This window comes from Chiroxiphia lanceolata, chromosome 1 (assembly GCF_009829145.1).
Source record: "Chiroxiphia lanceolata isolate bChiLan1 chromosome 1, bChiLan1.pri, whole genome shotgun sequence".
NCBI lineage: Eukaryota > Metazoa > Chordata > Aves > Passeriformes > Pipridae > Chiroxiphia > Chiroxiphia lanceolata.
The window spans coordinates 124394935-124467023 of record NC_045637.1 but is presented as its reverse complement, the minus strand read 5'-3'; the positions used below and the strand labels follow the sequence as shown (position 1 = coordinate 124467023).

General features: G+C 38.0%; 1 protein-coding gene across 1 annotated transcript; it reads right to left on the bottom strand.

Annotated features, from left to right (window-relative positions):
- Window positions 1–34229: 34229 nt before the first annotated feature.
- MACC1 (MET transcriptional regulator MACC1) lies at window positions 34230–49705 on the bottom strand. Its single transcript, XM_032688928.1, has 5 exons — window positions 49678–49705; window positions 46341–46455; window positions 42302–44340; window positions 39669–39857; window positions 34230–34445 (listed from the first exon to the last, which is right to left on the bottom strand). The coding sequence occupies exons 1-5, from the start codon at window positions 49702–49704 to the stop codon at window positions 34230–34232; spliced, it is 2586 nt and encodes an 861-aa protein (XP_032544819.1). The 5' UTR covers window position 49705.
- Between the last annotated feature and the right edge of the window lie 22384 nt (window positions 49706–72089).

The following is a 72089-nucleotide window of genomic DNA, read 5'->3' as shown; positions in this document are numbered from 1 at the left end:
ACAGAGCTCCAAAACCCTTCCCAGTATGGAGAACTATTAATTTTCTAAATAAAGTAGGGTGAGGATGGGTGTTTCTTGACCAAATGCCCACCCTAAATTAGGATGGGACTTTGATGGACTCTGACCAAAACTTATCTCTAGATTAAATTCTTTTCACCAGTGTCCTGGGAATAATGTACAATGGGAAGCAAGTCACCTTATGGCTGGAAACAGCAGGCCAGCACTCCATCTGATCTCTGAAGTGTTAGGCCCTCTCACTGTTGCTTTCAGGATTTGCTATAATGGACATCCTGATCCTATCACAGCAAAGCTTTGGAAAAACAGAAATGATTGGTGGTCAACATAACCAGTGTAAGATTTATGAAGAGTCTTGAAAACCAGGGCATCTGGACACCTTGGAACCAGCAGCTAACGTAGAGAAAAGGGTATTTATCAAACAGCAGCATAAAGTCTCATGTTTCTTATTATCTTACTGCATATAACCAGTGTGCTTTAGGGTGGATGGCTTTTCAGACTAACTAATAAAGCAAGTGAAGAAACAGTGGTTATATTTTCCTAATCCACTGTCCAGAGAAGAGGTCTTCCCATTTCTTTAAGGAAAAACAATGTTTGCAAAAGATTTGTGCTCCACGAAAGCTCCCATCTCTGTTATATGCAAGTGAATATATCAGCGCTGTGTCTACCAAATTCTGTGTATTTATTTGTCTCATATACTACTGTTACAAGGGACTCTAGTATCTAGAGTAGTTCTGGTAAGAAACTTATCAAGTAATCTGAACACACATAGTAAATTCTAATTGGAACAATGTATGTTGTTATCAAACTAGAGGTACTAAAGATACCCCTGTTCATTTATCTGGAACAAAATGACCTCAGCAGTATATCCAGCAGCATTCCAACAAGTGAAATGTGAAAATTATCCAAATGGTTATTAATTTATCTTCATGTTGTGGGAGTAGTAACGGGATTGTATGCTAATGGAACAAGAACATTTTTTTAACAGTAAGTCAGCTGGGTAACTCCTTTCACCAATAGGAACTCATTGGTTTGTTTCTGCAGGTAACAAGATATACTCTAGGAGGAAAGGGTGACTTGCTATGATTCTCCAAGTTGTAATCATCACAGCAAAATGACTGGTTAGTATCATTATATCCTACTTTAAAATAAATAAATAAATTTAAAAAGTCGGAGAGAATATACTTTTTCCAAGGTACAAAAAAATATAAAAATTACTATACCTAAATTCCATGTTTACCAGGCCTGAGATGTACAGACCAACTTCTGTCTATGGCACAGATATAAAAAAGCTGTAACGTAAGCCAGTAGGAGCTTTGGCTTTGGCATTTAGTGAGTTTTTTTGAATCCAGACCACAGTGCTTACCTACCTCATGGCAAAGCTCTGGCATTCTAATTAATGCAAATCATAGACAAGTTGCAACAGATGACAATGTGCAGTGGAAGCATAAACTGCTGTTGTTTGTTGTTGCCCTGTACTATGGAAATTTGGAAGTTGCAATAGAAAGGAATCTGCTGAATTCTACAAGAACATGAAAAAGTAGAGATTTTTGCAGACGTATTGGATGTGAGTTAATAGGCTCATTTTTCTCTCAAGGGAAAATAGATTTCCCTTCTGTAAAGATTTTCTTTTTTATTTCCTCATGGTGTGCATTACTATAAATCGCATGCAAGGGACTTGGTTGAAATTTACAAAAGACTATAGCCTTTTATTGTGTTTTATGCACTTGTCAAACTAGAATGGCTACTGTAACTGAAGTTATATAGCAGTCATTTTCTACACAGTTTGATTTAGGGAAATCTAATGTCTGATGAGAACTTATTATAGAATTGAGCATTAATAATATTTCCTGCTCTTTTCTGGTTTAGGACCTCCCTTCAAACACAAAGCCCATTGACATTCTCCCGGTAAAGCTCAAGGTTATTAATTACGTGATCATTACTGCGTACCTTCAACTCACTTTTGGGGAATTTCCACTCTCAGAGAGTTACAGTGTTTGAAAAGTCCTTTGAAAATTTTAAAGTTTTGTGAAAATGTATAATAATTGCTTCTTTAGCACTATCCAAATTCTGGGTACTAATGAGACGCCCTGTCAGTCCCACCACTGCCCCACACAAGGAGCTGCACTGATGACCCCCAACAGCACAGCTGTAGCTTTGTTCCATGTTGCTGATGGCAAGTGAAGTTTCTAAGTTTACCATGGGCCTGCACACCACTCTTATCCTTTTGATGCGTCGATTTTAGCCCAATACACTTAAAGCTATTTCTTGAGATGGATTTGTGCTAAAAATAAGGACCATTGAACTCAAATGTGCCAGAACTCTATAGGTTTGATTTGCAGGGAACATGCCTTTCTGCACTGCCAACTTTGTGATTTCAAGATGAAGTCTCCTGACATTTGCTGTTTAAGTAAATGACCTGTCTCTTGAAGACTGGTGATTGTAAGACTGTCTGCTTTCATTTAGGTGAAATCTCTAGGACTTTAACTATATGACAGAATCTGAAAAGTTACTCTGACTTCACTCTATGTTTTTGGAAACAAAGATGGAAGCTTTCAAATTAAAAAAATATTTTGGGCTTTAGACCTTTTGTTTTGCATTTGGCAAAACAGCATATTACCTCTACTGTCCTTTTTGTCACTGTTGTCAGTGAAACAACAGTGACAACTGCTGAAAATTACTTTGGAGATCTCTTAGATTAATACTTCTTATTAAGTCAGCTTGTAAATTATAAGAGTTAGTATAACACATTGATTAAACAGCTGACCCAGGAATCCCTATGTGACAATTAGTGACATCAGGAGTGAAGGAAATGAAAATGCATTGGGTTTGTCAGATGAGCACGATTAGCATTGTGAAACCAGAACTCTTCATGCTCACACAATGTAAAGAGAGGCTGCCATGTTGTAATAAAATAATTTTCTGCTCAAACAAAAACTGATTTTTTTAGGTGGAGATGTTTTACTACTCCACAGAAGCAAAGCAGTGGGAAGTGCAGAATGATGTACTGTATATACGCCATGTCACTATACTAACTTTTGATGGATTCTCTGTAATAATTTTCTATAACTCCCCTCTTCCTAATCACTAAACTTTGAATGCCACACGTAGCTGACAGATGCTTTCTGGATGGAAAAAAGGACAGAAAGGGTCCCAACCTCCTTTAAAGAGGTCAATGAGGGAAAAGTCCAAGTTTGGAAGGGAATTCCTCTCTCAGAGTTGTAAACCATCAAGAAGTTTGTACTAAGGAATGCCTGTGTGTTTGACTCTCCAGGCCAACCCTTAGGGCGCTTAACTGATAGAGAAGAGTCCTTGTTTAAGATGCATGCTCCATAGAGATATATGAACATATTATACTGTATCTGAATTTTAAAAATAATTACTTTTTTTTTAAAACTTCAATCCAGATACAAGTAGGTTTTTACCTTTCATATGAGTTCTTTATTTCTTAGGTTTTATAAGACTGGGATATTTCCTCTTTGATATCATTTTAGCCTTATAGCCATTAAGTTTTAGAATATAGCTCAGATTTTTTTGAGTCAGAATCTTACATTTGAGTTGATAATAATCCTTCTGTTTTAAACGAACACTGAGGCTTTATCTCCTCCACTGCTTTGTTCCAGCTCCAGTCAGCATGTCATGGCAAAACTTACCTTGTACTGGCAACAAGTCCACACTGCTAAAGGGTAGCAAGGGGACTATTCTGTTTCAACCACTGTCATTCTAAGCTTTCCCCGAATTTCCTTACCTTCCTGCAGACTCTAGGAACAGCAGGGTTTCTCAGCCTCACCAGTAGCTGGCTGCCACTTCACAATACCAAGAGGGTGTATTCAGCAAGTACAAACAGCCTCATTTCAGTATTAAATTACCTCTAACTGGTTGCTGGACAGTAACCAAGCCATAGCAATGCAGAAAAGACAGAGACCTTACACTTCATGACTTACTCATTCATCTCGCCAGACTTTTTTTTTTTTAAAACAATCATTAAGGAAGTGTATGATGCCATACAATGTAATCTGAACATTTCTTCCTCATAAAGTTGAAATCTTCACCAATGGCCCAATCACCACTCTGTTGAACTTGGTAGACTGCTGAAGCAGCAGAAGTACATGCAAAGTGATTTTATAGCCTGATTGTAACAGTGTTTGTCATGTACTAGATAATTACCTAGAAATGTTTTTTCCACAAGCTTCCTGTCTTGAAGTGCAGAGGGTCTAGCATTTGGATAGAATACGTTAGTAGACTTTGTAGGTAAGACCTATGTTCTTATTCCATTAAAAATCAAAATACATTGGAGGTTTTCCACCTTTCCATTTTGAGTTTATTCTCACCTTTTTATTTTGTAATTTTTTCCACATATTTCCTGTGTGTCTTCCCCATTCTCCTATTCACTTTCCTCTTTTTCCTGTGTAGTTCAAGCTTTCATTTTCTAATAAGATTTTTTTCTCACAGTGGAGCTCAGCTGGAATTGAAGAAAAATGTTTACTCACTTCTCAGAAATAGAAAATGGCCAGGAAGTAAGCACACTCCCTGTGACCAGAAAATAATTAAAAGGGTAAGAGGTGTAAATCTGGAGATAGGACACTCCAAAGTGTCTCTTCAGGTGGTGATAAAAGACCACACCTAAGGAAATCTCTCACTGCACTGCTGAGAACAAAATATTGAAATATCAATTTTCAAGAAGCATTGACCATGAGAAATGAAATATTTTGTGAATGAAACTGTAAATCTAAAGAGTATATTTGTGGAAATGTAAGGGTGGGGAGAAGAGGGAGAATGATGTCATGCTTCATGAAAAAAATCTCAGATGTCCCTCTGGAAAGGGTCTGCACTTAGGGCATCTCACCAGCATCACCCTTTCATCCTCTTTCCCCAGTCACCTTTTTCTTGCTCAGTCTGGATGACAGACAGTGCAGTATTGTGGAGAAAAAAGAAATGAATTTTGCCAGAACTCACTATGCCAGAACAGTAGGTTCACCAGAAATTCAAGGGAAAATTATGGGGGAGGAAAAGAAAGAAGCAGCTGGTGATATAAAAGGAACTGAGATACAAAGGGACAACTGGAATAGGAATATCAGCATTCCTTATTGTTAATGAACAGTGAGCAGCAGGCTGATCTAAGACAACTATTTTTCTGAAGTCACTTTTACAGCTAGAAGGTGACTGCTGTGTATGAATCTACATCTCCCTTTAAAATATGCCGCTAATCCTGCAACACAATGAAGTCTTGTTTTACCATTTGAATGAAAAAGAAGGTAGCTTTAGTAAATGTAGAAGGTTTCCCAATATCTTTGTTTCAGCTGATCCTTTTCCTCAGTTTTAGTATAGTATTTTTAATGTATTGTAAATAGGTTTGGCTCATTTACTCCTTCATTTTCAAAAAATATCTTAGTGTACTTGCATGAATGAATGTGAGGGATATTGGAAAATGAAGTGTTTTTCCAACAGAAATCATAAATACTAAATTCTGAAGCAAGCAGCCACTAGTTCTAACATTCGGGGGAAAAAAATGGTACTGATAGGTTCTATATTCTTTCCCAAAGGCAGGTGCTTGTTACTTACGAACCTGATGCTGAATCTGTGTAAAACTTCATTATGAGATATTTTTTAAAACTCCTGAAGGAACAGAGGAGCAAAGGTGACTAAAATACAAAGTATATTCAAGGACTGGAAAAGAGAACAGCCTGCAGAAGACCCTGCGGCAATGCCAGCATTGCCTTTGTAACCCAGGAGAGACAATGCCACTGGGGAGATCATTATGCAGGGGTTAGTATTCAAAAGCTTCACAACACCTTATAAAAAAGTAGCAAAACAAAACTACGACAGAGACAAATCTCTAGGACCTCAGTGCAGCCTGTATTGCCGCAGAAATAGGTAATCCCCTGCTTTTCCAATCCCCTAAGAGATCAATTATGGAATTCTTTTGAATAACAAAACATAAGTCAAATTTGTGTCTCAGCTGCTATCTTACCTTGTATTTAAATTCAGTCCTCAGAAAATCTAGCTTACGGCAGAGGCAGTAGGGCACAAAGTGTCAGATAAGTTTATAGGTTATAGTGGTCTAGCTTCACATGAGCAACATTGGTACCTTGCACAGAAATACTTGAAAAATCTTCTGTTTACAGTCATTGTAGTATTACTGGTTTGGGGCACATAATTTCCATCCCGCCATTTGTAGATGATCTAACTATGCTGCTGTAGAGACACTAACTCTGGAGGATGCTTTGGTATAGGGAGCCCCAGGCTGGCAATAGCTTTCAAGCTCCCATTTCCCATTGAGGCAGTGGTAGGTACTTCCCAGTGCCTACAGTCTGCTGCTGCCCACAGCCACCCTGCAATCGCTGCACTGGCACCAAATCACCCAACCTGGAGCTCCCTGAAGAAAGGAACATTTCCACATGAATTACTGCTCTAGGACATGCTTTTAATTAGTGCCATTTCTTCGTAGCTGATGCTGTCTGATGGTCTGAACAGACTGTGAAAGCTTTGCAGAAGACAGAGACTGTTGCACAGGAATGAGGGGCCAGCGCCAACTCCAGAGGTATTCATACAGGAACCTTGTCACGGATTTCTGTTAGCCCAGGATGACATCAGCAAGTGATAGATTTGTTTATTTTTGACCTCACAAAAGCGAGACATCCTTTTTCTGCAGAACTTCCAGATTCCTGGTTCTACTTCCATAAGTTTTTTTCCCTTTGGTTAGTGCTGGAGCGCACAGGTTTTTCATTTAACTGTAAGGCAGCACCTGGGGAGTGGGGCAGCACTTTCTGCATCCCTTGATTTGGAGCTTTTCCCTTATTCTGCTGTGCTAAGATATTAACATACATAAGCAGTGTCTCTTACTATATTCGAACTAATGCTAACAAGCAATGTATGTAGAAACAGCTCTTGTGGCATGAAGTAAATTTAGAGCAAGAAAGTTGTAATATGAATACATGGTTTGTTTTCAAGAACATACCTCCTTGCTGTGAAATCCTTTTGCAGAATGGCCAGATTTGCACTTAGTTGCTAGAAGAAAAATATGTACCATTTTATGCTTGCATTGTCACTTTTTAAAAAAACGAGGGTTTATGTTTACCTTGACAGAAGAGAGCTAAAAATGCAGGTCACAAGCCCTGTGGCCCTGTAGCAGTTGGGCTGGGAGGTCAGTGTGATGGCACAGCAAGGACTTCTTGCCCCAACTGCATGGGTGCCTGGACCTCAGCTCATGCCCTGGCACCTGGGAATCTCACAGTAATTCTTCAGAACCAGGGCATGGGATTATTTTTTTCACTCTGAAATTCAAAACTGCAGCTACTAAGTTAATCACCGTAAATTTCATAAATGTTTACAGTAATTTTCTACGTGAAGTACTGATGTAAGTGGAGGTGTTGAATTAAAAAGCAAAGAATCGACTATTTAGACCTCCTTTATTGGTAATGCTCTTTGGAGAGTGAGATAATTAAAGCAAGTAATATTATGCATAATACAGTGATGGTATGTGAAAGGTTAACATTCAATACTCAGACTGTCAGAAACATCTCAGCCAGAACTGACAGTTTTATAGCATCTTAGAAAATATACCTTTACTTTGCTCAGCAGCACTTCAGAGACCTCATATATCAATCGGTCCAGGAGGAAAATGTGAACATTATTGTTTCGTCTAAGCAAAACGAGTCTGTTCCAATAAGCTTTCTGGCCAAAATTAATGGGACTAAAATAACATGTCAAAATCAATGTGAGCTTAATATCAGTGTGATGTTCATTTGTTTTCACCTGGGTCTATACACTGGCAAACATTTCTAGAATGTGGAGGCCTTGTGAAATTCTATGGTTTTGGAGCCTATAGACAAATTCAGTAATATAAAAATGCATATGATTTATGACCAGTACTTGAAATAATACTTTAGAAGTATTGGTAAAGGTCCAATTCTTACATGCCTCTATTCTATCTTGTTTTCTATGGAAAATGTCAGTATATGTTGCTGTAGTCCCAGTGTGGTATATATGAGTCTACTTGTGTCACTTCACAGATCTTTCAAACTTATCACTCACCAAATAATCTTTCTAGAGGTCACTGTGGTTTATGAAGAAGCTATGCCAATTCCAACCAACAGATATTATGCTCAACAAAGTGCAAGGCATTTTCTTTTGCATTACAGCTAAAATCTCATAACCACCTCTATCCAAAATAAACATGAGCTCTTAATAGCTTTGAGATAAAACCTTATAATAATAACTTTTTCGTGTGACATTTTTCATTTCAGGATTACACAAAGCACTTTGGTTCATGGAATTGCTTTTAAGCCAAGAGAAATCATGATTTTGGTCTCCTGGAAAGCACAACTCTTCTACAGTGCCTTGTAGCTTGGGACCACTGTAGTAACCTTGAGAGACCCCCATCAGTCACGTTATATCAGGCTTATTTTGCAAATAGGGAAATTGAGATATTCAGTTAACTGCCTGACTATGAACACACAGCAAGAAATGCGGTGCTCAAAATAAATGGAGATTAATCTAGGAATTAATTGTTTTAGCAGCTGCAAAATGCTTAGCTATTTTCAGACACACATTTGATAGGGGAAAAACAAACTTCTGAGGACAGGCTCCTCTTTAAGTCTCAAGGACTTGTGTGAACAGAATTAACTGTCTTTAATTAAAAGTGTAAGAGCAGTGATAGAGACATGATGTTAATAATCTTGGGTTTCATTACAGTATTTAGAGTCACAATGTAACATAGAGGAGGTTTAGTTTCTCTGCCTCACACACCATTAACAAGCCTGGTGATGATCAAAAGGCAACAAAAGAAAGTAGAGATTCAACATTGTTCATGTTTCATGCTAGTAAAGGGCAAATTTCTGTTGTTTTCATAATGCATTGATGAGCAGAGCTGTGTGGATAAACGTGGAGCAATTCAAACAGAATGGCAGGTACGAATGGACTGTTCCTTTAAAAAAATTCTAAGGGAATGATTCAATTATAAGGTTTATTTTTATCTACAGTAGTGACTTTCTGAGATGCAGTGCAAGATATACTGTTCAAAGTTAGGATCAGTGAAATGCAGTTACTATATCTAGTTTATGGCTAAACTAAACAAAGTTACTGGATTGTTCACTAGCTATAGGAAAAAAATAATATTAACATCAACTCAAGTTGCACACACATTTTTTAGACTTAGTTTTAGATGCTAGTGCAAACAGCTATATAGGATGTATTATAACCCTAACTCTGCCAGATTCTTGTTGTAAGACTTTATTTATGAGTTTCCATACAGTTTTGTGTGGATGGGTTTTTAGTAAGATTTTTTTAATCTACTTTCCTTTTGTAAATTTTATTTTTGATGTTGTTACTTTATCAAATCACAGGATTTAAAATACCTGAATCTAATGATAAATCTAGGGCATGTAGGGAACATCACTCCCCATAGAAAAGTTTTCACTATTTTGGAAGACCTATTGTTTCATTAATATGGATTTACTTTTTCTTTAAATCAGTACCAAAATGATCCACTTAATTATGAAAGATACTAATTTCTTTTTCTAGGGGTGTAGTATAGCCTTATATCTATTTAGACTTCAGAGTGTTTGTTACACTTAGAGTCAGGTCCTGGGTACTGACAGAGTGACTCCATCCTGTTAAAGGATGTCTTTCATTGTAGCACTAAGGAGATGAAAGGAGTGTTCATACAGGGTCACCTTGTTGTTTAGCTGGCTTCTCATCATTCCTGAAGAGATAGACTTTACTCAGCATTCCTGGAGAGATAGACTTTTCTAGCTTTACTGAAGAAGCCAAGAAAGCAAAATAATATCACCAATTTTTTCACCTTGCACACTTAGGGCCACTTGAGATCAGTCTGCTGTCTTTTATCATGGCAATATATATTGTTGCACACTCCATCACAGGAATTTTGTTGGGATTTTTTCACCTAAATGGTAGTAACTTTCTTTTCATATTGCTGACATTTCTTTCAAGATGTTTCTATGCTATGTTCAAGTTAAAGTACCACATCCTTGATTTTTAAGCACAAAGAGGTTCCTGATTTCCCAGAGATTCAATGATGTTAAGATGCTTGCAAAACAGTAATTTATTCAGATTTTTTTTTTTCAGAGTATAGGTGTTCAAATTTTGCTTAGTTAGGGTCATACTGATTTTAGCTGCCAAGTAACCTATGGTTATGGGTGTATACTCTGGGGAGAGGGGAATGACTTTCTCTGTATCAATTTTATTTTGTCCTCTAATGGCTCAGAAACCATGAAAATTTGAGAGAAGCTGTGTCAGTGAGATTTCAGGGACAAAATGTTAGCTTCAAAGCATTCAGCTTATTTTTAAGCATGAGATGCAACATACCCACATGACTTGAAACTATTCAAGTCTTTCATCTAGAGGCTATACTCATGGCTAGTACTCTCAGAAACCAACCTATATGCTAAAAACAATGACGGCTTTAATTTCATCAGAATGTACGCTGGAAACTATTTACTCCAGGGTAATTGTACATAGAGCATCTGAAAAAAAAATAAAATTTGGGGCCTGCCTTTGTGATTTATTGTGGTTATAAAATGATAAATTTAACAAATTAGAACACTGGCACAGAACAACTTCTATATGCAGCTGAAGAGCTATCATTAATGTGGTGCAGAATCTATCAAAATAACATATTGTTTTATTCAGTGTCTTTGGTAATCTGATGGGAAAAATAATTTACCACAGACAACAAACTTGAAGAACACAGAAGAGTTTGGCATTTTGCACAAAAGCACAGGTGAATTGTTGTCAATATATGATGTGCCAGAGGCCATCACCTGGTCTGCAGCATACTGCAAATGCTGCAGTTTGGGTTTTCATTAAAAACTCTTGTCCAAGAAGTTCAGCATCATACAGTGGAAGGCAGGTATATCATGCAGATCTGAATCTTGCATTGCCAAGTTTTTTGTGTTCCCAGTTTTATTTTTACTACTGCTACTGCTGAAATGCTATTACTGGCTTATAGAATCATGTGACAGTTCTAAAAAATTTACTGATTGATCAAAATACGTATATAAGAAATTTGACATGGGAGCAAAATGTGAGTAAGGAATGCAATAGAGTTTTTGAATTTCTTTGTGTTTGTCCACACCAGTTGGTTGTCACAAGACACTCTTGTGTGTAGTTGTACCATGACATGCTAACACTCTTAAAGGAGTTTCACTACATAAAGATTATCTGATCTATAAAAAGATGTGCAATGCAATGATCAAAGAAAGTACTAAATATGAAAATTAGGCAGAGATTAGGAAAGTTAAAATGTGAAAACTCCACGTTTTACCTTCACTTATCAGATGCATTACTAAGGAACTAATCTTCCTTGTATCTTATTGTTGGTGTTCCTTGTAACATCTAGGAAATCTAGCTACAAATCCCTAAAAGCAATCAAATACTATATCAGATACTTCATATTTATAAAAAGAATATATTCTTGTCCCAGAGGAGGTAACAATGTAACAATTAGACATCTAAGAGACAGCAGAAGTATGTGTTTTGAGAGAGCTGTCCAAAGGAATAGTTAGATGTAATCTCTCACTTGTCAAAAATGCCAGCCAATGTGCTAGCAGAGAGAGGGTATTATGGTACCTGATTCCTTTTTCTTAATATCAAATCTGGAAAAATCAGAAGAACAAGCTAAAGTTCTTTTGAAATGATGTTACAGAAATAATCTTTTCCCTTCCCTGTCTAAACTACTGCTTCTCTTTTGAGTTAGCTTGGGTAGTGGTTTGGAAAAACCTTTTCCAAACCACTCCAATTGCCTGCTCAAATAATGAATACAGTTTTGGAAAACAAAAATTTAATTGTTGGACTAGAGGCCAGTGGATATTCAGTCCAGAGTGTCTTTGCTGATCTTAAATAATCTAAAAGGCCAGTCAATATGTTTTACAGATTCATATATCATGAAATCATAAGATTATGGAAAAACAGGGTTGGAAGAGGTCGGAAAATGTTATCATCACTATTCCTCTGCTTGAGGGTAGGACCAGCCAGGTGTGTGACATTTTAAAATTGGAGATTGCACAGCCTCCTCAGCAGTGGGTCCATCCTTACTGGTAGGTTACTCCTGATAATGAACCCTCACATTTTCTCCTGCAAGTTAAGCTCATCCAGGTGTTCTGACTGCTCCTGCCTTAGTAATATATTCTGGCACAAGGTATTACAATAAAAATGAGCCATGATCAGTAGGAGGTACATCAACTTTGTAATGATGTTCTCTTTCAACACAGTTCATATTTTTGCTGGTAGGAACACTGATGCAAATAAAAAGTGAGGAGACTGACAGTATCCTTTAAATTAACATAATTTTTTAATTGAGGTGCAATTAAAAAATAGATCAGGGAAAACCAAAATGTAGCACTTAATGGTTTCTGCTGATTCTGTGATACTTCAGATAATTGCAGTACTTTATTTTTTAAGTAATCAAACAGAATTAGTTTTCTAAAATAATTGTTATTGGTGATAGTCATGTTTTCCCCCAAAACAGAATATTCCAAGTATCCAATTAGAATTCTTACACTAAGCTGTAAAGCTTAGTGAAGCATACTAGTTTGGCAACTAGTGATTTTTATCAGGCAAAATGTTTTTTATATAGTGCTCAAATATTTCATCTCTGATTCTTTTTCTGAACCCAGTGTAAATTCTTCTTCAAGAATTGAATTTTTATACATTCATTTTTATACATTCATTTATTAAATAAATTATTTAGAAACATGAAAATTTAAGATTCATATACAGTACTATATAAATACTTCATTGTAGTGAATATTACAGATCTGATGGTAAATGCTGTAGCAAAGCATTTCAAGCGTGAGCATAAAAATGTTTGATTTGAGTGGAAGTTAAATTGAATTGCGCTTTGAGTCTTAACACGCTTGTAGTTTGGTTAATAACCATTTTGCAGAGATGAAAATAAAACCTGCCATTTAGCCTTACTCAGTTTGTCAAGAGCAAAGGTAAATAGTTTGCCTACTACACCTTTCTACCATCACTATACTACTTCTGTAGCATAAAGGAAACAGCTGCTGAAGGGAAAGAAACTCACTACATCCAAACTGTCAAACACTTGGTATTCAGCCTGTATGTCTGGTAACTTGAAATAATGAAACAGTATCATCCTCTTCCCAGTAATGTAAGGGCAGAATAGATAAACAATGACTATCCCAGTCTTTAGGCTGACATGGAAATGGGAGAGACAAAGTCAGTGCACTCCTCTGCTTCAGAGTTCCTATTTTGCCTCAGGTAAATCAGTTTTCCAGCTGTAAAACAAAGGTGAATCTAACTCCTCATTCCTTGAAGTGTTGTGAAAAGATGTATTATGTATCAGATGCTCAAGAAAGACTATACTGGTGATCTGAAAGTCTTCAAAAAGATGTTCAGTATGATGCCTTCTAGAAACTTAATACTGGGTGATAATTTAGCCTATCTGAAAACATACCTAAAATTCATTGTTGGTTAGATCTTTAAGGGAAGGAATATGTTAAAAATGGAAAGAAAAATAGTTAGATTTTTATTACAATTTAACCCACTGAAGAACAATAAATGACTTCATGTCACCAATGTAATGTTTCCAGAGTGGCCCAAACCATGGATTCCGATCAAGCTTTTAGCATACTAAAGATTTAAATTGCCCAATTTGAAAAGAACATTTTCTGAAACAAAATCCTTTAAATTTGTTTTAAAATGATGATTTAAAAACAGACAGTTTGAGTCATTAGTACATCTTGAAAATTTCAGTCTTGGCTTCAGCACAGCTCACTGTGTTTTGATGAATCCATTGCATTCAAAAAGCTCTTTATAAACTCTCCTTCAGAAGCACGGGATCTGATAGTTAATGCAAGCAATTTCTACACCACAAGTTGTAGTGATAGGTTTCAGCTTAGATACAAATTCTGGTACAGTTAAAGATCTGAAAAATGAGTACAGAATAGAAGGGCTGGCTCAGTGTTAACCTTGTGCAGTTGAATCAATACTGTAATACAGACCTTTGAGCTGAGAGAGCATCACCCTTCCTGAGCACCACTACTTACTGCATGCTGCAGCATTTTGTGTGAATCCTGTTTTTACCATTACAGGAAAGAATTTAAAAATAGAAATGAGATGCAGTGATTATCTTGGGTCTGGCTTCTGGAAAGGGAAGATACTGGAAAGGGAAGATCAGAGAAGAATCTTATCCATTCCTTCTAAATGCATTGGGTGAGAAAGAGATCTTGCATTAGCTATGCCAGCTGTATTCTGATGCTGTATTGATAAAACTCTCACTTTTGCAATCTCCTGGCAAGTTTAGAAGCCTGAAAGTAGGACCAGATCTACGTACTTGATGCAGAATGCAATAGACTGCCTTTTGGCTCTGAGATTCCAGGATTTTTCCAGCGAAGTTGTACAAATAATTCTGTGGTTTGGCTTATTGCAGATCAGTGACTGATCAAACAGAATTATTAGGTGGACTCAAAAGATTTTTGTTTCTATCAAAACCTAATAACTTTAAAAAAAAAAAAAACAACAAGAAAACAAAAACCTGCATGCCATATTCATTATTTTCCACTTCTGAAAGTCAAGTTTCTTTAATGAATATCTAAACGAATGTCTAAATTAGTCAATTTTTTTCTGTTTAGAAAATGTCAAAAAATATTCTGATACTTCAGGAAGTTTTTTTTTACATCTCATTTTTGTTTTTCATAAAGCCCCCTAAATTTTTCTTTATCTTATCCAAAAATTCTGAATAATTGAGGAAAGTGACGTTTTCCCTTCAAAGAGATTTTATTAAGTAAACCACCCATCTTAAAGTTGTGCCTAGCTCTATTCAATGGTCCATTTAAAATACACGTGTGTGTTCAGTCCAGTCTTTAGAATTATAATCAGCTTAACATCACTGTTAAGCAAAAAATCACTGTCAAAACCGATTCCATTGTTGGCAGCCTTGCCAAGGAGCTCAAAGACTGAATTAGGCAACTGGAATGGGATCATTTCTTATCTGTGAAGCTTTGCTCATCAGAACAAGACTAGGGAGGATGAAGGATGGTAAAGAAGAGCTTTTTCTTTTGTCACATGAACCTACTCTGTTACTTTCCACTTCATTTCATTAAAACACAGAGGTGTATTGCAGGGCAGCCAGATTATTTCAAGTGTCATAATGAAACTAGAAAAAGATGATTCATGATTTTAAAGATTAATATGAAAGCTCAACTATGGTAAACATGGAAATCATTACTCTGATTTTCAATTTGCCCAGTCAGAATTATTTTTCTAAAGATAACAAAAAGCTCCATATAATGTAATCAAGTATTTTAAATATCAGTAAGGAAATAATAGTAATCTAATAAAACAGTATCAATAAGCATTAAGGAATCATATTTTAAATCACTGTAATTTATTGTCACTTTTGATAATTCTACCAACAGGCACCTTTAATATGGACTCTAAAATTAAGCTTCTGTTTTTGCCCGGAGATTCTCTCTTCTGTCTTTAAACTTATTACAGAAAATTTGCCTGTTATTATAAGGATTAGTTTATTAAAACTCTTCATCTCTCTGCTTACACATACATTTCTGCTGCTTGAACTGATACACTCCAGTGAGTCAATGCTAAATTCAAATCTATCTTTCTGTATAGCTGCCAAAGTGACTGTTTTTGCTAGAAACAAATCTCTCATTTGCAATTATATTCTGATTTAGCAGACAGTATTCTTACAACCTTTTTTAAAATTTCTGATTAATAGTCTCCGCCTGAGAAATTATTTTCAATGGCTTCTAGGCAAATCTCACCTATTCCAAAAATGCAGCTGAAAGAACATCAAAATTATTTAACAATTATGTAGCTTCTTCATTATCTTTTCTCAGCATTCAGCAGAAACATAAATTATTTAAGAGGATATCAGGAGTACCAGTTGTTTTCTATACCAACACTAGTCTATCACAAGAGTTTCGTAATTGAAAAACAAACATTGGGAAATATGAGGTTGTAAAATACACTTTATATCCTTTGTCCTTATCCTGTGGCCTTTTGTTTTAGATATGCATTTCAGATATTTTGTACCCTTTCCTTTGCAACTACTTGGTTCCTAAAAGAAAATGCAAACTGAGATTTTCTAAACAATAGACTTCTAGAATCTGGGGGTTTAAAGAAGATTAAGACTGTAGGAGTTGATAACTGTACCTTAGGTTCTCCCCAGTTAATAGGAAAAGCAACTGTTACTGCCAAGATCTGCCTATAAACCTTTAGACTGGAGACTTCACAGAATCACAGAATATAAAATCATAGAATTAAAGGATCATAGAATCAGGTGGGTTTGAAAAGACCTCTGAGATGATCAAGTCCAACCCTTCATCCAACACCACCATGGTTACTAGACCATGGCACTAAGTGCCACATCCAGTCTCATCTTAAAAACCTCCAGGGATGGTGACTTCACCACCTCCCTGGGCAGTCCATTCCAATGTCTGATTACTCTCTCTGTAAAAAATTTCTTCCTACCTACACCTCCAACCTACATATCCAACCTACACCTCCCCTGGCACAGCTTAAGACCATACCCTCTTTTCCTACTGCTGGTTGCCTGGGAGAAAAGACCAACCCCCACCTGGCTACAACCTCCTTTCAGATAGTTGTAGAGAGTGATGAGGTCTCCCCCAAGCCTCCTCTTCTTCACGCTAAACAACCCCAGCTCCCTCAGCCTCTCCCCATAGGACTTCTGTTCGAGTCCCTTCACCAGCCTCTTTGCTCGTCTCTGGACCTGCCTTGTTGAACCTCATGCTGTTGAAATCAGCTTGTTCAGGTCCCTCTGAAGAGCCCTCCTGCCTTCCAGTAGATCAACACTCCCCTCTAACTTGGTGTCATCTGCAAATTTGCTGATGGTACACTCAATCCCCTCATCCAGATCATCAATAAAGATATTAAACAGAACTGGGCCCAACACTGATCCCTGGGGAACACCACTAGTGACTGGCCGCCAGCTGGATGCAGCTCTGTTCACCACCACTCTCTGGATCCAGCCCTCCAGCCAGTTCCTAACCCAGCAGAGAGTGCCCCTGTCCAAGCCACGGGCTGCCAGCTTTTTCAGGAAGCTTTTTCTGGCCTTGCACAGGACCATCCCCAAGAGTATCATTCAAACGCTTCTTGAACTCTGTCAGGCTTGGTTCTGCGGCCACTTCCCTCAGGAGCCTGTTCCAGCGCCCAACCACCCTCTGGGCGAAGAACCTCTGTCTAATACCCAACCTAAATCTCCTCTGATCACAATTTCAGGCCATTCCCTCGGGTCCTATCACTGGTCACCACAGAGAAGAGATCAGTGCCTGCCCCTCCTCTTCCTCTCACAAAGAATTTTTCACTGCAACGAGGTCTCTAAGCTTTCTCTTCTCCAGACCAAGTGACCTCAGCCATTCCTCAGACGGCTTCCCCTCAAGACCCCCCTTTGTTGCCCTCCTTTGGACACTATCTCATTACTTAATATCTTTCTTATATTGCAGTGCCCAAAACTGCACACAAAATTCAAGGTGAGGTTGCCCCAGTGCAGAGCAGAGCGGGACAATCCCTCCCTTGACCAGCTGGCGATGCTTTGCCTGATGCCCCCCCGGACACGGTTGGCCTTCCTGGCTGCCAGGGCACTGCTGACTCATAGTCAACTTGCTGTCAACCAGGACCTCCAGGTCCTGTCTGTGACACTGTTTTCCAGCATCTCATTCCCCAGTCTGTATATACATCCAGGGTTGCCCCACCCTAAGGGCAGAATCTGGCACCTCCTCTTGTTGAACTTCATATTGTTATTGGAAGACTTGAGAGGTAACTGATTTAGATGGTTGTGATGATTATTAATTAAATAACACACCACCAAGAAACTACTAATTCTCTAAACTACTATTTGTCTGAAAAACACACCTATATTACTAGAAGTATTGTCACCATTGCACTGCTGTGGAAAATCCTTGCAAATCACACACAGAAACTATTCTTTTCCTTTCTTCATTTAGTGTTAGGTTGCAAGCCTGTTCCTGCTTAATTCTCCCTGTCATGTCATGGCATACACTTGATGGGGAGCCCAGTGGGTTGTCTAAGGAGTTCTCCCTAGCATTCCATGGGACTGGAATGTGCAGATCTTCTTCACTACCACCAGGGTCATCTGTTCTCCCACTGTTAGAAGATATAACCCCCCTCTATTCTCTACTCAGTACAACTTATTCTTTTTCTAAATCTTTTGTCACCACCCTAAATACCATCCTGCTGCTGTGTTTTCCTCATTAGTCCCCGTTCTGCTATGTGCATATCTAAATACAGTTTACAACACCTTAACTGGGGCAAACAGCCCATTCTGGTGTTACTAATGCATTTACCCTGGTACAAGAGACCTTGCATCCCAAAACTACTTCCCAGTTATTCTGTTCATGGTGGTTAGACTTAATTAACCTGTTCCACTCTCCAGATATTGTAATTCTACTTTAGCCTTTCCTTCCATACATAACTCTAATGAAGCACATGTAGTTTCTTACCTTATGCACTTACAATTTATAGACTTGAGCAAGTGAATAATATGTTTTTCTGCTCACATAATACCTCTGCCATTTTACAGTTTGCGTGGTCCTTCTAGTTCCAATTGGATGCCTTAGCTTATTATAGGATTTACTGTCTTAGTGGGATCTCTAGCTTGCAGTAATTTTATTACATGTTTTAACACGTTGTGTCTCATTAGTCATTTGTCCATTTTCCTTCATCACAAAGAGGAAGTCTGAGAGTGAGAAAATTAAGTCAGTGCTGGTCTCCAGCAGATAATATGAAGATGTTGTTACCTATGTTCAACATCTTGTTTCAGTCTCTGCCTTTTGCCAATTGTTAACCAAAAATCAATGATCCTGCTCAAAGTCAGCGTGGGACAGAAAAAATCTCACATTTGCACCACAGAGTTGCCTTTGCATTTCCATGGCAGCCTGGGGGCAAGGATGCTCCAAAGCCATGGTTTCCTTGTTGAGAATTATTAAAAACATCTCTGGAGTTTCTTAAAGAAGTAAAGAAAACAAAAAAATCCCATGAGATTTGCCTCTCACTTGTTAAGGGTCAACATAGATTCTTTGAAATTGGAAAGGTTGATCCATAGTTTTTAGCAGCATTATAGTTACCTTAAATTCTGGTTTTTGCTGAGGTAAAGAACTTTGACCACTTTTGTTTTACATTCTGGCAATGTCTCTTTTTCATTTGTTTCTTTTATAGGCAGTACATCTCCATGTCTGAAGAAGAACAATTATTTCTTCTTAAAGTGTTTTTCTGGTGGTGGTCCCAACGAGTTTGGTCCAAACTATAAGCCCTTTTTCAATATATATTTTTTTTCTTATTTATTCAGTAACATTCAACTTCTATTTGCACAGATAAATATATATATGCTTTGAATATGAGGCATTGATTAGCCCTATAAAAATCACATTTTTCATCCAGACTTCTCAGTCATAAATGCTTCAAAGTGTTTGAAATAGATATATAGAAATCTTTCAAATTTCTTTCCTTTGAAGTTTGTCTTATTTTAATGAGATTTTTCTTATCAAAACCAAAAGATTTTGGAGTGAATTTAATCATGTAGAGTTGTATATAAGAAACAAAATGTTAAATGTGTCTCATTCATTGCAGAGGTTGTATTTATTACTTTCTAATATATTTCCTCAGAAACAAGAAGCTGATGAGGAGAGCAGTGCAAAGTGGACACACAGAGCAGAGCAGCAGGACACGGATTTTTGTCTCTGATGTTGGCAGAAGTGTATGTTTTCATTTCAACACAAAGAGATAAAATATACTCTCCACTGTCTCCTTTTTGAGAGGTTCCATGAAGCATCTGTGGCTCAGGGTACTTACAAGGATATGGTTGTACTCTGAATGTATTTCATACCACAAAAAGAAGGCGAGGCTCCTTGTAGTTGGGGAAGTGGCCACATGGGAATAGCCAGGCTTTGCTTTCAGATGCAGCAAAATATCATGGCTCGTACCAAATTTGTGTTATTACTTAACATACTAATACTGACTCTTCAGTTCAGTGAGTCTGACCATGTATTATATAACTACAAATCATGTATAGATTGTAACCTGTACTTGTGGCTCAGCATAAAAACTCTGTGACAACACGATGCAAAAATCCTAAAAGAATAAGCCAGTTACTAAATGAACTATCATTGAAAAACATTATATTTAAGGCCATCAGTTCTACATTCATTTCAGTCACCCCTGCTTCTCTCAGTTCGTCTCTCCAGAAACTGTCAGACATGTTTTAAAACAAGTGAACATGTATTCTTTTAGTCATTCTGCTAAGACAAAGTTTGGTTCGAGTTTTTGATGTTTTGTGATGCTACAGCATTTTTCCAATGAGAAAGTGCAGAAGGAGACATACTTTTCTATCTATGTTTAGTGACTACCAGTTAGACTTAAAAACTATCTGACTAAAATAGTGTGAACGAATAATGCCCGATTAATCCTTTATGTCAGCTACTCTGTAGCTGCAATGACTCTTAGCTAGTATTATTGTATCAACACCTTTCACATCATTTCATAATAAAAAAGAGAGAGTTAACAGCAGTATTCTAAACAGCAGTATTCTAAACATCTGGTTATTTTGAAGTGTTGGTAGTTTTTTAATCCCTCCCTCCTCTAGACAAGTTCATGCTAGTTTAGTTAGGATGATCTCCTTCCTTGTATGAAAGAAAGAACAGAAATATAAACTTTTCCGTAAGAAAACACATGGTACATGGTTCTTTTTGAAAAAGTCAACATCATGCTGAACTGAGTAGCTGTTACTGGAATTCTGAATTGTTCTAGCTGAATCTGGATGTGATGCCATGATTCTGTCTCCTTACTGTAGAAGTCTGTGGTATTCATCTTCTTAATTATGCATTTCTCATTGTGTGTTTTGAAGGTGGGTGTGAAGATCTTCCTGCCACAGGAGCCCTACTTTGCTTATGTGGCAAAGTAGAATTCTTTTTAGAAACAGAGGAGTGATGGAGACACTTTTAACATGCAAAGCAAAAGATCTGAGGCTGGGCTGAGCTGCTCCTCAGGGAGTACTTAACAGGGTAGCTGAAAGGTTTAATGACCACAGGTGATGCAGGTGTAGTTTAAGGTGTCTTACAACTTTCAAAGTAGTCTCTGAGAATAAAATACTAATATTAAGAGGTCATAGAATTTTATATCTATGTTGCTCAATTAACAACAGCAAATGGTAAGTCAGTACTCCAAGAAGTGGAATCTGGCTCAGTCATTTGACTTAGATTACTTGTGGTTTTCTTCAAAAGATGAAAAAAAGACCCTTGCCCAAGAGTGTCAAGTTCATTACAGATATGAACAGTGAAAACTCTAGTGAGGTCATTTGGCTTAGTTAAAACATAAAGTAACATAGCCTGAAGTGCTTAGAAAATTTCTAATCTGTGCCTAAATAACTTTAAAACCCTATTTAGAATAAATAAAATACAAACAATATGTTCTCTCTTGCTTTCCTTTTGAATTAGGCTAGAAAGCCTCACTGGGTCCATATGGCATGTGCACAGTTAGGGATCTCTCAGCTGACTGAGAATGAACAACTGTTACTGTTATGGTCTATTATGGTGTAAAACTATTCAAAGTCCTTAAAGGGCTACATGTTACTCTTCCTAAACAAGGATATTAAAATTATGCCAAATTCAATGCCTGCAAATTGTTCTGTTTCTCGCTTTTTTTCTCTCTGCGAAGGCACACATCTGAAGAGAGAAAAAGTATTTCTTCCTCGTATGCAGTAACTGGCAAATGCCAATACAGAGAGTGAATTAAACACCTGAAGATGTGAACACCTAAGGTGTAAGACAGCTGTGTGCAAAAGATACAGTCTCAGGCCCAGGTGCCAAGAGCACAAGAGGTGCCATTATTTTCTGCTCAGACTCCACACTGGACTTCGTTTTATCTTTCATGAGAACCATACTCTATACTTCAAGCAGTTATGTAAACATCATTTTTTTTAATTACTATTTTAGATATATTTTTAGCTAATTTTGCAAATAAACATAAAGGAGTGAAAAAGATCTCAGCACTCGAAGGTTATGAACAGTGACTATTTTGGAAAGAAAAGTGTTCATGGTCAAACAAATAGAGAGTTAGTGAAAAATAATTAGTGTGCTTTGCCCTTTGGGGCATTGCTTTTAAACCTTACTCAGTTTACCTGGCTCTTGGCATTCTGCTGATGACATCAAATGGATATTTTACAGCTAGTTACCTCGGCTGTCTCATAGGTATATATGTCCCAGAAGAAGCTAACCACATAACAGCAGACTAGTAAAACCATCAAACCATTTATCAAGTGTCTCCAAATACCTGCTGGCTTTTGTAGTAAAATTCCAGTTGCAATCACCATAGCTCCCAGAGAGCTGCAGAGCCTGCTTCCTGTTTGGATGGCAAAAAGGGTGACTAGCCCTTTTCTGTCCCTCTTGTAATTGAAGCACACTTGCAATAGGACTTCATAAATTATTTTAAAAATTGTGTATGTGTGTGTTATATTATATAATCTATATATATTTATTGCCAATTTATAACCTTTGGATCCAAACCTCACTTAGTGTATGCTTAAACCAGTGATGCTGGATTGATATACAGAGATGCTGTGCATCTAGCCTATAATTAATAGTCATGTGGGTTGTATATCTGTTTTATAGGCAGAAAGTTTAAGTGGAAAATTTTGAAGGTAGCCTCTGATGTTGAATGAATCACCCAGAGATACATGGTGCTATTCTAGAGGGGCTGTAGCTCCTTCCTTACCCTTCCCAATTCAGTGTGCTCACTTTGTGTCCTGTGATGCTGAGATGCTTGGTGAAATATTGCTTCTGCTGCTTTAAACCCAGAAATGGTGACAGGGTGCTCACCTATAGGCAGCCCAGCCAAGGTTTTCCAGTTGAGCGTTTGTCATTACATGCCACAATACCTATAGTAGCATGTGTTGTGTCATCCTTAAAAGGAAGAGTGTTGATCATCCTAGCCCCTTTTCTTTTTCTCTTTTCCATTGTCACTTTCTCCAAGTGTCATTTCTTGGACACAGCATATTTTCTCCAAGAAAATGACACCATGCTTATTTTAATTCAGAATGGCAAGACATCTCTGGTCAAGAAGCAAATTCAAGGTGGGATTTCACAAGACAGCTAAGCCGTGCTCTGACAATGAAAGCAGCCACTTCAACTCACTGAATCAGTAGAAAACTAATTTAAGAAAACAGAGGATTGGTTTTCTTTCAGGTCAGTAAATTTCAGATGTTTGTCAGAGAATTGCGAAGGAGAGAGAAGCCATTTAGCCCTTTAAGGAACAAAGACTCATTTAGCTGGTCAGCTGGAAATCTCCTCCTTGAGTTTTAAAGATTAAAGTTAAATCTATCCAAATCCCTTGAAAGTCATTGAAGAGGAGACTGGTAGTAAAAGTCAACATACCCCACTGACACTATGTTCAGTAATGAGATTTGTCTAACAATTGACTCTGATAGTAGGAATTTGGGGCACCTTGGTAAGGTGTGACAGCAGGCCAGGTTTATAAGCAGTTTAGAAAGAGCAACATTTCTGATTTCTTAAGTCTGTTAAGCACACTGGGTTTAGTCTTTTTTTGTTTGGAGTTGTGTTTTTTTTTTTCTAATTTGCAGCTGTTTTTTATGAATAAGTATGACTGTGTTGTCTAATTTGGAGTTACATGAATGTGTGCTTTCATTTGAATTTGACCTTGAATTGCCTTGAATGAAGTGCAACTTCCTGGTAAGTAAACAGCAGGAGAGCATTCTGTATGTAACAGTGCTGGAGCACCCTGGGTCCCTCCAGAGGATCTGTAAAGTGAGAGCGCTATTCCAGCTGCATGGGCCAGTTAAAGGTCTGGTACCACAGTTGTCTGAAAGAAGTTTTTGCAATAGAAGGTGGTGACCACAAAAATAATTCAACTTGTAGCAAGACAGTAAGAAACATGTTTGGACTTCAGGTCTCCTCCAGAAGTAACTCACAGCTCTTGGTGAAATAGGCAGCTCTGGAAGGAGGTTGAATTTGGTAATCCTGCTAATTTATACTGCCAGTTATATGAGCTCTGACAAGTGAGTAATGGGAGCAGACACACTGATAGTGCTCAAAACTAGACCTTGACTCAGGAAAATATTGACTACTGCTTGTTCAGCATCATAGGAGGAGCCAAGGTAAGAAATGGCTGGGGCTAGAATACATGAGTTTCAGTTCCTTATTTCATATTAATTCCCTTCACTTGTCTGGTGCAGTCAATCATGAATATTCATGTGTGCACAGTCCTTGTTTGCAAGAGAACTAAGTCCATGGTTCTCAAACTGCTGTTGCAGAATCAGATGGCTAATGGCATTAAAACAGTCATGATCAAAGGGACTATGACAGCTGTAAATTAGTGGACATCTGTGACCTTTCAAGATAGATGAAAAGCATCTCTGTGCCCTTTACAGTTGAATTCTGTGGTTACTTCAAGGAGATCCTGACAACTGCTTTTTACTCTGACTTCATGTAATGCTTACCATAACAATACTGATGCTGCCTGTTTCTGGATCAGTTACTACAAATAGCACAGTAATAAAAACCCTTAAATACATTGGTGTAAATTATCTCCTGACCTTCAGCTGTGCCCTGTCAGCATCAGACTACAGATCTCCACAGTACAGCTTTTTCACTGCTTACATCAATAACCAAGATGTGTCAAAGAGGTAGAAGGAGGTGCAGATGTAACAGAAGAGTAATGAAAGACAAAGACAGGGTTATTGCATGTTGCCTTCAAAGTAATCTTAATGGTCCTTGATGTTAATAGGACAGTGAAAGCAGGAAAAGTAAACCAGTCTGTAAACAAAACCAAACCAACCAAGCCAACCAACCAAAAGCTAACAAACAAACAAGAAAATCACCCAATGGTCAGAATACAAAAAAAAAGGGATAGAATTTTGAAGACTGAGACTTTGAATGACATATTAATCCCATTAATGCCATTTGAATGTTCGAACACTTTGATTTCTGTAGCTGCTTAAAACTTTTAAACTTTCCTATGATCCTTTCCTACATTAATTAAGCTAATTAAAAATAGAAGTACAGGTAAAACTATGCAAGCTAGACTATGATTACTGCATTCTGCTAAGAAATGATTGATTTTTCTGAGGAGAGTACTAGCTACAAAGGAATATTTTCCAGAACTGTGTATGAACCAAACTAGGGTAGAAAAAGGAATCTATATTTTTCTATTATTGCATTCATATAGGGAAACTTTGAGGCTTCTTCCACTAGATGAAACACAGAAAAGAGAAATAACGCCAGACTGATGAAGAATCACTCTGTTTTTTATTAGTCTGTGACTTGAGACAATGGCTGACATGTTTATTTCCTTTTAAGTCATGTTGTTTTGCAAAATTTTGGTGGACCATAACTAATAACATCATACTCTCTAACTAACCTCAGCAATTATTTCTCTGCCTGTTACTCTGTACTGTGCTGTCTTCCTCTTAGCATTTGTGTAAGCACTTTTGTACCCATTATAGTCACGTGCTGCCAGTATTTCAATAACCACCTCCCACAAAAATGTTTCTTTGTACCGAATACCAAGTGTTGCACCCTTGTGATGCACTGAAAAGGAGGGGGAATAGGAGGGGAGATAAAATTTAGAGTTCTAAGTTCCTGCTGATTTGTGGTATAGGCCATTTTGTATAGGTAAGTACAGGGAAATAGTGTGGGGTTCTGGAGGGGTAATTTATCAGAATTTGCAAGACTACAGTCCTAAAAGTGTAACGCTTGGTGACATAAAATGATCAGAATACAGGTGAATGTGGCTATATAGCTAAGATATTTTAATAGGTACAGTGAAAACTTTTATTGCTGCACATAATGAAGAGCCAGAGCACCCTTAGCTTACAAACATCTTTTAATGAGTTCCTTCTGCCTCAGTCGGAAAAAGAGAGACCTAGCAGCACTATTCTAAGTTAATGGGTACCCCTGAGGACAAAAATAATTGGACTTGAGGGAAAAAAATAATGCAAAGCCAGTACCTTATTTGGAGACTTGTGGGTGTGTTCACATTCTCATTTAGATTATATAGCCTGGGATGCTATTTGCCTATACTCAGTAATATGTGTTTTGAAAGAACCAGTCTCCTAGAGAGAGCTCATCTGAAATAATACAGTTACAAGAAAGCTGTTCATTTTGGGAATGGTGAAATATGAAATAATGTTTTAATCAAGAGCGATCAAAAATCTCACTGCTGCCCATTCTGGAGATGTACTTGACATTATATGGAAAAGGCTCTTGGATTATTTTGTCTTTTCTCAAGACAAACTTGCTGATTTGTTATTACACTGTCTCATGTGTTACTTGCTATTTCAAACAGTTACTGGCTATTACACAGAGACAGAGGGACTCCTCTATTAGTGTCTTTGTCTGCTAGAGATGTTTCCCAGATTTTATTTTTACTGGCCACACTTAACGTTGCAAAGGTTGAAATAAAAGAATTAAAGCAGTCAGGGTTTCTACAAAAACATCTTGTCTTAGGGGTCTGCTGTTATATAAATAAAAACATCTCTTACATAGGTAATCTTACAGCTCATCACACTTTATGACCTGCAGTTGCCACACAGCCTAGCTCCTCTCTCCTAAAGGTTCATCCCACATCAACATATGGTGGGGTATCAATGACCTCTACTGTGAGTGCACCGCCAGTCAGGTGTAGTGTACTTTCTTCAATGCAGTGAGATGCATAGATCCCGTGTGCAGAGGATGCCCATAGTTTGGTTAGGTGATGAATATGTGTCTGGTTGTATGACAGAAAACTGCCACACTTTGCATAGCCTGCAAATCCTTCTGGAAAAACCTGTGAACCTTGCTGCAGCCAAAACACCAGTATTGCTTAATATACAGCTTCAGGATGATCCAGATAACTATAAAGTTAACAGTGCTCAAGGATAAGGCCTGAACAAACGTTTAGAAAAAGCCTGGACATAGCCTTTGAGTGACCTTGAAAAAAGGCTTTTCTAGCTTCACTTTGCTTCTTGTGCTTTTTCTCACTATCCATTATTAGAGATTGCTACACAATAAATCTTCAGAACCAGTCATTGATGTTGTACAAATAGATAAAAATAATAATCATCTGAGTAAAAATAACCTCTCTTTTTCCTCTCTCTCCTCTTTTACCTTCCTCTCCTCTCCAGACATACTTTAAATTAGAGAAAAATAAACTGAAGACGGCTTGAAATGTGTTTATTGGCTGTTAATATCTTGTAGCGGTTTTAATTTCTGTGTCTTCCATATCCTGTGTTTTGTTATATTTTCCTTCTCTGGTGAACTGACCTGACACAAATTTCCATAGAAATGTAATAGTCCATCAACATTGTTCTTGCTGCCTGGAGGCCTCCAGGTGAAGGGACCTGTTTGGATGTATGAAAATGGAGCTTCTGACCTAAAGCCTTTAATGATGCTTACAGACATATACAGCCAATTCAGATTTCTGTTTCTATGGGATAATCCCCTGGCATTAATGACTGAGGTCTGTAATTTATTCTACAAAATGTCCAAACTCCTTCTTTCTGGGGCTTCAGAGCTTTGGGATTTTTTCATCTATTTTTTTAGATTTGATAATCCTATTTAACCCTCCTGCAAATGGGACCCCAGGGAGAGCTTTTCAGTTACACACAATTAGTTTTATAGCAGCATTATTAAATCATCCATTAGCTGTTTGGTTTTTTTTAAATGCCATTATTAATAGCAATAAAGGCTTTTACAATAAGAATAAAGAGTGATATTATATAAAATGGTTTCAGACTCTAATAATAACTTTTCCTGCTTGTAAGTAGAATTAAGAAACGAGCTTTCTCATCTAAGATTTTGTTTAAAATCTGCCACTCCTTTTCCCCCCTCATCCTTTCTCCTCTTCGTATTTTTTTCCCTCAGATGCATAAAATAGGACTATGCTGGATCCTGAGAGAGAAAGGTCATGGGGCAGGGTCACTCCTGAGGGCTCTGGCTAGGCTGATGAATCCTTTCCTAAGGTTGAGGATCGTGCTCCCCCATCAGCAACCCCGTTTCCAGAGGCAGCAGGTCAGAGGATCATGGCTCAGTCCAATCAGCTGTTCTTGGAACTTGAGGCCACAAAGAAGGAGTGGGGAAATGGTTGTTACTGAATAAATTGAGGAAGTATTGCCTGGGCTGTGGCAGAGGGCAGGTCAATGTCAAAGGAGCTTCCCAGGGTGTGTGAGGACCTTGTGAGTCTCATGTTTGTAAGAGTGCTTGGTGGGTTGGGTGAGAGCAGGCACCTGCCCACGTCATACTCACAGTCTCCAGAGGAGATGGTGAGAAACAAAGTGAGTGCAGGATTGTATTTCTCTTTGCTGCATTTTCAGTATCCTATTCTGTGTTATACGGACCCAGTGGCTATAGACAAACCACCACATCCACAAGGCATGTTTTTTCCATAAATTTGACTAGTTTTCTTTTGTACCCATGTATGCTTTTGTCTTTGAAAATATCCTGTAACAACACATTCCCCAATTCCTTACTCTGTGAAAAGGTACTTTTGTTTATTTTTAAACTCATTGCCCGATAACTTTGTTGTTATGAGACAGACTAAGTCAGTTGCTTATTCACTTCCTCCCTGTCACTCCTGATTTCTATTGTTCTCGGAGTATTGTATTTGACAAGGCTGTATTTTAGATCTTGTTCTGAATTTAACACAAATGTAACACAAATGTAATGTTTAAAGCTCTGATGTTATGGAGTGAAGCTGGATGCACTTCATCTTTGTCTGCTCTCCTGGGACTATTGTGCTGCCATCCCTATTCCTGGCAGGACACTTCATTTACATTTTAAAACCTGGGATTTAGAATTGATATGTAAATTAACCTTCCAGTTCATATCATAACGCCTGCTACCCAGTTTTAAATTTAAATCCTAACCATAGATTTAGGATTTAAAATAGAGACTGTATTCCTGTCCAATTTATACAGAAAGGATCAGTTACAGTAAGTAACAATTTGATCTGAGAAAACTGAATTAAACATTCAGTTAAAAGCCAATCAGCACTATTATTTCTTTCTACTGAAGGTTCAGAAGTTTGTGTTAGTCTTGACTGGCCTTTTCAAATGAGGATTTGTCTTTTTGAACTTACCTTCACGATTCTCCAACAAAAAAGAGAAAATTTGAGAGCATATTTTTGTGAGGAGGCCTGGCTTCCTCAGCAAGGTCCACAGACCACCCTCTTCTCATGAATGAATTCATTCTGGTTTTGGAACCAATATAAGCAAATTACTTTTGCTTATGAACATGCTAAAAGGAGTGTGCATTCACCTTTTTAACACACGAGATTTTTAAATGAAGAGAAATGTGTGCAAAGACATGGCTTATTTCCTGGTATTTACAGAACCACAATTTTCCCCCCCATGGTCATCTTCCTCTTCTCTTCTTAGCCTTACAAAACCAAATTAAAATTCATGAAGAATTCCAGTGGACAATATAATTTTTTTAATTTTGTTTAAAAATATATACTGTAAGCTAAAAAAATAGATAATTATATATATACACATTGGCAAGAAATAGAGAATGTCACTTTTTTCACTAAGAATAATCACAAGTTATTTGAATATCCCATGGTGTCAGTAGATAGTTATTGGCAGCAGAACTATCAAGAACAGTGATTATCACCCACACTAGACTAACATTTGTTTTACATATTTACAATTGTTCTAGGACCTTGACAGAGAATTTAATGGTTGGTCTCACACTAATGTTCAGAATACCATTCGCAACATTCTATTCCTGGGGGTGGTGGGAAATACAGCCACTTTATTTCATTGTCTTTTCACAGGCATTTTTTGTATCTATGACACAAACAAAAAACAAAACAGCGTAGCTTTATATTCCTATTTGGTACAGCTGTCCATAGCTGAACAAGCAACTAGATGATGAAAAAGCAGGATCACTGGGTTTAGCTGGGAACACAGCATTGCCATCTGCAGTTCTAAACAATTGCCTTTATTATTCGGTAGGTCATTGTCAGCTGGATCACTTACTGAGTCCAGAGATGCTTTAGGAGTAGGTCTTTAGAGTCAGCTCCACACAACAAAATTAAGTTGCTTCTCTGGAGCTGCTTAATGTTTGTTTTCCACAGAGCTTAGGTTTACAGGAAGGATTTGTGAAAATCAGTCTTTTCCACAAAAACATTACTTAATAAACACTCGCACATTTCTCCCCATTTTTCTGTTCTCAGTAGGAAGAAGGATGGCTGATGCCTCCTCCCCTTTTCTTTCCTGGACAATTCCACTAAGAATGCCCCATAACATGCAGCTTGGTCTCAGCATCCGGACTACTGCCTGGAGGCTGGCTTGGGGAGTTGCCCTTTACTTACACTTTAAAAGAAACTTTCTTTTCCTTTTCTAAACCTCTACTTTCCAAAAGAAGCAAGTGAAACCTAAGGAACTCAACCCTTCCCTAAAGCCAACTGAAGGAGTGGAACTTCTGAAGGGAGAAATAATTTGCCTTTTCTCTCCAATCTTGACTATATTAATTGAAAAATATATCATTGCACAGTGTCATTAAATGGCATGGAGCTCAGATGCCTCTTAACTGAAATAAGAATGACTTCCGACTTCATTGAAAACCAGCATTTCTAGTATGAGTGACAGCTAGGTCTTCCTTGCTACTGCTCATTGTGGAAGGTGTCTGTCCCAGTCAGGAGCAGACTCAGCCAAGGGAACCATTTTTCCAGCTTTTACAGGTAGGTTGAATCATAAAGCAACAGATGCACTCACAACTTTCAATTTGCTTGTTTACTTAAGAAACACCTATTCAGAGGATAAAAGGGTGGTGAAAGGTGGGGGTTTTTTCTGCTTATACATTCAAAGGGAAATGGAACTAGCTGAGGCAGCTCTTTTCTACACAAAGAAATTAGGAAACTTGGAAACAGAGGGTCATTTAAGGCAAAGACCAGCGGCTGGTATTTTTCCTTGTCTCCTCCTGAGTAGTTGTTAATCTCATCTCACTTTGAAGAAACCCAAGAAAGTATGTGTGCAGGCCCATGGGAAAGCTGTTCTCTCTTGACAGGGTGGGAGGAAAGGAGAAAAGGTCAAGAACAGAGCGTGTTTACCTAAGCCATGTGCTTCTGGCTGTGTGTTTCTGCTGAGTGCAGCTGCTTCCACTCTCAGCTGGCATTTTGTGGTTTTGAATACTAGACCACTAAATAAAATATGGGGTTTTAATACTTTTTTTTTTAATATATCCAGTGTGGGCTGCTAAAGTAAACAGAATATTGCACGAGTGCACATTTCATTCATATGAGCAGAAGCTCAAAGCAAAAACAGGAGCACAATTAGCAACCCAAAAAGCAAAGACCCTGGAATACGGCACAACTACAGACAGATATAAATTTCCTTTTAAAGAAATATACTGTGAGGACCAGTTGCATAATTCTGCAAGCTAAGGAGAACACTGACTCACTGAGTCAATATTTGCTAAATTTACTGGGCCAAATTCAACTCTTGTTCAAGACAGAAACAACTTTGTTTCAGAGCAATGAAGAGGACTGGCCATGAGTGTCACAGGCAGCAGCCTCTGGTCCCTAAACACTTCTCTTTCTGAGTCCCTGATCCCTGACTACCTTCTCAGGATGGATTGTCCTTCAGCCTCAAAGACTTTGGGCAGCTTGTCCTTCATATTTGGGGTTTGACACACAATTAGGAATTCATGCTTCTGGTAGCTTCTCCCTGTCTTTTGACTTGTATTAATAACAGGAAAATACAGGACTGAACTAAGAAATTACTGTGTCTTGTTGAAAAAGAGAGTAGATGCGCATTTGCTAAAGGTAAGAAATTAAGATGTGGAAAAAAAGGATGGAAGCCAAGATCCATCTTCAGAAACAGATCTAAGCTGAGCTGCTTAGCTGTTGCAGACAGGTTAAAAAACAAACAAACAAAAAAAAAACCCACAACCTTAAAAAAGTGACTTAGCAGGGCTTTAACCAAGGGAACATGGCCTGCTGGGAAGTATGAAAATCAGCTGGTGAGAAAGCTGAAAGAAGCTGAAGGATTTGATCTCTGATGTCCTCCTGTATTTCAGCTCTGAGGGAGCAAAATACGTATTTCCCTGAGGTTTTAACTAGGGAGATGATGTGTGACTTGTTGCACCACTACAAAATCCTGTTCAGGCTTCACAGGTTGCTATGAGCAGGGTCTAAGGTGAAAGCAGAACCAGTCTGGGAAATATAAAAAAAATTCCCTGAGAGTTTGCAGCAGTTTTTAATATTTATTATTTTAATATTTTAATGTATCATTTTACCTTTAAAGAAGTCAATTTTAAAAGCAACCAGTATGAATCTGTTCCTTACCTAGTAGAACAAAAGAGTAAGACAGCAGATACTTTCTCACCTTTTGGGGGCTTCACTACCTGCAAGAAGGAAGGACAAGCTGGTCTCTGCACTGAAGTGCAGATCACAAGAGAATGTTATTTCATATTTTCTCTACAGCTTTTTTTAAAACTGCATGGGGTAAGATATAATATTGGTGCCGGCACCTGAAACAGGGAACTTTGATAATTGGACTCTTTTTTTTCCACCTTTCCTTGATCAGCAAAAACAATTACTCTTCTGTGGGCTGAATTCCTCATTCTCTTGCAAATGAAGGGCAAGTCCACTGAAGCCAGATAACTTGCACACATGTTAACTCAGTCATGCCCTGATATTAAAGGGCCTTCTGGTGAGTGAACTTTCCTAGCAAAAGAGCAAGTGTTCTTTCCTCAGCCTCCTTCCTGAGCTATGGATGCTTTGGGAAAGCTTAATGCAAGTAGAGAAGAAAGCAGGTTAGAGGAAAGGAGAGGGAAAGAAAAACAGTTAAATGTACTGGGTTTTTTAGAACCACAAAATCTCCCTTCTTAGTAGAGATGAACTAAGAAAACAGTGGAAGAACAGATTCTGAACTGAAATGCTTCAACTTTGTGGTACTTCTGAAAGATTTTGGCTTTGTCTTGTGAACCGCAAGCGATGGCAGAATGCCAATTTTCTTTTCAACTGGTTGTCATGAGTTTTTGCTGATGTTTCTGAATGAATGTTGATCAAATGTTCTCAAAAAGTCTTTAACCTTTTAGATCTACCACTTAACTAAAAATATATTTAACATCTTATGTCAAAAAAAAGTGTTAAAAAATTTTTTAGCCTGTAACTATTATTCAACCTGTAATTTCTGTGCTTACAATAAGCTACTCAGTAATTGAAAGATTTTTACTGATTGCATCTAAGTAGAATTCTTTTTAGAACATATGACTAATGATAATTAATTGTTCCATAAATAAATTAATCTAAAAAGCATTCCACTGTTAACTTCTTTTGAGGAAATAGTAGTCATCACCCATATTCTTTCTCCAGTAAGGTAGAAGAAAATGATCAACAGAAGTGGGTATGGATTTTTTACAGCCTTTGAACCTACAAAGTCTCTCTTCCCTACATACTCATTTAATAACAACAGAGAAGGAACAAGCAAATAATCAGAGGGATGGACAGTGTACAGAAACAAGGCTTCCCAAATTTTCTGGAATTTCCACTCAGCAAAATCTAGAAAAAATGCTTAAATATAAACAAACAAACAAAAAGAGAGATGACCCTGTTTAGTTACATTAACAAATAGATCAAAACCAAACACTTTTGACATTGTATCTTCTGTCTCTCTTCCAGTCTTCAAAACAGACACCAGAAGCTATTTTGGAAGGACTGTGCAGCACACACCTATTTTTCCAGGAGCTGTTGAGTTCCTGTTTTGTGAGACAATTAGATTCATTTTCTCCCAGTTGAGGATGAAAGAAATCTTACAGTTTTTTTCTAGGCTAGCCTGCACCCATTGACTTAGACTTGATGGGTTTGAGCACCAAATAAAATAATGTATTAAGTATTCAGATTTTAACACTTCACTGAAAACAATGTAAACCTAAGCCCCACAGGCTGAACTCATCTATAGGTCTGTTTTTAAAACTGATCTCCAGCTAGAAATAGCTCCTTCTAGAAAATACCCTATAGAATTCAAGTAATTTTTGTTGACCTAATTAGTTTAATCCCCTATTCTTTTCTTATTTACTCAGGAGGAATTAGCAAGCTCTGGCAATCTGTAGTGGAGAACCACATGCCCAACATCAACTCAGTTAAAACAAACTTCATTCCATCATACTCTGCAAGCGTCACTGAAACACAAATATCCGCAGTACAGTTTTCCGAGAGATTTTCCAAAAACATATCTAGGTTGTCTACTCTTCTTCCTCCATTTTGGAGAAAGCACTTGCCCTTAACACCTCCATGCAGTTCACAAGAATGAGTGTTCCTGTTAACTCTCGCCACTGTTTTGTTACTGGGTTTTTCATTTTGTCCAAGGCTGATTGCAGATCTTGTAAGACATCCCTGTAACCGTCTCCATAATGGGCAGCCCATGTGTAGAGAAAGTCATATGCAGGTTTCCACATCATCTGAAAATAAAGGGGAAAAAATTAAAAGGTTTTCTCGCAGAAATTGAATTATTGAAGGAAAAAAAAAAGCTGAATGGTAGAAAAGCCACAGAAAAGAAAAGAGAAAAGAAGTGTTTGATCCCTAGCCATTCTGAAATGTTTTATCACAAAAGGCCTGTTGATATGAAACTTCCAGTAACCTTATGTAGTTCATTTCTCTGAAACTCTCAAATTCTTAGAGGGATAAATAATAGAAACATAAATTCTTCATTCAGATGATTATAACCAAGTCAAAATATATCGTTGTCTGCAAGTATAATTGAATGAACAGGAATGGAAGAAAAACACTTTTCCCTTTGATCATTTTTTTGCAGTGCATACAACTAGAAAGAGTTTCCATATTTGATTGTGCTTTTGAAGGTTACTGCCTCGTTAAGTAATATTCTACTCTCCCTCTACTTAGCCTGGAAATTTTAAACATGCTTCTTACCTTTCAGAAATGTTTTCTAATAAGAGCAGAAGGAAGATGGGCCAAAGCCCAACTAGAACTTAATCTGGCTACTGTCACAAAAGACAATAAAAAATGTTTCTATAAAGACATCAGCAGCAAAAGGAGAGAACACAGTGATAAAGGATGAGGGAAAGGTTGAGGCAGTTAATGCCTTCTTTGCCTCAATCTTTAATAGCAAGACCATTTTTACTCTGGGTACCCAGCCCCTTGAGCTGGAAAACAGGCATGGAAAGTAGAATAAAGCCCCCTTAATTAATTTAGATTGGATATTAGGAAAAAAATTCTTCACTGAAAGGGTTGTCAGACATGGAAATAAGCTGCCCAGGGAAGCAGTTGAGTTGCCATCCCTGGAGATATTTAAAAAACATGTAGATGTGGCTCTTAGGGACATGGTTTAGTGGTAATTTGGCAGTGCTGGGTTAACAGTTGATTTAGATAACCTGACTAGCTGATTTTAGAGGTCTTTTCCAACCTAAATGATTCTATGATTCTAACATGATTTATCCATTAAATCTGTTTAAAAAAAAAGAAAGAAAAAAAAGCTCCAAAACACTCCAAAAGCAGGAAAGTCAAAAGCATTTATAACTTTTTAAAAATCAGGACATACAATTTAAAAATTATCCTGCAAGAAACAAAGGAAATGAAAAGATAAGTTACCAATGATCCTTTTTTCAAACTACAATTTATTTGGTTTATACCAAAAAATTGGAGCAGATCCTTAACAGGTGTAATTTGTCATTGGTCTGGTGACATTACTTAAGTTATGGTAGCATCATTCAGATACCAAGCTGGACTTATATCTTTCAAAGTGCTGAGTAAATTTGCTCAGTTAACAAACAAAATAATTGTTTTTCCAGCTGCTGCTTTTCCAAATGTTACGGTGGCAGTCAGCTATTTAGTTTCCCCCTCCTCATTGGCAAATAAGGTTTTGCAAAAAGCAATTGAGTTAACTATTTCAGGGATAATATACAGAACCACGAAAAAAACCATCCCTTTCCTAAAAGGGATTTACTCTTTTAACATTAGCACACTTATGCATCATATTAAAAGCATATAGATTGATGCATGCACATTTTTATGTACATATACAAAAGTTATCATGAGGTAGGGATTTTTTTAGCATCTTTTTTATTAGAAAAACAGCTTTTATGGTTCTGAAGCATAATTCTGAAGAAAATTTGTTATGTCCTCAATATAATCCTATTAATTTACAAACAGTGCAAAGCATAAAGCTCTTCTTCCTTGATCTAAGCTTTATGTACTTGATCCCTTGAGGAACTGAGTACCAGGAGAATTTCTTTGCTCATTATTCTGAACTTTTCTTCACATTTGGGCTCAGAACTTTCAACTTACCCAAGACTGATTCTATTATAGTTTCTGTAAACATCTCTGTCAACTTCTGCTGCCTTTCTGCCCCAGAAACAAATGGAAAAACCCATTAAACTCACATCCCCTATAGCCCACTTCGCAGTCTGATTAGTCTAGCTTCTGTCTTGAGTTTAAGCCACAAAAAAAATGCCTATGTTTTCAGTGAAGTTTCTCATTTTAAGTCTACAGGAGGGAAAAGTATCATCATTTACCCAAATGAATGGTACCTATTTTTTCTCTAAGCAAGTCTATCTTAAGTCATAACCATAAACTTACAAAAGGAGTCAAGAAAAGTAGTTTGATTGTAGGTGGGAAGAAGGAGATTGATTAATTCTTTCCTTGTTTTTTTAGAGAGGATAACTTCAAAAATAATGGTTTAACATACTACTGCAAATAACAGATGTTACAACATATTTTAATGAAATAAAGCAGTTCACCACTCTTTTCACCACTCAATATTTATGCTGAGACCAGAAAGTTTCTGTGTTTCTATTTTTAGCTTGATAATCAAGGTAGCCAACAAGAGAAGCTGGGATTTCCTGAATTTATGCTGCTGGCTACATATGCTGCCTTTTCTGTGTCTTTTGCTTCCTTTCCTTATATTCCTGTTAGACTACAATATTTAAAGAATTGGGGTACAGTATTCTCTCTTCCCTAGAATGTGAAAAGACAATTAATATGAAAAGTTTCTCTTTGACTTATGCTGAAGGCCAGTCTGACATTGCAATAAGACAATTGACTGAAATATGCTTAAATACAAACCTTGGTTTCCTCTAATCTTTCAAAATTGATTCTTTTTATATAGGACAAAAGCAAAGAAAGAAAAAAAAAGGAATGCAGGGATCGAAAGCTTTATAAACTGGTCACTGTTGGTGCATAATTAACTCAGCACATTGAACTAATACTCCTCGATGGTGAAACAGTCCTTAATGGTTAATTAATTACTTAATGATTTCAGATAATCCTCAATAATTAATCAAAACTTATTACCCTCTTATCTTTTCTTGGTTTTCTGTTTTCAGACCAACAACTACTATCAACAAGAAAGTTCAGAGGTCATATGAAAGCATTGAAATTTAGTAGAATGTACTGAAATTTAAGGTTAGATTCACAGGGCAGTGAGGGTGCTGAGTGTTTGCATGAGACACCAGTTCTAGAAACAAGGTGTTCTTTGAACTCACACCCATATGGATAAGCACTATTACAAAGGTCACACAAAACTAGTGAGTCTCCATGGGCCCAATCTAATCCTTGAGAAATGGCACAAAAGTAAAGCAAAATTCTGATCTTTGATTGCTCATTGAATGGTCTCTTAAAAATAGAACATACAGCATTATTGGCTTTCTTTATGATGAATTTGACTGTACTATCTTCTGGCAGTAGATACTGTCACGGAAAGGCAGAGAATTTTGTGGGTGGTTTGTAATAAAAATATGCAAAAAACTCTTTAAAACAAAAGAATAGGGTGTATGAGGTAGAAGATAGGCTTCATGGAAAAGAGAAATCCATTTAAAGTAAAGTGTTTATTTATATATATTTTTATATATTTTCTTGATATATTAAAAGAAATAAGTATGGTGCTGGAAAAAGAGTTGTAAGATTGTTTTAGTTATGCTATCTGTTAGCAAAGTAGAAACATTTCCAAATAACATGGAGACCAACAGAGTCACACATTTTTCAGGTCCATAATTCCTTCTGAAAAAGCTGGGGCTTTGTCAGCCAAACACAGAAATCTTAGTAGAACAAAAGTTTCTGAAGTTAGACAAGGCACTACCTAAGAGTAAAAAAACCCTGATAATCAAAATGACAATCATTCATATTCTGTTCAATTTTAGTATTTTAGATTAAGACAATGCAAAACCTGAGAAAATAACAGGATTTTTTTTCACATTAAAAAAAGAGAGAGTAGATATGGGATTGGTAAGAAGGAGAATTTTAAGGGAAAAAATTTGATGAAGGAGCATCCAGACATAAGTACACAGAACAAGTAAAAAAAAATACACAAAATAGCTCTAAGAGAAAGGCAAGATCAGACAAGGAGGCGGTGCTTGCAAACAACAATAATGGAGATAATTTTGTAGAAAAGTGAAGAATCACAAGAGTAAACATGTGGAATTTTGATCCCATATTTATCTGAGAGGTAGGGTAGAGCATTCAAGGGGAATAAGAGTTGGTGGTTCATGACTAGAGCAGAAATATTCAGATAGTTATCACGAGGCAGATAAAACCGAGATGACAGGTTCACTGGACTCAGATTGTGTAAAGGAGAATATTTTTGGTGGGAAACAGGAAGAATCAACTACAGTGAAAGAAAAATGAAGAAAACATTATCCCAAGTAGTTGTGTACCTATGAATGGGAAATAGCAATTCCTTTTGTAATTAGGGGTGAGAGAGAAGGAATTCAGTGTCGATCATGTGCATGACCGAGCATGATGGCACAGGCAGAGAGAGAGTCAAGCCTGAATATAAGCACTCAGGTCAGAAAGGTGAGCTTGAGCATCATTCAGCAATGCTTATAAAAGAGGATTTTCAGAGTAAAACCCAGTCTGGGACCTAGAAGTCATTGGTACATAACTCTGTGGGAAAGAGTGGATCATGCTTTGGAGTTAAGAGTGGAGCAATGGAGAAAGTAACTTGGTTGCCCAGGAAAAGGTATGCCAGGAGCACAGGCTGACCTTAGTCTCAGCAGCCTGCACAAGGATACACCTTAAGTCTTGTGACATATCTGGTATTTCCTGCCGTGAGTACCTCTGGGCACCTCAAATGACACTAGGTATCTAATTAGGCACCTAAATTGCTCCTTAGATGTGTATGCACTAAAATACATATGAGAGGACAAATTAATTCTTCTTTAGAACTCATACTTCTGTATAAGAAGAGTACTTTACAAAGGAAAATAAATAGTATGACTTACCTGGCAAATTATGAACTAAAAGCATAGATTTGCCGTGTTCATGCTACAGAACAGAAATGGAATTGGTGTCAGAGTTTCTGATCTCATGCTACTTAAGGTAAATGATATTAACTATTACACTGGCACAGAAAAGTATTAATGATGGAAGTCAGCTTCCTTTTGGTGGAAAGAGTAAAAGTTGTACTAAGGATGATTTGAAGTGGCTCCTGCAAGGACTGGGTGCTCTTCTTCTCTGTGTCTGAGCTGATAGCAGAGGAACGAGGAAGGTTAACAAGTGGACAGGACAATAAGAAGGGATTGAACGTGTCCCTGAAGCTTAAGACAAGAGACTGCGACCTCCACAGGAAAGTGCAAAAGGAAAGAAGCACTCAAAGCAAGGAAGAAGAAAGGTCCCTGGCTGTATTTGTGCAGAGGAGCAAGTGTGCATGCACTGTTACACCAGACCCTTACCTCCAGAGCTACTGCTCCATTTTTCCCTTGGTGGGGCACTTCATAAGCCTCTATTTGCTGCTTTGTGAGTCGGGCTAGCTTCTCTGCAAGCTCCCGCCAGTTTTTGCCAAGCTTGACAGCTGAAGTCAAAATGATGGTATCCTGGGTAAGACGTGCCACTAATCCCTGGCAATCTATTTTCAAAAGTGCCTGCAACAATAGTTTTCATTAGTGATCTTTCACCAGGAATTACAAACAGAATGTTTTAATTTGTTTTTATAGCACTATTCTGCATTTTTACACAGAGGAAAGTGTTTATTTTTTTTTAATTTTGTGTTCTTACAAATATGTAAATTTTTTCCCCACAGAATGGAAAACTGTCCACAAGCTTAAGAAAAAAAATTAAGCTAGCATTCAGCTGCTTCAGCATTCCAGTGTCAAATGGATCCTAAAGGAAAAATAAACTTCTCTGACAGAATTTAGCTGACATCAAATTTAGCTTCTCTGACATCAAATTTAGCTTCTCTGACATCAAATTTAGCTTCTTAGAAGTATGACAAGAAACTTGAAAATTAAGTTAAAGCACTACTATACTAAGGTGTTGTCCTTTGTCTACAGCATTTCTGGAAAATCACTGATTACATTGGCCAGCACCTTTTCAATTACTCCTCCCACAGAACTAATAATTTGCTGATCATCAAGTAGAATTGCAAGCACAAAACTTTTCCCTCCCCTGTGCCAAATGAGCATTTAATGACAAAATTTTATGATGAATTAAAATGGTTGCAGGAGTGAAATCCTGAAGTACAAATATGTTGCATTCTCCTTTCTTTCCTTCTTTCTTTGCATAAGCCCTAACGAGAAAAATTTCTTTCTTTGCATAAGCCCTAACGAGAAAAATAAGTCTTGTTTTTTTCTTCTCCTCAAATTAACAGCTAAATATACCACTGAAAATGTTGAGTTTTTCAGTGAAAGATCAAGAAAAAAATCCAGACATTTCCCTTGTTTTTGAGATATTGATTTTTACTGAAATATCAAGCATTTCTGCAGAAATCAGTGTATGATTTAATTGTAAAACATTTTACAGTAAAAATCCTCATAGGAAACAGCATAACTTTGGTAGGCACAGTAATGAGTAGCTGACTACAGTGAACTGTACCAAATTCCCCTGTATTTTGGCAAAGTGAAGACAAAGTTGTTCAAATTGCTACATTCTGATTAGCAAAAACACTATATAACATAAAAATAGGAGATTACTTAAAGAAGTAACTAGTAAATTCTACCCAAAAATTACACAAATTATTTCTAGTTTTAGGTCTAGCTTTGCAAGGACAGGGACTTTCATTGGAATTTCATAGCTCAAAATTATATAAATCTCACAAAACAGGACATTAAGTATCCTGGTCTAGTGAAATGTATCCCTGTCCATGACAAGGGTGATGGAATGAGATGATGTTTAAGGTGCATTCCAGTGCAAATCATTATATGATTCTATCTTAATCTAATTGTTCCCCACTTTTTGCCTGTTCTGTAATGAATTCTGTTTCACTGTATTCAATTAAAAGTTTGGATAATTTTCACCTTTAGATTCCCCTCTCCTTTTTGTACAGAGACATGGTAGACTTCACTGTTTTTCATGCTGGCTAAGTTCTATTCCACACAGGCTTTTAAGATTTTTAAGTGGCCACTGCTACCAAAATTTTCTGAATCCTGCTGAAATTGCTATCAACACAGGGGATAGACTGGTTATGAGAAGTAAACTCTGTTAAGGTTTACAATTCAGGATAACCAATATGCTTTAGATGCATAGCTACAATGTGAATTTTTAAACATACATTTTTATAATACTTTATTTTCATATCAGAAATTTAATTATCTTCTGTCTCTTAACAGGCTGGTTGACTTTTCAGTCAGAGCCAAAGACAGTATTAAGTAGTCATTAATTCCAAATTAATTTGAACACAGATCAGTAAGTAAATTAGGATGGTTAAGAGTGCAACTTATTACCTGGAAGAATTTAGAATAAACCCACTTTTAATTCACATATAAGAGCATTTAGTCACATAGAAGTTGTCCAGTGGCTTACAAATGAGGCCTATGAAAATACATACTGAAATAATTGCAATATTGTTCATAGGTTGCTACAACATTGACTATGAAGTTGTCATGTGTGGACAGAAAATCCTGCCTTCGACATGTGGATCAGGATTTCAATTTTCAACATATGAAGCTAAGTTAGACACACAGCATAGAAAAATATATATATAATGAGTTTCCACACTATAAGGTTACTTACTACTTCCCAACGGGAAAGTGAATTGCTCAGGGGAGCAATTTACCATGACAAAAGACAAAACTTTTCAATCATGGCTGTTTAAAAAGCAAAAAAAGTCAACTCAGTCAACCTACTAAATGAGCGAGGTTCCTGGAATATTAGCAGAAGACTTTTTAGAATTAATTGGCCAAAGTATTATTCTTCACGAGAATCTGGGTGCATTTTCTGTCTACAGGTGTCTATAACTTTTAGTAATATATTCAGGTTTGTGAAAATTCCTGCAAGAATGCAGAATCATGTTTTCTTGTTCATACATTGCTGCTGAGCAGTTTCTTGACAATGCATTCCCAATAAGCAAGTTAGTTCATGCAATACTTACAATAATGAGTTCATAAAGAAATAGTCTTTTTTTTTTGTTAGCGTGGCAGTCTTGCTTCATCCTCTTCACAACATGCGCAACTCTCTCTGATTCTTTATTGATATGTGCCTCATTAAAGTCATCCAAAGACATATGTGAATATCCTAGCACCTCAGCTAAAGCTCTCCAGTCGTAAACACTCTCCGAAACTGTTGACAGAACTACTGAGTAGATGTAAGTCAGTTTTTTGAATGGCAATGCAATTTGTTCAACTAGATTCCTGGTTGTTAGCTCGCTATCAGCAGTGTCCATAGCTTGTTCTTTGGAAATAACTTTTATGTTTTTGCAATGTACAAGGCCAATCTTTCTTCTGAGAACTCCTACATACCACTCTTTTATTTTAGTTTGTCCAATGGCTTTAACTTTATCTTCACCAAGAAGTGCTATTGTATCCCCTTTAAAATATTCCAGCAAATAGTCAATCTTATTTTGACGCAACACAGTTTTCAAAGCCACTCCATAAGTATTAACGCTCAAAGCTTTATCTTGAAACTTTGGATATTTTACTGTTGGTATCAAAAGCCAAGGCATGGACTTGATTTCCTTGCGGTTTTGTAGGCGCTTTGGCCTATTGATAATTCCACTTAATTTTGGAGCTGGATCAGGAGTCGTAACATGGAACTGTGTTACTTGGCTACTTTTTAAGACTTTAATCTGAACAAGGAAAACAAAGAAATGCATCTCCCTGCATCCGAGCAGGGAGAATGGGAATTGTTGGTGGACCATTTCACCGGTTTTCAACTCCTCCTCTTTAATATTTTTACTTTGGTTTTCCGTCTTTACTTCAAAATCTGGATCACAGGATACTAAAGAAATGTTTAGATCTTGCGGTTTTTCAAGTAGAAATGTATGTTTTCCCCACAGCTGAAACACCACAGGAGGCATATTTTTCCCCCCTTTTCTTATATCACAAATTGTGAGTTTTCCTGGAATGTAGTTATGACCAAAGACTGTAAAAACTGCTGTAAAAGATGGATGAATATATTTGGGACCATAAATTCCAACTGAGACTCTTCTATGAACGTAGTCCCAGACATTAGTTGCTGGAGGCTGGATTTTGTTTGCTTGTATGGCAATCACTGCATACATCACGTGACTTAGGTCCGTTAGCTTCACTTGTATGGTATCCTGATAAATGTAGCAATTCTCTAGCTTCTTAAAAGGCCCTTCTTTATTCAAACTAAAAAAACACACAATATCACTCATAACTTGGCTGAGTGGATCATTCTTCACTTTAGCTGCAACTTTCACCTCTAGGAAAATGGCTTTGCTTGTGTTGAGGTTGCTCAGCGTAAGTTCTATCAGAGGACTTACGGTGCTAGACAGCTCATTGTTACATGACAATGGAGGGTTAAGGATAGCCTTTAAACCAACTTCTTGGAATTCCCCTGGTAATACATGACCCACAGGGACATGAATGTTGATATCTGAGTCAGGTAGTTGTACTGAACCCCCTTCATGATTCAGTTTACAAACCACATGAATGTCTGTAGCTTGTGTTTGTGCCCATCCAGGACTGTGGCTCATGGCTTCTAAATCTAGGCAAGACCGGGTGAGTTGTCGGTGACTCAACCAGGCCATCTTGTAGGCTTCGCGGTCATTTTGAAGCCATGTCATGTCTGAAGCTGTAGTTTTTTGAGGTGCTGTCTTGTGAGGATTAAATCTTCGGTTATCAACAATATCCAGGAAGTCAGAGACACTCTTGGATCGTCCAGATCTTCTTGTTGAAGTCTTTCTTAGGAGACAATCAATATCTAGCTCATCACCTGAGGAAGCCAAAGAGTCCCTATTGCTAGAAACTTTAGAGAACAAATAAGGATTTTCTTTTAAGATAGAAAGGTATTTATCATTTTTATTTCTATTTGAAGCAGCTATGTCATGTATGAAAGGGTTGGAGCCTGACAGTTCATTCCAGAAAGGATTAGTCTTGGAAACAGTTTGGGTATGTTTGAATACACCAGACCAGTCAATATCCAAATCCAGTTTACTTTCACTGGTATCTGTTTAAAAGAAAAAAGAGAAGAATATCCTAATGCACAGAGACTTGAGACATTCCATTCATGTCCAACTGATAGTCTGTTAAACTAAGAGGTGACTAATTTTATCCACCTGAAATACGTATAGATAATTTCTATACTTTTTCTTCACTTTTTAAAATAATATCAATATTTATTTAATTAAGAATCTTTCTTAATAGAAGAATGCTAATAAATTAGTGCTGAATAATAGATTAGTTTTGAAGGATGTAAAGCATCTTCTTTGATGTGCAGATCATTATCAACTCCTACGATTATTAATTAGCATTGAATATGATAAGGTTCCATAAGGTTCAAATCATTATATTCGAGTAATATTTGGCCTCTTACAAAGTTACATGGATTTCTTTCCTTTGTGTTGAACTCTTTGCAAAGATTAAAGAAATACTATTTCATTTTTTCAAACACTGTAGAGATAAATGCATTACTCGAGATTCCTTTTCATGCTAGTGTACATGCATTTAGTTGATAACAGAACATGTACAATTTCTCTCCTTGTGTGTGGAATTTATTATACTAGCTTTCCATTAGAAAAAAGTCATTGATATAATTTATGAGGTCTTGTGCAATTTGAAATTTGGAGAGAAATGTTTGTGCAGTTGCTGATTTTTCTGAAATTGCATTTTGTTAGACAAATAGGGGTTTTTAAGGGGATACTTAAATACGTTTTCTAATAAAAATACTCATTAGTAGCGGTAATATCTATTTGTTCTGAAGAACAGACATCCTTATAATTTGTACAGACAATTGTTCATAGAAACTGGTTTACAGGTTAATTTAGAATCACACTTCTTGCAATGAATAGAGTATTTGCAACTTTTTATACTAAGGGTTTCTATTACTTCAGTGTGCCATTACTTTTTCTACATATAGAGGTTATACCATCCCTTCTTTAAACATCCTTGCAAAGAGTTAAATTTTTTAGAGAAATTCATTATTTTTATTTTTTCAGCGTATCAATAGCTTTCCTTATCACCCTTTCCATAGTACCTCCCATATCCAAGGTTATTTATGATTGCTCAAGTGCAAGAATGACAGTGTATACAACCACAAAAAGAAAAAAAAATTAAATGTTAGTAGTTTCCTTTTTGTTTCATTTGTCAAATTGTGATAAAAAGCCAAAACCATGAAGCTTTTCCACAATTCCAGAAAATTCCCAATTTGGAAGAACCAAAGTGGAATTTACCTGCTTCCCAGCTGCCTATCTGCAAAGCTCTAACATTGTCTTGACAAGAGCCTTCCAGGTGAACTACCTGGGGGATTAAGCCCAGGAGCAGCCTCTTTCTACTTGAGCACCTAGCCTTGACCAGAGTCACCAGATGTGGCTGGGCTGCTCAAGCACCAGATGAAGCTTTCCTTGTACTGTGATGCTATTAAAGTCAGATCATTTTTGTCTATTAAAAGAATAAATTAATTAAGCCCAAAAAAACCATAAGGGGAGTTGTTTGGTTTTTCTTTTCCCATCCTAAAGGGCATATTTCTTAAACTCTGTCAGAGCCTGAGTCACTAGGATGGACACTTTCTCATGCCAAGGTAACACCAAAATTACTGGTGCAGTAGGTTAGCAAGGAAAAAATTCCTGCTCCTCAACTCACACAGCAAGTTTCAGGTTCACTGTTACATCTGCTACTTGGACAAGTTGCTAAGAGACAAGTGTCTACCTTATGGAGGACAAAGTTTTCTTAGTTTTGAGGTTAAAATAGTAATGAGATGAAATTAACTTTGCTCTAGTTTTCAAACTAAACATGACCTTGCCGTCTTGGTTCTTAAAACCCTAAATTTAGCTAAAGGTTTGGCTAAGAACTCCCTTTTCTCTTTCCCAGTAAACATACCCTAAGCAGCATTTGTTAATGTAAGGTTAAAGATTTCAATTCTTCCTCCCAACCAGCCTGACCCAGACATTTTCCAGAAATAAAGATTTTAGATGGAGGGCCTTAGTACAGAAAGTTGCAGAAGACACGTACTGTAGCTGTCTGAGGGTGTCCGCTCGTCTACATCAAGCAAAGTCCCCTCTGACCTGCTTCTTGGAATCTCTCCACTGGTTAGGGAATCTGTTCCACTACTGGAAGAACTTTCATCCTAAAAAACAGTTAAGCATATAAAACATCAGCAATTATGCAATTTGGAAAAGGGGAAACTTGGAAGAATAATTGAGTTTTCATCCTGTGGTATGATATGAAAAAAAAGTGAATTTATGGTTTATGATGCCAAGAGCATCACAGTCCTGAGTGAGTCTTACTATCTAATGTACATCAAACCCACCAGATGCTACAGCTGCAGTACAGTATACTGTTCCAATCCATAGTGAAGTCCAATAACACATCATCAAGTGTCTTGCAATTGGAACTGAGCCAACTGCACAACACCTTCCATTCAGAAAGTCTTGAATAAAATATTTTTGTAAAAAAAATAAAATTCCTAATTCCTGTTTTCAGATAAGTTTGACTAGAATAATTAAAGGGGAAGAGCTAGATCTTTTACTTTCCTTGACAATTAATATAAAGTATTTTTGTTCCATTCTGTTTTATTATTCTTCTTATGCTTTTCCTTGAAAGAAGATCAGGTCAGATTTTTCCTTTTAGTCTGCCCAAAAAGGACTTCACATACCCTTCCCTAGGGCCCACACCAGGACAACAACAGCCCTAGAGAAGATATTCAGGTCTCTTCTCTTCCTTGTTCTGGCTACAAGAAGCTCTGTTTCATTTTGACGCAGTTTGCATGTGGACTGGGCAACACAAGAGCTGTAAACTAGATGCTGTGGTTGAAAGAGAGAGAGTCAACAGCAAATCTATTGCAAAGGCAGGGCAGACTGGACATCCCTTTGAGGAAGGCAACAGAAGGATGAACCTCTAAAGGTACGTTGCCTAATGTTAAAGAAAGCAGTCGTCATGTCTCCTAAAGACAGAGGAGCTGGACGAGTTTCAAAGGAGTATTTGGTAACCTACATGTTGAAATTACTGTATCCCAGAAAAAGAAGCTGGAGGAAATAAAATATTAGAGATCTTTTGTTCAGTAAAGCTCTTTAAATTAGTGTTATGAGCCAAAAGACACATTAGTGACTCTCCCAGAATCCTTTCATAGATCCTGTATGTAGAGAGATATAAATTCTGATGACCAATAGGTACATTAAGATATATAGTTAAAAAACAAGACAAAAAGACAAAACAAACAAACAAACAAACAAACCAAAAACTCAAGTGGGAAAAAAAGAGAGAAGGTAAAAATCCAGCTTTTTCAGTCCATACATGGGATTCAATAGTCTGCTTTGTTCAGGAGTCTGAAATATTGCAGCCTGCTACTTCTACAACAGCAATTGCAGCCTAAGCAGATATTGTTTTATCATGCTTAAAATGGACCTCCCCAAAAAAAAAACAAAAAAAAAAAGGTTTGGCCTGGCTGTAAGAAAAAGGAATTTTCAGTTACAGTTCTAGTAGGTGAATTATGGGAAAAGGAAGCATATCTCATATCCAAGCACTACCGCACTGAAAGTGGAATCCAGCTGTCTGTTTTCATTGCACAACACCATGGTTTAGAACTTCTCTTTTTTTCACTGCAAATGTAAATCAGTACGTTTTGTTTTCCCACAAAATGTACCTTCAGCTAATGGTACTCCGTTCAGGTGCTATTTTGTACACAGGCAGGGTGCAAGTCTGAGGTCAAGCTGAGCTCAGCTGTCACTCAGCTGCTCAGAGAGCTGTATGGACTTTCAGGTTCTTCTGTTACCAGAAATCTCTGTTATTTGGCCTGATTTCAGCTGGTAGTGTAAGCTAGCCTCCAAGACCAATACTTTCTTGGCTCCTATTACTAATACCCCACCAGAACCAAACCGGAAACTAAAATGCCTACTTAATCCCAATACCATAATTCTGAGATGTGACACTCCACACCTGTGAATAATGTGTACAAACTCCTTCAATGGAAATAAATTTTGCTTTGCTGCTGCATCCCAGAATGTTGACAAACTGAAAGCGTTATATAAACATGCAACATTTTTATCTCAAACTTCTACTTAGACAATGGGGAGGTTTAGTAACACCAGCATAAGGTATCCATAGTCTAAAATCTCAATAAGTTTACACAAAGTAAATTTACTTTATACATTGCCAGTGTACTTGTTGCCAGCACTAGTCTCTGACTGATGACTTACTGATCAATTGACAAATGAATTTAAGAACAGTTCTTTAAATGGTTAAAACACCAACAATTATTTCAGTAGTTGTATAAAGTGGGAGGCAGTAAGTAAGGATGAGGAAAGGGCACAAGGGTGCAAATATATACACAAGGGCTAAAACAGGAAACCCTTGGGGAAGGAGGAGGAAGAGAGAAAGAGAAAAAAAAACAATCTCTTTACACGGTGGGAGTATTCTGACAGAGGCATGACAACAAGATTGCATATGGAAGTTTTATAAACGCTAAGGAATTCTACAAATAGAATAACTAATTTCCTAAAAGTTCCCTCTGGGAACTCCTCAAAATGTTCACCGCTAGCCTGGCATAGAGACAGAAAAGGCAGATACTGAAAAGGAAAACCACTTTCAAAAATAAACCTCCACCCCCTTGAAAGCATTCCTTGGTATGAGAGCATGATGAGGGAGCCCTTGTGATTGAAACATGTCTTCAGGCCAGCCAAGAAGAGGATGAGAGAAGGGGGGACATATAAACATTCCTGGGCAAAAGATGACCACATTTGGTCAGCGTGCAGGGGATGTGGGAAACGCTGGGGACAAGCTGTACGCACACCACTGCGTACTGGGCAACGTGCCTCCTGCAAAAGGTTACGTGATCTGACACCAGGGTTGCATCCCATCTCTCCTGTGTTCCAGCCTTAGTGCTGGGAATGCCTAAAGCCCCAGTGCCTTTTTATGAGACTAAGAAAATAAGAAAACCTATTGCTCACCCTTTTCCATGGGTACATAGTGTGATAAAATAATGTCCCAAATTAAACTCTTGATAGTATAGCCCTATTAATTAGGAACTTACCTGAACAAATTTAGAAGGATAATCATTCAGAGGAGAGAGATCAATGCATGTGGGATATACAGTCATGTTGGTCAGTGGTGAAAGGGAAAGGTATGAAAACCTTTTGCTGCAAAAAGAGGGTATTATGTATAGGAAGAACCAGAGACTAAGCTTTTCATTTGCTGTAGCTACTGAATAAGGAAGATGTAAACTGACAAGTGCTTAATGGTGCAAGGAATTATTTGACTGATAGTATGTCAGCTCACAGTGGGGAGTGAGCAGCGAATGAAGAAGTGAAGAGGTTGGAAAGAGATCAGCTGTAGAGATGACCAGTGAGTGAACCTGAGTGACTGCTGAGAGATGTGGCATTTTTCTGTATGAGGGCAAAAAATAGCGGGGTGGACTTGGCTGTGGATTGCTTGACCTGTAAGAGCAGGGGGTTCAGGACTCAGAGCACTGGTGCCAGGCATATGACATCACTGTTACAGGGGAAAAAAAAGTGCATTAGAGGAAGAAGAAAGTCTCAGGTAGAAAGTTCAGTTTCACAGAAGTCAGGAAAGAGATTTGCTGCAAATGGCATTTTTGCTGCATATAATGCCTCCAGAAATCTCTTCCAGGTCTTCAAAATTCAAGTGCACCTTTTTTTTTTTCCTTTCCAGTCTCTCTACTAAAGAAAACATATCATGCTGTGTTTAAAATAGTGGTAATGAAGAAAATAAAAAAAAAAAATTAAAAAAAAGCCAACAAACAAACCAAAGGCAAACACTTCCCCACTGCCTTTGCCCTCACAAATGAGAACACTTTCTTTTGTGTTTTTAAAGTATCAGCATCCCAGAGCAAAACATTAGCAATTTGCTTTTTGTTCCACCTTAATCCTTCAAAAGCAGGTTATGTTAAGAACAGAGCTCTCCTGTGGCCATGTCTCCCTATGGACTCCTACATGCTCCCCACACAGATAGTGCTACTTGTCCATATCATTATTCACAAAGACTCATGGTCTTTGTATCCAGAGGACAAAGTTTAGCATTAGCACAGAAAGGAAAATCAGTAGGAACAGGTGATGGAGGTAAAATGATTAGTTATATAGCTTGAATTGTTAGACTTTACAAGTTTCTTTCTGAAAGAAGAGGATCAAGGTAAATGCACCAGAAGGTTAAATAAAGTGTTTCTGATCTGAACAAATACTGAGTATCCTGAATTATTTAAATTCTATTATATAGAGAGAAGAAAAGGAATTCTAAAAAGACAGCAATATACAGAAGAGAGATTTTTTTCAGAAGACACCACACATCATGAACAAATCTAAAACACTGTCCATTCTCAGCAGACTAACTTGTTTCTAGCTAAATATTTGTTACAGTAATAGGTCATATTTTAACAGCCCCTTGGTTCTTGTGGCCTGGACCGGCTTTACACAGTTCGGAGTTCAGTGAGAGCCACTTGGATCCAAGTTATCAACCTTTAAATACAGGACTGAACTGTGGTCTGTAGCTAATTATAGTACAGGATAGCAAACAGTTGAAGTGAAGAAACAATCAGTTGAAGAAGTCCTTGACTCATTTTAGTCTGATGTATGCAAGGCAGTCAAGGAAAAGCATCTGTACCTCACTTTGAACAGGGTCAAAATTGACTTTTAACATTCAACCTCAAGAGTTCTCAACCCTTAATGTAATAATATTTGGCACAACATAAATGCTTTAGTGTGGCCCTATTAATTGCTACTTTGCTTATAATTATAGAAAAGAATTTGCAGTTGATATATCTATTAGTTTACTCTGTTGCCAAGTTTGGTACTTGCTTTTTCAATGTTCTGAAGACATATCACACTGTGGAAACTGCAGAGCCATTCACAATGAACACTGGGCTTAGATTTTCTGCAAACCCAACATATGTCTGCACAGCTGCTTGGGCCTGATGTTATCGCTGCTCGTAATACTTCATCTGAGATAGTGCTAAAGGGTAGAGCTAGTACTCTCAGCACAACAGAAATGGAAATTGAAGTGGGTCACCCTCTCAGTAGATTTCCACTACTTCACAAGTGAGTTTTTATAGCCTCTGCTCAACTCTGCACAACTAAGACCTGATTGCTTTACAGCCTGTCTGAGGAACACTATGCAAGCAAAAATGACTATACCATAGACTCTCCCTCCATAAGACAAGTATCCTTCCTTCCACTACACACATCTATGCTTCTAAAATTGCTTGTTGTAAGCATAAGTGGTAGAGCATTTATTTTCAATTATAGACTTTACATTTGTGAATATTGCTTTCCAGAAGCCTCAAGAATATGTTGTTGAGTTTTGATGTTGTCTTTCGGGTTGCAGAAATACACCGCAGTTTCCCTTCAGCCTCAGTAAAAAGGAAACATGTTACCTTCTACTTACTTTACTAAGTAACTTTTTAAAAAACGGGAAATAGAATGCAAAGGTGCCAGTAACAAATGAATTAAAGGAACCAACTTTGCACTGTTAAAATATAATATTTCTTCTTTTTGCTGAACAGAGAAACTTTGTAAGTTTATTACCTTAATTCTTCTATGGACTTGTTTCCTTACACCTCTAAAAACAATAGTTAAAAATCACTGGTTCTTACTTACTGCGTCTACTTGTACATACTTCGGAAGCACAGCTGGTTTCTTCACTTTTGGAAGTCCTATAAGAGCACTTCTGGTTCCTTCACTGAAATGACAATTCTACAAGTTTCTGCTGACTGATGCCAACAGAGCTATTCCTTTAAAGTGAATGTTGAAAGCACTCTGTAAGGAACACCTTCTGTTTATAAATTTCCTTACAAAATAAAACCTCCATTTCTAGCTGTCGGAAGTGTTTCAGTGCCAGCATAATGCATGCAACACTGCAAAGCAAGGCAAAGCCTGTGTGTACCATGTTCTGCATGTAAACTGCCTAGAGGAGTGGGAGCTACTCAAAATCTCTCTTAGTCATTTATATCCCTGTGAACTATAGTTGTGATCATGGGTTTATAAATACATATTACCTCCAAAATACTCTGTATATTATTTTGTTGTCCTGATTTCTTCTTCTCTTTCCACTAAATTAGACTTTTTCTCACATCCAGACTGTATACAGGAATTACACTGGCCTTTTAACTAAGGAGCTTGCTTGTCAGTGGCAAGTGGATATAAAGGCTGAGACATTTGCTCACTAGCTTGGCTTAGAGAGCGCTCCCAACCCTGCATAGTATTTATTATATCCTTCCTTGGGAAAAACTCATGTCTGAGCCTGCTAATGCCACAAGTCAGCTTTTAGCAGGATAGGTATGAGCTGTGGTCTTTGAGGGCAGGAAGCAGTGGTGGGGGACAGAATAGCAGCAGTGTTAAAAGAAATCCTTTGTATGCCTCAAAGTCACCGGGGCATGACCAAAAAGGAAAAAAAAAAAAAAGTGTCCTCTGTCCCAAAGACTTGGTACTGGCAACACTCTTCCAGCTTTTCCAGTTATATATAGAAAACAGCACATCTACTATCTACCCAGAAAGAAAGCAAAAGATCCAGTTTCCAGACAATCAAATCCAGTGAAACAAGTAACGAAGTATTTCTTCATTAGAAACTGACGATTAGGCACTTATGAGTTACATGTTTCATAGAAATAATTACTTTTAAATTTAAAGGCTGATCACAGGTGGGGAAAAATTCCCTCATGACTTTCAACATTTAAATGTCTCATCTGACCCAGTGATGTGATTAAAAAATCCTAGAAGAGCTGTGCTCTCTTCACAGCATCTGGGTAAAATACAGTCTGGGTAAAACCCACCTGCAGAGAAAGGCCAGTGTTCTACATGCTCACATCTCTTAAAATTATAGCTGTAATTAATATTAACAGATTTTGAGCACCCGTATCAGTTGGATATGTTGCAAATGTGTAGGATGGCTTTTCTGCTATTTCAAGCTAAGAATGATGTAATAAAGTATGTGGCTGACCCTATGTCAGGATCCAGTCTTGAATATCCAACTGTGGAACTAGATTGCCTGTCAGTGTTCTACCTGAATAGTGACACTTTATTTTGGACAGGTGTGGATTAAAGATGCATTAGCAAAATATGCAAAGAGAACCTTGAAGGAAATTGAACCTGATATGCAGGCATATAAAAGGTGTCTTTAATCTTGTGGTGTTCTGGTTTCAGCAAACTGAGATGAGTCTATCTGGACTTCAGCAAAGCCTTTGACACCATCTCCCACAGCATACTCCAGAAAAAGCTGGCAGCCCATGGCTTGGACAGGGGCACTCTGTGCTGGGTTAGGAACTGGCTGGAGAGCCGGGCCCGGAGAGTGGTGGTGAACGGGGCTGCATCCAGTTGGTGGCCGGTCACTAGTGGTGTCCCCCAGGGATCAGTGTTGGGCCCAGTTCTGTTTAATATCTTTATTGATGATCTGGATGAGGGGATTGAGTGTACCATCAGCAAATTTGCAGATGACACAAAGCTGGAGGGGAGTGTTGATCAGCTGGAAGGCAGGAGGGCTCTGCAGAGGGATCTGGACAAGCTGGAGAGATGGTCTGATTCCAACGGGATGAGGTTCAACAAGGCCAAGTGCCAGGTCCTGCACTTTGGCCACAACAACCCCATGCAGCATTACAGGCTGGGCACAGAGTGGCTGGAGAGCAGCCAGGCAGAAAGGGATCTGGGAGTTTGGATTGACAGGAAGCTGAACATGAGCCAGCAGTGTGCCCAGGTGGCCAAGAAGACCAATGGCATCCTGGCCTGGATCAGGAGTAGTGAGGCCAGCAGGACCAGGGAAATGATTCTTCACCTGTACTCAGCAGCGGTGAGGCCACACCTTGAGTACTGTGTCCAGTTCTGGGCCCCTCAGTTCAGGAAGGATATTGAGGTGCTGGAGCAAGTCCAGAGAAGAGCAACAAGGCTGATGAAGAGACTCCAGCACAAGTCCTGTGAGGAGAGGCTGAGGGAACTGGGCTTGTTCAGCCTGGAGAAGAGCAGGTTCAGGGGAGACCTCATCACTCTCTACAACTACCTGAAAGGAGGTTGTAGCCAGGTGGGTTTTGGTCTCTTCTTCCAGGCAACCAGCAGTAGGACAAGAGGGCATGGTCTTAAGCTGTGCCAGGGGAAGTTTAGGTTGGATATTAGGAAGAAATTTTTTACAGAGAGAGTGATCAGACATTGGAATTGGCTGCCCAGGGAGGTGGTGGAGTCACCTCCTTTTTTTAAGATGAGACTGCGTGTGGCACTTAGTGCCATGGTCTAGTAACCACGGCAGTGTTGGATCAAGGGGACTTGATGATCTCAGAGGTCTTTTCTAACCTAGTCGATTCTGTATGTGAATCTGTGAGTGAAGGATGTAGGGGGACACTACCACGTGCTGTGCCTTTGATGAGATGAGGTACTAGAAAAGCGTCTTTCCATAAGCATGACAGAATTTTGCTTCCATAGAAAGGAAAAAGATGTCTGAAATCCCATATTGTCAAGTGGACCTTTTTATATAGAACCACTTTGGTTTGGTATTAGCTAACTTGGGGAGGACAAAAAAAAAAAACAACCAACCAACCAACAAACAAACAAAAAACACCCACTGACCAAAAAATGAATTAACACAGTAATAGACATGGAGAATTTGTTTTGCAATGTTTAAACTATGTCAGGCAAGCTTTCAAAATGTATAAAGTAGGCAAGAAGATACCCTAGTACTACAGAGCAAGAATGGTGGGATTAAGAGGGAGGAATCATGTCAGTCACTTGTTCCATTTCTCCTAGGAAATATAAAGGGAGATCAACACTGAGATGGTAGAAACAGTGGAAGACGGGTGACACATAATCAGCTTAATATGGAAAAAAATTAATAAAACAGGCAACCAGCTGTTTTGGGGAAAACTTTACACTAAATATAGTATAAGAAAGTAAATCCACTTGACAAGGACTTCTCTGGTTGTAATTAGAGGTTAGTTCAGAGAGCAAATAACTGCAAGCATAATCATTCTTCAGCACATTCACAAATTACATTTTGCTCTACTTGACTGACTATATAACAGACACAGGGAACATGTACCAGAAACAATGGTATGTTTGATAGATTTTGATAATATTCACAAGGAAAGACTGTTACCTATTTTTTGTGTATTGATCTGTTTTGACTGAAGGACTTGTTCAATAATCCTTGACAGTTTAAGAACATTGCAAAGAGAGCATCAGAGAGGGAGTCTTAATCACAGAGACAATTTTCAAGATATACTGCAGAAAGTGCACTTTTTCTTTGTTGCTTTTTATGGTAATTACAGTTCCCAAAGTTTGGTTGAATCTCTTCTCCAGAAGTGAGACATCATTGCATTTAAAACATTTGTGCTTGTGTTGTTAATAATAGTCTAAGCTGTCCATTAAGTTACATCTGCCAATATTTTAAAGTTATTTTTGACACTGTAATTTTGAAGGAAGAAGGGAGGGGAGTTCATAAAAATGCCTTTTGTTCTCTAAAAGCCCAAAACAGTACCTCTCATTGTAGTGCAGTCTCTCCCTTTATATAACAATCACACACGCTCTTGACAAGCAAAACCTCACTTATTTCTATCAAGCGGGATACAAGTTTAGATGGATAGTTTCTCTACTAATGAAGGACATTTGAGTCTCTGAAGTATACTCCTAACTACTACTTTAATAGTGTCGTTAACTGAATACTTAATACTTTTACAGAAATAATATGACTGCCAGATCGACTCTAAAATGACAAAGATCCAGCAACAAAAAATGGAGTCAGAGGAAGATAAACTACCACTTCAATCTATCTCTAATCACAAAAGACTGCACATTTCTGAGGAAGAAGTCCTACCTATGAAAATTAGGAAGAGCTACTTCCAGTATTGCTAGTAGTTTCAAAACCAAAATGTGAGTGGTTCTATCTTTAAAAAAAAAAATAAATTAAACACTAGTCTATATTATCACCTTGGATCTTCTTGAGGAACAGTAAAGTTCAAGAAGATTCCCAACAAATTGCATGCCTTTATGTGTCTAAATTTAGTTTTTAAATCTCGCTACCTCAGAGGCTCGTTGATTGAACTGTCTATTCCTACCTGTTGAGAGGAGGGCAACTATATTTTTGGTCCTTATTGTTTGGTATGATAAACAGAATAACGTGTACAAGCTCATCCATTTTTAAGCAGCAGTTTCAGTCACTCTTCAAAGATTTTCTCTTCAGAAGTGAAAGAAAGAATTGTTTATATTATTTAACCACCTTCATTTTCTCCATTGCACCACAGTACCCAACTGTGTTTTCAGCAGCAGTTCTCCCTTTGGTGATGCATACCATTAGCTTAGATGCAATACCTCAGTGGAAAGCTAGTTTTCCTAGCCAGGAAAATCACTATTATATTGTGATGGATAATATTACCCACTGGAAGCATCTTAAGGCTGCGTATTCCCTTGTTCTGGCTCCCTGAAGGCCTAGAGGCAGAAACCATTCCTAAGGTTATCACCAGATCAGTGGCTGATATCCAAAATCAATGTACAACAAATTGGAGAAATCCCCCCCATTAGCCCAGGTATTTCTATGCTGACTTTTATCTCCCATTGTCTCAATTGACCACAAAAGCAACAGCAGAGCTTCAGCTTGCTTTTCCTAACAGCTCTGCCACTCAGGCTGCTACAGGTACCCTACCTTCCCACTGGTACTTGCTCTTCCTTCTGAGCCAACACCACTGAGGGCAAAATTTGATGAAGCAGCTGAAAGAGCTGTAATTGCTCAGGCACAGCATGAGCAGGCACTATACACTGATGGATGCCTAATCACACAAGAAATCCATCCCACTCAGCTCTATAACATCTTTCCATATCATTTGCCATGAAGAAAGCACTTAATGTTAATTCTTCTTTGCATTTTATATGGCAGTGGTGAGAAGGGAAAGAAGGCATAAAGCTGTTGTTTCCTTCTTTCTTTTTTCTTTCCTATCTCCACCCAGGTGCACTGGCTATGACACTCTGTTAGAGATTTTGAGGGAATTAGCATAGGACAGAAAATGAGGGGTCAATGGCTCAAGCTCTATAATAAAGAAGACTCCCCACTCCATTCACACATCAAACAGGAAAAAAATTAAAACCAACCCCTGAATTATCATCAATTTCATTCTTTTATATAAAAAATAGTCAGTTTAGCTGAATAAAAATTTTCATCTGTTCCAAAAAATTTGGCTGCTAAACTCAAATAAAAATACCGGATAGAGTGATAAAGTTACAAATTGCTCAGAAAGCTGGACTGAAACCAAACTTATCAAATTTCCAAAGAGTGTCTTTCAGACAACTCTGAAGAAAATCTTAAGGAAAAATATTCAGAAATGCTGTGGGTTTTACTCTCTCAGTTCAAAGTATGTGCCCAGTCTTCTATTCCAATTCTTCTGTCTCAGCAATCTTTACTATTTTTCACCACAGCTGGAGGACTGCAGATCAGTCCTCAGATCAATGTTATGTTTAGCTCCCCCCTGTTCCCATCCCCTCTTCCCCTCCCAAAAAGCCCCAAATCAAAACAAACCTACAATCCCAATCACTCCTGCACTCCTTCAAGAACTTTCACAAGCAGTAAATTCATTTTCACTCGTGTGGCAGTCTCTGCAAGACCCGACCACTCTCAAGCCTTGTGACAATCCTAGTGTCAATTCTTTCTTTTGCCTCACCCTTCACAGATACTGAGCATGCTCACCTTCCAATAGACTGAGCAATTTCAATATTTTATACTATTTAGTATCTGAAGAAGCTGCAGTTCCATGATCTCACTGGCTTCCTACACAGAAAAACCCAGTCTGTCATTTATCATTCAAAACCACCTCTGCAGACATGTAATTCTCCATTAACTAGAGAGAATAATCACCTGGTACACAGAGTGAAACTTCTGTAAAGGCTATTGTAAGACTACAGAAGTAACAGAAAATTAATTGATCTGAGACCATTAGGATATTTAAATGTAATGGAAAACCACATTAATTTCACAAGTATTACTTTGAAATTAAATTTTTATTCAACGTCTAGAGTTGAGGTTTTTCTGGCAGCCTTCACCCTTGTAGGAGTGAAGGATAATCTCTCCCTGCTGGAATGAACTATCAACAGTGTCCCATACATTGGCTACAGCACATTGAAAGGAACAGACAACTGTCTCCAGGGCAAAAGTCCCTACAGGTATCAGCACAGACCATTTCTTTTGGGATAAATGCCTCTGTGAAGCTGGAGTTCCTCTAGCTGGTCGGTTTGAGTCTGATCAGTAACAGCTGAGCAACCTTTGCCTCAGACAGAAGTGAACCAAATACAAGGTTACAAGTGAAATAAACTGAAATCTGGACCACACTTACAACAGCTCTTTAGTTCTTTGATTTTCCTAATTAGGAACTTGAAGGCACCTGCCATGTGTTAGCTCGGAGTATTCAGCCTATTCAGCAACACCTTCTAAATGCCAGCCCTAAAGAAACAGTTTTTCTGGTCTCACCTTCATAAGTTTACCGTCCTTGCTCCATTTGTACCAAAATGTGGGAGGAAGAATTCACTGCTTTTCCAAAAGGTCAGTGACTTTGATGATCAAAGCATTTCCTTACCCATCTCACCTCCTTGGCAGGAAGTTTTGAGTTTTACACATTTAAGCAGCTCCTACCTCTCAAGATAATAAGGTTCAAGATGTGTGTTTTGTTACGTGATATACTGCAGAATCATATATGCAAAATTCCACTGTTCATTTTTTTCCTACCAAAATTATTTTACGGGTTTTTTTCTATAGAGACCAACATATACAACACGTTTACAGTGTAGCTGAAAGATTGTTTAGGTCAATCAGCTCGATCCTACCATTACATATGTATTATTGCTATCACTGTCAGGGGTTCCTTGATTAAAGTATACAAGTGTCATAACGTCCTAAATATCATAAATATTCCTTTAACATTTAACTTACAAACATCAAATCAAACACATACTTTGATGTGCACCTTGACATGTGACGGCAAGTAACTTCGCTTAAGGCATTTCTCCTTAGCTGTGACGAGACAGGAGACTTTTGTTTTATTTCTATCCTACAGACACACGTAAGCCTGGTTGTGCAATTTATTGGATGTAAATCTGAATTTCCCTTTTATGGCAATTATTCTTCTGTGTTTCAGGTCATTGATGATGACAGGCAGATATTTGCAGAACACAGGATTCTCCAACAAAGAGTTGTCTAGTTCAAAAAAGGAAAGTAAAGCCTGAAGTATGTAAATCAATACTCAAATTAAATATGTTCTGCTTCTAAAGCTTCATCTAAACTTCAGTTTGGCAAGTATTCTTGGAGGTGTGTATTCCAAATGCTGACCAACATGAGGTTAGTTCAGGTCAGCTCCTGTCAGATCACAGCCCAGGATTATATTTGTATAGGTTGCTTCACCTGTAATAAAGAGAAATATGTACAACTTTGCTCAAATTTTGAATCATCATGATCTAAGAAACTAGTAGCTTTAATGTAGTGTTTTTCTGATAGCTATGTATAGTTATGTCATATCCACCAGAAGTGAAAAGTATCAGTTAGCAGATCATCAGTAAGAATATGGAAAATATTTTTCTAATTTGGTGTAAATTCTAATCTTCAGAACTTCAGGAGATTCCACTCAATTCAGGAGACTTCCCCAAGCAGAAATAATGTTATGCCAAAGTGTCTTGCAGATATAGCTAAACAGTTTTCTCTGTTGTGGAAGATCATTATATTTTACAGTGCAAATTCATCTCACATTGCTGATTTTAGTAACATTTTACAATGAATGGTAGGTCATTGTCATCATCATTCAGTATGATGATTCACTAACATCCACAAAAGTAATTTCATTTTAAAATTCTTTAGAGATTAGCATTAAAAAACCCTAAGGCTGAACCCATAATTCATATGTGAACTTTTTGCCTACAGGGTAAAAGAGTGAGGTTTTGCTCCACCTTCTCCATATTAGGAGAGATGTGATTAGTCACTTAAGAAATGTGCAGGTTTTTCAGCCTCTCAGATCTGCCTGTACCAAGACACAGTTTTTGGTACCAGAGGCGTGACAGCTGAAAACCTGGCAAATCCTATAATTGTCAGACTCTTTCATAATGACCAAATTTGATTTATTTGTAGATTTCAAACTGAAAAAGGCCAACAAAGTAATCATCTTTACTCTTCCTACACAGAATTAAGGCCACAGACTTTTATCTAGCTCTTATTGTGACAAGCTGTGTTATTGTCACATTTTTCGTTGAACTGAAATTTTGTTTTAAAAAATCCAATTATGAACCTCTTATGTTTATATTCTGTTGGGACCCAAACCAGGGCTTTCTTTTACGTTTTCATTTATATCTTGGCAGAACTAGCTGGAATAGCATCTCTCTGCAAAGCTTTATACAAATATATAACAAGCAGTGCCTTGTAACAGGGCACTGATTGTTTACTGCACAAGAGAAAGGGCAGGGATGGGGGAAAATGGAGATAGACAAGTTTACAGATCACAAAGTATAGAATAGTTTGGGTTGGAAGAATCTTTTGAAGGTCATCTAGCCCAACCCTCAACCCAAGATGGAAAGACTAAACCACAGATGGAAAGAAACCAATAACCACAGTCCAGTATCTTTCAACCCTACTGTAAGATTTGTGTAAATAAGTGTTAACCCCTTAAAAATCCATCTCCAAAAAACTTGTCCCAGACTACTTAGGAAATCAGTGAATGAGTACAGGATGTGCAAGGGCCATGGGAAGGGAATTGTCACCAAGAGCAGGGTGTTGAAAGTAACTGCATAAATATCACAAGAGTCCTTCTCTACCCCCAAGTGTTCACATCTTGAAAAGGGAATTAATTGGAGAGCAAGGCAGGTATTCGTAACACCTCCTAACAACCTTTGACATTGCTACTTTTGGCCTCCCTTTTCAGCTATGAGCAGAAATCACATATCAAAGTCAGATACAAGTAAACTGTAGCTGTGTATAACGGGTAGCAGAAAATTACTGATGTATACACACACACCTTACAGTGTGTACACTCTCCTATGTTTTCATTTATCCGGTAAAACAACTTACTAGTAGCCAAATTTAAAAGTCTGATATCATTTGTTATTTAAAAAAAATATTTGGATTGGTGGAAAATGAAACTTCCATTATGTTCAGACTTCAAGCAAATTGTCCTTCTGTTTCTGCTACTATTTACTACAGGACACAAGGAAAAGTCTAGTGAAATTCTTACTTATCTGGGGAGCACATGAGTAGTGTACTTAATACCTTCTGCTATGTGTTTTTTGACTAGAGTACAATAATTATCAGGGAATTCCAAGGTGCAAAGGGCCTTTCTACATATTTTCCTGATTAGTAGCACTTTTCTCCTCAGCCATATTAGTATCTACCTGACAGTGCAAGCCAGGCAAGTAACTGTGGGTGGGATCCAGCTGGCAGAGCCTAAGTACCTGTGCTGTGGTAGACAAAATAGTAACTCTGAAAGTTATTAAATGCACCTCTTGTTCTCCATTGGTGAGATAAAGAAATTAAGTTATTTATGTTAGGATAATGCATGCATTAAGCTCTTGCAATTAGAATCACACATGTACCTCAGAGTTCAAATACTTCTGAATTCTCAAAAAAATCCAAGAGGAGAGGAGAGGAGAAAAAAATCACAGAGCAGAACAAACTGGCATTACTCATGTTCAAGGTACTATAATTTCACACAGAGCAACAGGTGACAATTAGTGCTGCAGGAATTAGGGCAGTACTATGAATTAATTGATAATTCCTGTATCTCTGCTGTGTCTCACCCCTCCCACCTTTACAGAGATCCTGTTAAGGCTAGTGGATCAGAGTGAACTCAAGAGGGTTATCATCACATCATAGCTTTACTTCAGGGCTCAGAGTAGGTATTGCATGAGATCATGTATGAATAAAAACAAACCACTTCAAAGTCTTGTCAGCAGTCCCTCCCCCAATTTATCTCAGACAAAGTCACTTCCTTTAATTACACAGCTTAATACATGTAGAAAAACAGTTTATTCTCCATGTAAATACATATCCCAAGTTTGATTCCATTTAGGATCATAGGACAAAAATGAGGCTGTATAATTTGACACTGATGGGTCACAAGCTTTGAGTATACTCAAACTTTTGGATTTTTTTACAGATGCAGGCTCAGGAGGGAACTTGAACAACTCCTTGTCAAGTTGTTACACGAATGTTTTGCGATACAGCCTATTCAGCCATGGGGAAAGGAACTGCTTGCTTTGGCATGGTTGCAAGATGACTGGTACAATGGGCAAGTGAGGTTGTTGGCAGTTCTTGCTAGTAGGTAAAGGTGTAACCTGAAATAATACCATTATATCTAGCTAGAGATCAGTGTAGATTGAAGTATGAGCCAATATGTTTTATAATCAATTTAAATCCTTGTAAGCCCCCATTTAATGCAGGAAATATTATACGCCTCCATGGAGAAAGAAATTAAAGAATTAATTTGGAGCAAGCCTGGAATAGAAGCAGGGTCAAGTCTCCCAAGTTTTTTAAGTATTGTGAAAAGACATGAGCTCATGTGGCATTGTGCTTGAGGCTAAGCCTGCTCTTGGGGATGCCATCTGACTGGCTGGCTGGCTGCTCCAGAAAACAGCAGTCCTACATCTCCTTTGCATCAACACTGGTGCTTATCTGGTCTCACAAGGAGCCGGTCCAGGCATAGTGACTCAGTGTTCACCTATGCTGGCCTCTGGGAAGTAATGGCAAGGTATGAAAAATAGGACTACCCCATCCAGCAGCAAGTAGCCATTACAGCAGCTTAAATGGAGTGCAAGAGCTTACCCAAAGTAAAGTGGAGCTCTCCAACTCGCAGGTATGTAGCAGAGGAACACAAACATTTATAAGTACTTTGAGTCTCCAGTGAAGGCAGGCTTTAATAATTCAAAAAGATCTTTTTCCCATTGAGAAAGCTCAAGAAAATGGCTGTTTACATATTGGACTCAAATAATCATCATCTAGAGTCTTTTATAAATACATATCCTAACTAGAAGACCTCAGAGACTCACTTCTGGGCTGCCAGGATATTCATTGGGTTTCCAGAGCATTTCAGCCTACAGAGTCATGCACACAGTAAGGGGGAGGCAGCATTTGGGGGTAATAAGGTAGCTTTCAGCTAAATAATCAACCAACTTTTTCCTGATCAGAGTGGCTTACAAGGTGAAGTTCAGCTGTGCAAGGAAGGACCCTTACTGCTATAGTAATTGATCAGTATATGCCTCCTATAAAATTCCAGGTACATCCAAATCTAAAAGCTTTTGCTCATCACCAGGACACCAAACCAGAGCCCAAAACAGTCCTTGCCTCAAGGTATAAAATTGTTTCAGTTTTCTGAAGTTCACAGTGGATCGAAGCCCTGATTCAGCTTCATCCTGCTTCTTGGTAGGGACATACTGCAGTGCCTCCATGTATCGAAGAACACAGTAGGTGCTTTGAGTAAATTCTGGAGGGTCGAAAGGGAAGGTCAGTGAAAAGTGGTATGACAGTGTTTGCTCACAAACCAAAATTAATGAGATTATTAATGCTAGAGCGGACTATGAAGAACTACGGGAAAGCCTAATAAATCAGACAGTATAAGATTAGGTTTGCTGTAGATAAGAGGTGCTTTCAGAAGAACAATTTAAATTTACTCATACACATTGATTTCTAAACTAGTTGAACGTTCTTAGGAAAAGTTTAAGCATGATCTTTGGCAGTTTAAGAAGCGTGTGCAGAAATACAAATAAGATACTGGTCTGTACTGAGAAGCAGATGAAAATGTGGTAAAACATTGCAGAGTGAATAGGGATATATGTTCTCCATGAGTATATGACATCACTTTTACTCTGGACTTCAGTTTCTGGAAAATAAATCCTATTTTCTCCTATTTTCTGAATTTACAGAGTTGGAGATGAACTGAAAATAATTCAAGAAAGAGGGCAAGAGATGAAAGGAAAAGGCTTCCATAAAAAAAAAGTTAAAAAAATTGAAGGTAAAATTAGACTAAACATTTTTGTGGCAGCAGCAGGGTATGGGATATCAAGAAAGGAATGATATTGAAGTAGCTCTTTTTATCCTACCCAATCATGTTTCATCTCTCATTGTTGTATCTGTGAGGTAGCTGAGAATCCTATGCAGTAGGAGAAAGGACAGGAGAGCCTGTAGTTCCAGACAGAACTATACTTATTCTTTTCCAAATTTTGTTACAAGTATGCACCATGTCTGTGGTGTAGAAACATGATGTACTGCAGCTGCTGCTACTGCGTAACTCAGCTCTTCAGACAAGAGAACATCCTTTAGAGATCATCAGATTAGGTTGACTAACTGGCTGTTCTGTCCAAAGAAAGCCAGCCTTTTGACTTTTACAGCAATGTGATGGACTTCCCTGCAGGGAGTTATGCCAAAGTTTACAGCAGCTTAAAGACATGTAGCTACTTAAGGAGCTTGGTTTATCTGTTGTGGAAAATAGACAGGAATAGCATCCAGCTTCAGTGATAGTGAATTTCAAAGTCTTTTCTTTTCTTGGGTACCTTCCATAGAAACCTCTCACAGATAGTCCACCAAATACAAATATTCCTGGGCCAAGGTGGGGAAATCACTATAAAAAAGAGTTACAAGAACTTTAGTAACACAAAGAAGTGCGTGATTGAACCCAATTAGCTATTCTCATAATAAGGGGAGAAAAAGGGGGAAGAGAGACAGCACAAAACTTTAAGCCAAATATTTAAATGCTCAATAAACCCTGTATTGCAAGGTATTGCTGTAACAAGCGTGAAGAAGGGCAACAAAGTTGGTGAAGGATCTACAACACAGGTATTATGGGCAGCGGCTGAGGGAGCTGGGGTTGCTTAGTCTGGAGAAAAGGAGGTTCATGGGGGACCTTATTGTTCTCTACAACTACCTGAAAGAAGGTTGTAGGCTGGTGGGGTCAGTCTCTTCTCCCAGGTAACAAGCAACAGGACAAGAGGAAATGTCCTCAAGTTGCTCCAGGGGAGGCTTAGATTGGATATTAGGAAAAAAATCCTTCACCAAAAGACTTGTCAAGCACTGGAATAGGCTGCCCAGTGAAGTAGCGGAGTCACCATCCCTGGAGGTATTTAAAAGCTGTGAAGCTGTGGCTCTTCCAGACATGGTTGAGTGGTGGATGTGGCAGTGCTGGGTTAATGGCTGGACTTTGTGTTCTTAGAGGTCTTTTCCAACCTAAGTGATTCTTTGATTCTATGACCATATAATTAGCCTGTTGAACACATTCCCACAGGATATTGTTGTACTGTGTAGTTTAGTGAATATGAATGTAGGTATTCCTTGGTTTTAATGTACTCAAGGCAAACACTATTCTCTGGCTTCTAGCTTGACAATAACCAGCTTGAACTTATGTTGTTAATTCCGTTGTGTACATCCCACCCAACACAGACACTGTGCAACTGTTTCCAGTGTCTAAGTTTAGTGTTGGAGAATTTCATATTAACTACTGTCAAATACGTAGTTTTGGACTAGGGAAAGTGTTGCCAGTGTGGCAGCTTGCGCCTCCCAAGACCTAACCAGTACAATATTACCATATGAATGATCCTCTCCCTCTTTCCCTCCCTCTGTCAGGAGCATGCCTATTTCCCTTCCATTATAAAGCCAGTCAAAAGCTACTGCCAAGCTGTTAAAATTTTTATCTGTCTCCTTAAAAAAATAAATCCTTATGAAAGAAAAGTTGTTATTAGCTGCGGTAATGACAGGTGGGAAAAGAACAAGAATTGTTTCTTTCTTGTCTTTCAGTCAAACGTGTCTATTTTTAAGCAGACCGGCCAGCTCTGCTTGTCATTTTTTAGCTGTAAAGCGAGTTGGTTCAAGGTCTGTCAGCATGATAGGTCTTGCCTTCATTTAGGCTGGAGGTATTTCCATTCAAGGTCTCTTTTAATAAAAAATGAATACTTTAGAGTTCAAAAGTATATGTGCTCTTTAAACTCTATTTTTCTGATTTCTAGTAGCTGCCTTGTTCACAGGGAGAATTGTTATGCAGTGTTCAGTATCCTGGCCCCAACTCACAAAGCCAGGGGCCAATCCAACTGCTGCATGCGTGGAGTGTTTTAATTCATATAGTGCTTCAATAAAACCAAACCAACCAATCAACCATCAAAAAATCAAACCCCATAAAGGTGTGCATGCGCGCACACACACACACACATACACACATCTACAGCTGCTCATTTCAAAGTAAAAAGACAAGGAAGATCAGCTTAATATTGATTGATTAAAAATTGTAAGAGGCTCGCTATTATTTAAGCTCTCAGGAAAGGCAATCACCAACACCTAGCAAGTGCCTTTCTCTACACATCCCAAATCACCCTAGGGTACAATATCATGTAATTCAAAATGTACATGAGTTCTGCACCTTCTCCAGAGGCACCTGGAACTAACAATGGCCAAAAAGATAGTGTTGGGCAGACGCAATAGTACAAGGTAAAAAACTACTCTGATATTTCAGATCCTTCAATATATTTTAAACATAATCAGCAAAAGATACTTGAAGGAAAAAAAGTGAACTCACCATTCTGGAAACTAAGAGTTTTTTCCTAGATCCAAATTATGCTTTTGTCCAAGACATCAGCATTGTTGAAGGAATACTTATTCTTGCTCCAGCTTTGAAAAACTCCGGCGTGCTGAGGGTTCAGGTAGGTGCTGGAGCACACCTGGCGAGCCTCCTTCTTCAGGGTGCTGCGCAGTGCCTGCTGGAATGTGCAGTCTAGCAGGTACCTGGCACCACTTGTTCAAACAGACAGGAGTGAGCGATGGGACTACATTACCCATAATTGCCTTCTGCTGGTTTATGATTACACCTGAAACCAGGAGAGGTGGTGTAGGAGTTTCGCCTTAGGGAGGAGAGATAGACACGGAGAGGAGAGAAGGAGGAAGCGTGTGCTCCTTGTGTGCCACTGGAACAGAATTAGGGTTTTCTACTTTCACACGCCATGTTGCAGATATATTGAATTGTTGGGAGAGGCTCAATGAGTCGCCTTCTGATAAAGGTCAAGTTAGAAATAATTAGATTTACAGGCAATGAGTACAATGACTGAAATCTTGTGAACCTGTATGACCGGTTTAGGTATGTGAGAGAATCAGACAACTGGGTACAAGGAAGCAAGGGAAGGAGGGGTGGCAGTGGCATGGGATATCTACAGAGGAGGGAATGCAAAGATATTTGGGAGTGTCAGGAGGAAAGGGTTCCCTTTTACCCCACGTCCTTGAGGAAATACATTATATTGCAGGTGTTTTTCTCAGTAATTTCAGAATTTTGCAGAATAAAGTTTAGAAGGACAAAGATTACAGGCACAGAGAGATAAGAAAAAATGGTCTTTTTTCTAGTAATGTCACAGGGAGTTGGAGAAGGGATGATTTGCCTATCCTGTTATTATTTGCTGCCTGTGATTTTAAGGCACTTAGGACTTACAGTTGAAACCCTCCTTTCACGAAAAGAGGGTTAACAGGCTTTCTAATCCTGCCTCCAAATAGCTGAAGTATAAATCAGATAGGATAAAAAAATGGAGAAAGGCAGAATCCAGGTTGTTTATGGACAAGATAGTATCGATACTGGTGGGTAATTTCCACCAAATAAGCAACCTGCTGAAACAAGTTGTTCTGTCTGACCAGGGCTAGTAGCAAAATGGGGTGAAACTCATCAAATAGTTTCATCTGGAAAAAAGTTAATTTGAAATGGTGCCAACACCATTTCAACTAAATGGTCAATCCATTACAGCACCATTCAGTTCCTCCAGAAAACTGAACACTTTCCCACCCCCCACTCAATCCAGAAAACAGCCTTTCCCACCTTGCCATATGTAACAAAGAGGAAAAAAGAGATGCCCCATCTCTAAATGCTTTAAGCAACCCAGTAGATTGTTGAGAGAGCTCTATCCTGCTGTTAGAAGCAGAATGTTAGAGTAACACAGTAGGGTATTCACTATATACTGAAACTACTAGTTACAGAAATATTAGGTGATTTCTAATACCACTGCTTCTGTAAAGGTTCAGTTTTGAAATTCAAGATCTGGAAATAGAACATGTGGGACAGATAAGCCCTGTCAGACACCAGAAGAAGAAGGGAAACATTTCCAGTGACATTTAGTGGCTTATTCAGAGCTACTAAGAGAGCAAGTATTTAAATTTTTTTTATATGTTTCATTTTCTGGTTTTTGGATTTTCTTCGCATTTTTTTTGAGGTAGGTACTTCCTATCATGTGTGTCTAATACGAATGACAACACACCAAATCAATTGAAACTTACTGTTATACTAATATAATCTAATACTAAATTAAGATCTTGGTATCCTAAATTCTAAATTTCAATCCCTTTTCTGTCATGTCAACTTAAAATTTCTGGTTAGATAAGTTATTCTTCCTCAGGCTTCATTTCTCTGAAGGGACCATATCCTCATAACAGGAATGTTGCTTCCCAGCAGAAGTATTTTCAGAGCCAGATGTTTTTGATAATCCATTCTTTTGGTTAAAACAATAATTTAAAAAATATTAGTGGGATTTTATCTTAAACAGAAAGACTTTATGTTTAAGCTGATGATTTTTAACACCTCTTTTTATAGGGATGAATCAAAACTCAATTAACATGATATGCCTCTCAGCTGTTTCTCAGGTAGAAAATGAGTATACAATGTACCCATAAATCTGCAGCTGGAACCCTAGTGATCCACATAAAGCATCTACAGGATTTCAGTTCACCTCTGGGCCATAGGAACATAGAATGCTTTGAGTTGGACATCTTTGCACTAGATAGGTTGCTCAAAGGCCCATCCAGCCTGGCCTTGAACACCTCCGGGGATGGGACATTCACAACTTCTCTGCACAACCTGTTGCAGTGCCTCACCACCTTTTCATTAAGGAATTTCTTCCTAATATCTAATCAAAACTTATCCTCTTTCAGTCTTATGCCATTTTCTCTTGTCCTATCTCTGCATGTCCTTATAAAAAACCCCTCTCCATCTTTCTTGTAGCAGCCATTTAGGTACTGGAAGGATCCTACCTACAAAAAGGCTCAAGCATTAACATAGTCTGTCCAGGTTTTCTGTACAAGGGTGACCAATTATTAGTTCACACATATTTATTAAAGTCTGCCACTTCTGCCTTGTTGCACAATGAAGTTTACCTTAAAGGCATCTAAACCAGACGTTTAAAAGACAGTGCTACATACTCTGTTACCTCTCCAGAAAGTTCTGATTGGTCAGTTTCCATTTCCAGACTCCACTGAAACCCAGATTCCTCGACAGCTTTTCTTTGAACACCATTTGATGAGAAACTGTGGTTTTCTACAGTTTGACTCAAAGTCTTCTAGAAATCAGATTTAGATTCTTAGGCCTTAGGAATGCTAGGTAGTTTGTGGGCAGTTAAGCAATTTAGTGTGTTTAATTAACTGCACTTTTTGTGTACAAGGTAAACCCACATGCTGTACACACAAACAAAAACTATCAGATCCTCGCAGGCTCACTTGGCAATATATTTTTCACTTTTTTTGTTTGTTTGTTTGCTAAGCTCAATCCACTTCTCAGATATATTTCTGTTATTGAAATCAATGGAATTTAGGGAGGAACCTTATGGAACAGCAGGGGGACCAATGAGGTTAATTCTGAAGTGAAAGTTTGGAAGATGGGAGCACTTGCGTATGGGAAGATGTGGATTAAAGCCAGACATGATGGATCAGCCCACATTAGCACAGCAACTAGTGTGGCAAGAGCAGAGGAGATCATGGAAAGTTTGGGAGCATAAGCAGTCGCATGCTGGCTTGAGATAACATAACATACATGGTAAGTGGTAGCCACGTCTTCACTTTTCGTTTGATTACAGTATGTGCTTTCCCCTTTCCTGATTTTTTACTTTTGTTTGCTTGTTTAAATACCTATGTATTTTGATGGCTAAACCTAGTAGTGACTGCAGGGTCAAAGGGCACACTTAGTTTCTGCGTGTAAAAATATTTTATTTGCTTGCAACGGATGGAATAGCTGTGGCAGAAAGTAGCATATGCTCTTGGACATGCATATCTTTTTGCTGCAGTTCTCATCAGAAGAATGGAGAACACCAAGGCTTCACTGTACATTACATTTTATTCTCATTCCATTTGTTCCAGTCATTGCTAAAACTTATGAGATAACAAATATGAACCCTTTGCCCATCAAGCCTTTAGAAGAGGGGCACCATTAACCTTAGGCTACGTGACAGTTACCTATATAATTATTTCCAAGGCAAATTAGCTGTGGTCACTGCACCATGATTTATGCATGCATGTAGGAGAGAAAACAAAGGTATGATGTCAGGGCATTCTGAATATAGAGTCCACTCAGACGTGGTCAACTATATTATTCTTCCCCTGCCAGTCCCCACTGGTGGAAGAAAAACTTCCATGGCAGAGAATATTCAGGCCAAAGATGTTTACACATGAGGCAGCAGCTTAGGTAGAACTCCCAATGAAATAACAATTAATAAAGGTGTGGGGCCTCTGACAGGTCTATTATAGAAAATGTTTAATAGTATGGTTATGCTGGCAAAAATGGTTTTGGCTGTTCTTACTGCTTCCAGGACCATGAGTATAACCTATACCAGCAAAAGCACCTCTGCCAGTTTTGTGTCACATTAGGGCTGTTGCCAGAATAAAACATGGCCAAAAATCACATTTTGAAGAGATATTACTTATGATAACAAACATTTCTAAAACAAAGCAGGCTTTACAAACACTAATGAATACTCCACCCAGGCAGGAAAAGCCACTTTTCCTGATATATAGTGAACCAAAGCAATCAGAAAGCTTTTACCTGGTTTCTGGAGAGAAGGATACAGTTCTGGGCAACATTAAACACCAGAAAAACAGCTCTCAAAGCAGGCTGTTTCTTAGACTTTAGTCAAGGTGAAGATTTGGTATAAGAAATGCAGCATCACATTTTAATGAATACGTAGAACTTGTGGCATGAGTACCACAGAAGTATGCAGTAAGAGAAACTACAGCCAAAGCAAAAGTATGTACTTAAACTGCTGAAGGCAACAGCCCAAACTGAAAGAACACTGTCCAGCAATGAAGTTTGTAAGGAAGATGCTATATTGAGCAGCAGAAGCTATATCTGGACTTACTAGATCTGCTTCTGCTCTGGGGGGAAAGAAAAAAAATAATTTCTCCATGGTAAGCTGGACCAAGAACTGAAATGTGGTTTTGTTTTGTTAAAAAAAAACAAAAACACCACCAAAACCAAACCAAACCAACCAACCAACCAAAACACTCAGAAAGTCGTAAAGAAAAAAGTTTTTCTGATTTTCATATATCAACAACTCAAGGAAAATCATTGTTTTCCTCTAGTACTTATCTTAGTGAAGAAATGAGTATAACATGCCTCTATGTTGATTGAACATGAAGCAATATTAAATAGAGGGCATTTTGTTTTGTAATGAAGAAAAAATTTTAAAGAGGATCGTTTATGCAAAACATTAGATGAATAGGTAGCTGGACTGAAGAATATCAGGGGAGGAACATTCCTGAATGGTGAGCATATGGTTGCCAAAAGGGAATTGGAGAAAGAGCTCTAAAAGTGGTAGAGAAAGATCTCTTTCTCTCTTGAAAAGAAAAGTGGGTTGGAACTTGTACCCTAGGGAAAGACTCACAAGTTGTCTTCTGTACTATGAAAACATTTGTTTCCTCTCTGTAACTAAGGCTGATGGTTTGGTTAGTTGCTAGATTACTTTGTGCAAAGAGTGTTCATTAAACAGACTATTTATTTTTGTGTTTACATGATTTTTAATCTGTTGCTAGCAAACTTCGCTCTCCCACAGC

Bases quoted from the DNA above. Each gene is read 5' to 3' on its own strand.
- MACC1 (XM_032688928.1), bottom strand. From the start codon at position 49,704: ATGCCACATCTCTCAGCAGTCACTCAG. The intron at 44,341-46,340 runs GTACGTGTCTTC...TCTTTTAAACAG, and splicing joins GACACCCTCAGACAGCTACA to ATACCAGTGAAAGTAAACTG. The intron at 34,446-39,668 runs GTAAGGGTCTGG...CTTTATTTTCAG, and splicing joins ATGGAGCAGTAGCTCTGGAG to ATGATGTGGAAACCTGCATA.